Source organism: Mercenaria mercenaria, unplaced genomic scaffold (assembly GCF_021730395.1).
Source record: "Mercenaria mercenaria strain notata unplaced genomic scaffold, MADL_Memer_1 contig_5040, whole genome shotgun sequence".
Lineage (NCBI taxonomy): Eukaryota > Metazoa > Mollusca > Bivalvia > Venerida > Veneridae > Mercenaria > Mercenaria mercenaria.
The window spans coordinates 1-64,156 of record NW_026463321.1 but is presented as its reverse complement, the minus strand read 5'-3'; the positions used below and the strand labels follow the sequence as shown (position 1 = coordinate 64,156).

At 34.5% G+C, this 64,156-nt stretch overlaps 6 protein-coding genes across 6 annotated transcripts; 3 read left to right on the top strand and 3 right to left on the bottom strand.

Moving 5' to 3' along the window:
• Positions 1-7,149: 7,149 nt before the first annotated feature.
• Positions 7,150-8,325, bottom strand: LOC128554437 (T-cell-specific guanine nucleotide triphosphate-binding protein 2-like). The gene has a single exon (XM_053535721.1). It carries the CDS (start codon positions 8,323-8,325, stop codon positions 7,150-7,152), a length of 1,176 nt encoding a protein of 391 aa, XP_053391696.1.
• A 254-nt stretch (positions 8,326-8,579) lies between these two features.
• LOC128554436 (T-cell-specific guanine nucleotide triphosphate-binding protein 2-like) lies at positions 8,580-11,472 on the top strand. Its single transcript, XM_053535720.1, has 3 exons — positions 8,580-8,591; positions 10,265-10,329; positions 10,665-11,472. Exons 1-3 carry the CDS (start codon positions 8,580-8,582, stop codon positions 11,470-11,472), a joined length of 885 nt encoding a protein of 294 aa, XP_053391695.1.
• A 19,453-nt stretch (positions 11,473-30,925) lies between these two features.
• Positions 30,926-31,867, top strand: LOC128554435 (interferon-inducible GTPase 1-like). Its single transcript, XM_053535719.1, has one exon. The coding sequence runs from the start codon at positions 30,926-30,928 to the stop codon at positions 31,865-31,867; it is 942 nt and encodes a 313-aa protein (XP_053391694.1).
• An 8,092-nt stretch (positions 31,868-39,959) lies between these two features.
• LOC123531042 (T-cell-specific guanine nucleotide triphosphate-binding protein 2-like) lies at positions 39,960-42,396 on the bottom strand. The gene is made up of 2 exons (XM_053535717.1): positions 41,504-42,396; positions 39,960-41,140 (listed from the first exon to the last, which is right to left on the bottom strand). Exons 1-2 carry the CDS (start codon positions 41,705-41,707, stop codon positions 40,016-40,018), a joined length of 1,329 nt encoding a protein of 442 aa, XP_053391692.1. The 5' UTR covers positions 41,708-42,396; the 3' UTR covers positions 39,960-40,015.
• Positions 42,397-44,776: 2,380 nt separating this feature from the next.
• On the bottom strand, positions 44,777-47,329 carry LOC128554434 (interferon-inducible GTPase 1-like). Its single transcript, XM_053535716.1, has 2 exons — positions 47,292-47,329; positions 44,777-46,910 (listed from the first exon to the last, which is right to left on the bottom strand). Exon 2 carries the CDS (start codon positions 46,906-46,908, stop codon positions 45,685-45,687), a length of 1,224 nt encoding a protein of 407 aa, XP_053391691.1. The 5' UTR covers positions 46,909-46,910; positions 47,292-47,329; the 3' UTR covers positions 44,777-45,684.
• A 1,698-nt stretch (positions 47,330-49,027) lies between these two features.
• LOC123532735 (interferon-inducible GTPase 1-like) lies at positions 49,028-49,525 on the top strand. Its single transcript, XM_053535718.1, has one exon. The coding sequence runs from the start codon at positions 49,028-49,030 to the stop codon at positions 49,523-49,525; it is 498 nt and encodes a 165-aa protein (XP_053391693.1).
• Positions 49,526-64,156: the final 14,631 nt, after the last annotated feature.

The window sequence follows — 64,156 nt, the reverse complement described above, 5'->3', positions numbered from 1 at the left end:
GCTAGTGTTCCAATCGCAGGCATGCGCAACCTTACAAGCTTGCAAGATTTTAAATAGGTTGCAGGAAGCGCTCGAATAAGTTTGCGCAAGCTTAAATAATGGTTGTAATGGTTCCAATCGCAATCTTGCTGCACGCTGAAACAAGTTTGCCGCAAACTTGTTATGATTGCTACTGCAATCTTGCTGCGACCTTAATTAAACTTGCCATTTTGGTTTGGGTACACTCAATAGTACTGTAATAGAATCCCTTTTAAGCCGTTACTAGGGGCGTGAGGGATGTTGCATACTTCATTACCTCTCATGAACAGACTAACTCAAACCTAGTCTGCTATTATTTTGCTTGTTTGCATTCTGTGCTTCCAAATGATCTTTTAACATATTTTATTGATGTTACGCTTATTCTGGAAGTATAAATGAGGCAAATAGTTAGAAAACAAGATATATCAGCTTCTTTCAGAAGAATGATCCGATCCAACCTGGCATTAGGTTAGTGTCCCAGCGCCGTAAACACAAGACTAGTCTTACTATATATTACGTTTGTGATGTGTGTAATTGTTATTAAATATCAAACAAAACTGGTCAGCATACACGTCACAAAGAATTTTAATCTTGACCAAATTATCATGTCGCCTTAAACTCATATTTCTATTTTATTATTATTATCATAACATATTTTTATTTCATGATAAATTTAAACACGTTCAAAGGCGCTTTACATATAGCAAACGCAGCCTAACAGGGCGCAAAATTCATCCTCTACTAGTACAGACACAGAGCGATCTAACCAGAAGTACAGAGTGAGATAAAGCCTGCAGAACAGATAGAGATACAGATATGCAGATACAGGCCTGTCCGGCTAACTTAGCCTAGCTCTTTTGCGAATAGACAGTCTGGTTCTTTAACGTGCCCGGTGTATAGCATCGAAACACGCGAAGCCGTCTTTCCTGGGAAGAACCAGTACAGGCCTCTTAGTTAGGTGGGAAACACTTAAGAGCATCTCAGAAATTTCCAGGGGCTGGACCGGGATTCGAACCCCGGACCTCTGGATTGGCAGTCAAGCGTGTTACCACTAGACCACCGGCCCACCTATTATTATAGTGATAAACGAGAATCTCCACGTACATGAACACAAACGTTTTCATCACAAAGATGCTGATGTAAATATCTCTTCACTTACTCTGATGAAAACAAAAATATACTGTCGACATACCGACTCACTCCTTGCATTGCTAATGTAAAACCTTGTCTCACCTCACTTTTTTCTGATTATCTCTGAAACATGCTACAGCAGCAGTAGCATTTTTCGCTACAAAGAAACCCATTGGAAACTGTTCGTATAACTCTGGTGATTGGCTCATTTATATTTATGATGTCATTACTATGTAGGGAAATTCATAAAATGGCCATTGAAAACAGGACACAAGCACTTGGCTGAGAAAATGGTTACCGGTATCTTGTAAATTTTACCTGTCTACAACTGACTCAAACGGTATTCATTTTGCTGGTTTACTTAATTTCTAATCGAAACTTCCTGAACTCTTTGCATGAAGTACAACATTCAAACTTGTTGTTCTGTTATTGACAATCTTGACAGGAGTGACTTATGAAGTCAAACGGTAATATTTCAACACATGCTACTATACTGACAAGATATAAAAACGCATCAAACGTATACCTGAATATATATTTTACTACAAAAAGCATCACCTAGACATGTTCAACACAAACACATCTTGATACTCTATTCCCATTTTGTTCATTTTACGGTCTGTTGTGCTGATTAAATTTGAACACAATGGGTGTTCATAGGCGTAGGAGCAGGTGGGGGCCAGCGGGGGCCAAGCCCCCCCCCCCCACACCCAAAGCTAGGAGAGGGGGGGGGGTGGCCAAAGTATAGTTTGGCCCCCCGAATATTTTGGAAAAGAGATATAAATTGCAGTCTAATATAACATTTACTTAGCATCATATAATTCTTTTCAACCTGATTTCTGATTTGCATTTGGCCTTCCCTTGTATTCTGACTAAAAATGTCTCTTTCCGTTGTGTGAGTACTGTAATCTGTACGCGCCACACCAAGAATTGTTTACATTTTATAAAAAATAATATATCATTGAGCGCAATCACTACAGTTCCGGTTTGAGCGTCTGAAAAATCAATGTAGCCTTAACTATTAAGCCTGTTTACGCATGTAAACGTTATGTATTTTTTTTGTTTTTCATTGTCTATTCAAAGGAAATGATATTTCCACAACTTTATACCACAATTAGACAAATGCAGTGCTAATTGATTGTATGTCCAGGGCTTCAACAGAAGAATGTAAAAAAAATGGCACACTTAATTAGAACAATACATAATATAACTGATTAAGACAGTTCAGTGACTAGTCGTATGTGTATCATCAGAATAACTCAATGATTGCTAAAACATAAAGGTTTGAGGGGTTTATGGCCCAATTAATCCCTGTACAAGGCTTTGAGGCTTTGTCACGAATAATGTACCGAGGATACCTTGCCGCTAACCCCTCCCCCCACCCATACAAACCGCCGGTCGAAAAGGTTTGGCCCCCACCCCCCAAAGTTAAACTCGCTCCTACGCCCATGGTGTTTAGTATCGACTATCGAGATGTGTATGAGTTGAACATTTCAATGCGATGCTTTGTGTAGATAAAATATATTCAGGCATATGTTTGTTGCGTTTTCATATCTTGTCAGTATACTTACACAATTTGGTATTCAATTTATTGGTGGGGAATGGAATTTTTATATGTCAAACTCGTCTGTAAAAATCTCTCCCGGGAAATGAAAATAGTGGTCTTAAATTCGTAAACTGGTGGTCTCTCAAGACAGTTAAAGTAACCATCTCCAGCCAAACGGGAAGAGAAAATAGTGGCTTGTAATAGACAGCAGATTTAATGTTGGTTATTTGGAGGCAGTCTATAGCACCGGTTTGACTGTACATGTTTATGAAAAGGAGTTACATGTGTTCCATTGATATCCGTTGTCTCAACCATATTTTAGGAGTGGTAGTTGGTTAAGGGGAGTTAATCACTTGTTAAGACGTAATTAAACCAGTGAATGAAGTATTGCCATGCAATACAAAGTCCCCTACTGGAATGAACCTAATTTTCTCTACTGCAATATAACATAATTAACTAATATCTGTCAATGGTATATAAACAATATTGTACTATATATACAATATGTTATAACAAAATTCTTGGATTAAACTTTGCGTATATAAAAGCCTTCAGTTGTTTTCATATGGATCATAAAAAAAGTTACCATATAAGTTATTTATAGTAACAACAAAAGGGAAATAAATCATAGAAAAAATCTTTGTAATGTAAGTCCACTATTTACCAGGTAGAGATAGGTCAAAATACACCTAAAAATTGGATGTAGCATGTATTTTGTACCACAGAAAAGTGTTCTCGATTTTTCCCTACGGTAAGTAACAAAAAGTTGAAATATAATCTATTTATAATAATACATGTAACAAAAGGACGTAATTCTAAAAAAGGATGCCTCTTGGTGGTGAACATTTGTGCCAGGTTACATCAAAGTCTCTCCATGCATTATGAGTTATGGACCAGAAAGGTAAAAAGCCCTGTTGTTCTTTGACCTCCCATTGTGACCCTTGACCTTTGAGTCAAGGGTCCGGGATTTGCGCATGACACGTCGTCTCGCCATGGGAAATATTTGTGCCAAGTGATATTAAAATCCCTTCATGGATGGCAGTTATGGACCGGACATGAAATTGCAGACGGACGGAATGACAGAATGACAGAGGACGGAAAAGCGCATTCCTATAGTCCCCGAAACTGGTTTTCAACCAGTAGGGGACTAATTACCAAATAGCATTTACAGATAACCAAACAAAATTAAGCCGTGACTTTATGAAGTTTTTACTTTTTCTCAGTGCTCCAGCGAAGATGCAATGAAGCAACATTGTCACTCAAAAATGCAGAAGTCTATGATGGTAAGCGCAGACTACACTAGACCAATAAGGAAATCGAAGGTTCAAGTTATTCTTACTAAAGAAAAAAATGGAGGTGAAGATGCTCTCAGAGATCCCTCGGAAATGAGATGACAACCAGGAGTATAATTGTGTATACTTCTTAAATTCATTTTAAACGAATTCTTGTTAAGACAAAATTACAGAAAAGTCCAAAGAGACTTGTAGCAAAGTGATCCACAAATAATATCAACCATATGTAAAAGACTTCGGCTTATCAATAATAATCGTGTGGCTGACAGGTTGTAAAAATTGTTTATATAAGACACGGTCAATCAGTGAAAAGGGTGAGTGGCCGACCACACGGTGGAGGGCCCTCTAACGATTAAAAGGCGCCTGTCTTATAACACCAATAATACGGATGACCAACCGAGCGCGAGGATGCTGCTAGAAGAAGACCAACCTAGAAAGACGAGCATTTTAGATACTAAAGTGGTATCGATTTGAGGATCATTATAAAATTTTGGCTCATAAACACGCACTACATATATACCAAACCAACAAGTCAAAATAAGACTTTCGATAGATCTACTGTGCTTTGGACAAGACCTAAGATTAAATTATCCGGAAATAAAAGTCGTCAACACAAAATAATTCACTAGGTCATTGATAAATTGATTTAATAATCACTGGCACGCTTTTCTCAAAGTTGAAAACATATCACTATTTTGGCGCACGAAAGGCTGTGCGTATATTCAATATTCTTTATCGAATAGTTTATTTCAACATTAGTAAAATATTCTGAATTGGACAGTTTATTTTCAAAACATGATGTTTATCATTAGTTAATTTTCTGCCCTTTACAAATCATTTCTACTATTGGTTTTGTATCCCCGGGCTGACATGTTTTTGCAGCAGTACATTTGCGAGTACTACATACTAACTAAAAGGCAGCATTATGAAGATGAAAAAATATTAAACTTGACAGCAGAAATAAAACAATGAACATATGAATTAGCGATCTCTCCTCTGCGAATTACATATAAAGATTGCACTTGTCACTACACTAGATAAATAAGTTGCCAATTAAAACCCTTGTCAGACTACCAGTATGATAACGTGACCCGAGCGTAATATTTCATGATAAGTAATCACATTGCTTGTACATTACTAAAAACTAGTACATATCAGTATTTGTTTAATTTCAAGAGTTGTCAAAATACCTCATTCGGGTAAAATGCAAATATCAACAGGAAGTTATCAAATCGTTTTGTTTCAGTTCGAATCATAATCCTCATGAAATATGTTTTTTTCAGAAATCGTACAACAAAAGATCGGTTGAACACAAACAGTATCCCTTACCTCTGAGCTAATTTGTAATTGGTACGAAAAATCTAGAAATATTTACATTTTGACAAATTACAAAAATGTTGAACTCCTTGTGCTTTATTTAAATTTACTTAAACATATAGTTGTGTTTGTAAACATCACATTATATGGGCATAGTACATGTGTGGGTAAGCCGTGAGGTGTAACATTAGGCAAAACATCCGAAAAAAATAAAAGAATTTGTTTTTCAATTGAACATAATATCTTCTCAATTATAATCTATATCTGCTTTCAGTTAAATGAAGCGACAAACATACTGTACAAATATTTATTTTCGAACAGAACTGTTTTGTTCATCAATGGCGAAAGAACAAATGATAACAATTATAATAAAAGTAATTATGAACAGATTTCCAGGAGAATTCAGATACAAAAGTAACAAATATGTTGGTGACGTTTTTGTTTTGTTTCATTTTTGTGTGGCAATGTAGATGAGGTATTGAATAAACTAGGACAAAATTTACACCGTAACAGATGACCTGTCTATTGAGATTTTTGTGATGTTAACAAGACAAAGGAGACATAAATCAATAATATGCTCACTCCAAGCATAAAATATTACGTATCCCATTTCAGTCAAAATTAGCTTTGAATCCTACAGTAATAATCACCATCGCATCAAGTATCAACAATGATTTGGACAGTCATAAAATTAATGGCGAAATTCTGCTGTTGTTTTACGATTTTTTATTTTTTTTCTTTTTTTTTTTTTTTCGTTATTTAGAGTTTCATCATATACGCATACTTACATACAGCTCTACACTTATCTGAAGTTTGGAGAGTCTGCGTTCTAAAATTGTGAGTTTAATCAAGGGCGGAGCCAGACGGAGTGCGACATAAATTGCATAATTTGTTAAATTTGTTTGCATACATTAAAATGCCATTTTTGTTTGACTGTATTTTTTTCGGCTCGAAACAAGTCTATATTTTATATGTGCGTTTCGTACTATATAACTAATTTGAATACCAAGAAATTATTATTTTACAGCTACAGGTGATTTCTTAAACTGTCGTAGACGTTTACAAGTACATTAGTTGCATACGACAGTATAGAACATACTCCTCGGATAAAGAAAGAAATATAGAATAGGTCTGTCCATCATAGTATGAGCTGACGACAGAAATATCAAAATCCACAATACGCCGCAATGACCTGTCGCCGCCACGTCTTTTGGTCAGAAGGAAACAACTAACGAGATCGCTGATTGGTTGAAAAAGTTATTCCGAGGTGTATATTACCATGTAAAGTGATCGCCCATTGGTGTAAAATATGTTGGATGTGTTTTAAAACTATCTTATTTCATAAAATAAAACTTTAATCCATGATTACTGGCTAAAATAATATGGAATGATGCATTTTGTGTGAGAAATATGCATGTTTCACGAGTAGAGCATTTTCATGTAAAATAAAGAAATACTGCCGGACTAGGGATATCCGAGTTCAAAGAGAAAAAAGTGCCCAAAAGTGGTCATCCGGTATATTTCCTGCAGTTTTTCGATAGCTGTTGGATAGTTCTTTTATCCTGAGTAGGTTGCATCAAAAGTTTAAATGTTAGGAAAGGCCCATGACTGGAAACATTATAATGTGGGCCTATGGAAACTGAGTTGTTTCCATATGACCAAAATTTTCAAGAAGTAAAGAGTATTACTGATTTGGTCCGCTCTATTGTCAATGAAGACTAGAAGCAGATAGATAAACCATTTATCTTACATAATACAATCTAGAGCACATAAACGATAATACAATGAATAATAATGGCATCAATAGAAGACATATTCTTTAGTTTTGCGATTCGACTGTACTGTTTAAGACCGTGCGAGTCCTTTTACCATAGCTTCGTTCACGGCGATTGCAGAGTCCACTATGCTCTCAAGGGTATTCCGTAGCCACAGTTTACTCAGCTTGTATGTTTTAACAATATTTACAAATGGCAACAAAAAAGGTATCAAACTCTCTACTTCATTCAAAATATGTTCATTCTCTGTCGTTTGTCCTCCTGTACTTTGCAGTTTAAGCTCTAAATCCGTTAACTGCGACTGAATATTAGATGCCATGGCATCTTTTTCAAGCGATTCTGCGTCGAGTTTAAATTGGTTCCTGTAGAATGCTTCTTCTTCCATCAATATTCGCACGTCGGATCTTTTTATTCGAAGAGCAAATGAAGCGCGTAGAGCAGTTCGTGATATTCTCTTCTGCAAAATATGTTTCTTTTCTTCAATTGCTGGTTTTGTCATTGCTGACAAAGAAAGAATAATGACTGTCTGTTTCTTCTCACTTATTTCGGAAGCATCTCTGATAATTCTTTTTCCAAGTTCAATAAAGTCATAATGGTATGTTTCATAGCTGTCTACAATAAAAATGTTATTCCTACATTCAAATTCCATTAAGTTTGTTTTGCATTCTTCAAAGATTTTCATTCTCAAATCCTTCTCTATATCTTCTTTTGATCTTTTCTTCCTCCTCTGTTTTTTCCATTCACTTTCAACGTTATTTCCAAATTTTGTTCTGACGAAATAAAAATGTTTACCCATCTTCGCTATAGTATTTGCAAGCCATATATCATTATCATAAAAACGCGTTGATGATGCTAAAATGTAAAAGTCGTAATTTCCAAAATTAGTCAGTGTGAGATAAGACTCTTTCGGGAATTTTTTTGTTCCTACTCCTGGAAAATCCCAGATCATGAATCTTTTATTTCTCGGGTGTTTGTAAGATTTAATAGTCATGGTTGTTTCGGTGCATCCTACTGCTGCTGCTCTGTCGTCCTCCGCGGAAAGTCCAAGTATTGCATTGATTAGTGATGACTTACCAGCCCCAGATGCACCTGTGACTGCAATGTTGACTGGCTCATTCTTCCAGGCGTTTAATTCTTCACATATAGCTTCATTGAGTCCTGTAATACCTTTTTGTTTAAATGCAGACTTGTAATCCTCTATTTTTTCCTCTATATAAGATTTCCATCTCTTATTTCTTGCATCCATGCCTTTTGTGAAAGAAAAACTATATTTCTGGTTGGTATAATACAGAAATTCATAAACAAAATTATAACACCTGTGACCTAGAGACGATATATTAGATCTTCAGATAAAACTGTGGATAAGGAATGTTATTAGGAAAATCCAATTGTTTATATTCTGTCATCCGTATAAATATGTTTATTCTTTACCAAAATCACGGTTACATCTTTAAATGGAACATTTACTTATCCAATGATATTTTTCTAAATTGCTTATTAATGCATATAAATGTAAGACATAGTAGTTTGTAAAAAATCAGATCCTTTGCTGATATTGATAGATTCGTATTGCGCATGCGTCTAGCCCAGTACATTTATACAGAGATAAGACCAAACACTTAGATAAATTACGTCGTTACGGAGTAGTAAAACATCGATACTGAGACAAAAGAGGTAATGTAATTATATTTAGCGCATATGTTTTTCGCACGGGTTTTTTGTTTTAGTTGGAATCTACACTTTCCTCTTTGACTGTGTCCGAAGGAACAAGTGCAGAACTCTATGATAGGAAGGTTTTTAAATCCAATTAGGACTGAGCTGTTTTGATATTTGTGTTATGGATTGTTTCTTCAGGTCCTTAGTTGTGTTTATCTTTTAACTGTATGCATTGAATGTATGCGTTTTGGGGACTTAAGGTTTGCTTTAATATAAAATACAATTTTTGTGTTTTACATGACATGCCTGTGTTGCAATTTCGTGTTTAGATTTTCACTTGTTTTACACTGTCCAGTGATTTTAGCAAAAAGTGGGATTTAAGTACAAAATGTGAATTAAGAGTTAGGTCAGACTCGAACCATGAATTGTGTGCGTGCATGTCCTGCTGCGAGTTGCGGTTTGGGGAGGCTGCCGTTTTTTGTTTGTCATCATAAATGTATTAAAAACATATCCGCTCCCTTTTGATTACACGAAAAGTATTTTACGCGATAAATATTTAAGGAGCCTACGTGGTCTTAAGTTAAGGTTGTTGAATCACTTATTCTTTCCTTGTGAGTTCGAGTTCTCAAATGTGAGAAAGGTATTCAGCTGGCTTGCGGTAGTTCTACCTGTATAAAGTAATGCGCGGACGGGCACTTGAGGCCTTTCTCTGTAACAGAAAGCTGTAAAGTCACCCATAATTGTATCGGTATGACGTAAAACCCAACAAAAACATAACAGTTTTCAATAGTGTCCATTTTCATTCTAACTCAAAATGAAGCAAGTGTATTCTCAAAGGATTATTCAGATTATGCTTAAACACTGTTTAAGGTTACGATCATCAGAAAAATCGGGAATGCATCAGGCCCGCTTATTTATTTACTTAGAAACTTGATAGGGACTTTTACTTGGCGAAGAATGTTTAGGTGCAAAGGCTGAATTTCACATCGTAGTTAGTTCTAGGTCTTCTGTAAATGGTTATATATATTCATCTGATAATTCTAGAATATATACGTTAAGATCGAGAAATAAAATATTGTCTTTGAATGAAAATGAAAGAAATAATTATAACTGACAAAGTGACCAAAATATTTCTTTACATTCTTATTCATCCTTTCACTGAAGCTTTTAATATTTTATTTGAACTAACTTTGATTGATAGCATGCGTCATATACTGAACTAGGGATTGCGTTTTAAGTGAGACTCTAGCACTGGGGCATGATTATGTTTTTTTTGTTTTGAAACTTATGTCAGACTTTTTATGTATTCATTGTGTAGTGCAAGAATGTGTTTAATTTCTTTTGTTGTCCCTTCTTCCCAACCCAATCTTCGTTAAGAGTTTGAAAAAATATCATTTTTGAATTTCACACTACAGACGCTTAATTATCATGACGTCTTTCAGACTATTTACAAGAGTTAGTTTGAAACAAAAATGTAACCAAGATTGTTCAAAAGTAAAACATTGCTAACTGATATTTTCTATTTTCAGGAATGGCTGGAGTGTCGAAAGACGATATTTTTGGAGTTCACATACTTACAAGGAAATTCCAAAGGGTTGTAGAACTGCGTGGTATCGATGGTCTGCGAATGGAAATAAATCAAGACTTAAAACAATGACATGAAACTAAAATGAATGTGGCAGTAACCGGAAGTGCAGGTGCGGGAAAATCTACTTTCATTAACACCATACTTGGTCTGGATGAGGACACTGGAGAAGGGGCGCAGACTGGAGCAATAGAAACAACACGGGACATTTCCGCTTAACCTAAAAGGAACAGAAATGTAATATTTTGGGACTTACCGGGTGTAGGTACACCAAAATTCCCGAAAGAAAGTTATGTAGAAAAAGTCAAGCTTAAAGATTATGACTTTTTCATTTTGATTTCTAGATGCAGATTCACCGAAAACGATGCATGGTTAGCGGAGGAGATACAAGATATTGGGAAAAGGTATTACTTCGTTAGATCGCATGTCGACCAAGATATCTGCAATGATCGTAGAGCACATCCAAATTCTCACGACCCGGAGAAGCAACTGGAAATTATAAGAAAAGATTGTGAAATCAATCTGGAAGGTCACACACATGACAAGATTTACTTAATAGACAGTTTAGAGTGTGAGAAATACGATTTTGATAGTCTTGTTGCAGCACTAACAATAGATATTGAGAGAATGAAAGCCGATGTTTTAGTAGCAAGTCTCTCTTCTGTCACGAAAGGCATACTTGAAATGAAATGGCGGAGTCTTTTCAGGCGGATTCAGTGTGTAGCTTTCCAAGCGGGGATGATGTGTACAGCAGAATCGGCCGAGAAAATAATAAGGGACGTGCTTAAGCAGGAGAGCAAATACTACTGCGAAGTTTTTGATATTGACGACGACACACTTAGAGCTGATCAAGAGTTATTCAGACTTTCAGATCTAGCAGCTGACAAAAGAAAGGAACAACTTAAAAAGATTAATAAACGTTTCATGCGATCCCGTGTTGAGGGAATCGTGGCTGGTATTAAACAGTATCAGAACAATTTTAGGTCAGAATTGGATGAAATAGAAATTGATCACAAAAATTTCATTGCCTTGATATCAAACATGCTTGTAAAGTACATGACTTGCTTGTATCAATTTGCTTCAAATCTGTTTGAAACGGTACCGATTCAGATTGCTAAATCTTCAGCGATCTACACTGACGGAAGTAAATAGTTACGTCAGACATACTGCCAGCTGATATTACATCATCACGGATTGAAAGAGAGCGGCATACATCCTAAAAGCAATGAACGATTGATTATAAAGTATGATTCACAGTGACATGACTGATTAAAGTTAGAAGGAATAGGGGCGATTCTACACTGAATCGTGTAGATATAATCAATTTATTGTCATGTGGGTAACCTTTTCTATAAAGGTCAATTTGAATCTTGCTATATGCTACAATGATAATAATAAACAGGTGCATATCCAGGAATCATGAACTGTATATTAAAAGATTGGTTAGAGTTAGCTTTTGTATGAATCCATAAAATCATTGTACAATCATATTTACCAGTTCTTAACATAGCTCTGTGATGTCATGAAAAATACTTTCACCCTAGGTGTATAACTTAATACATGGAGAGATGTAAGACAATTGTAAAATATGTCGTTTAGCGAAACAAGTGTCAATGTCTTTTTCAAATGTGTATCCATTTATTTGACTATCTACTAGATAGAAAAGAGAATGCAATCAACAAATAATCTTAAAAAATGATTATGGCTACAGTCTAATTGTACCTGTAATCGATTAAGGTATCCGATCAACAAATAGATAACCTTTTGATGCCTTGTCACCCAAACTTTTTTGTATCATTTGACGGAGTTGTGTCTGAACAAGAATCAATACATTAGATGGCCGAAATGATATGCACAAATCACTAGTCATGTTTTTGACTGCGAAATGATCAATCTTACACTATAATAACTAGATTTCTGTTGAAGTATCATTGAAAACTTTAAAGTAAAGACATAAAAATTCTTTAACCTATTTTTGTCGTGTAATTTATATTTTCTTTTTCAGTAGACAATACACTTTTAAATGATACCATAATTTTATGAGTTACCAGGAATCAATATTTGATATATTTTAATTGCACTGTTATATAGAACTTGCTTATATGTTGACCGGATGCGTTAAGCTATATTAATGTAACAGAAAATGCTGGCGAAAACGGGCTGAACGGTGTTCGAATCCCGACTCGTGCGACCGCCTCAAGTGATTGCACAAAACACTACTGAAGACAACAGTATTATTTGATGTATGCCGATTATTTATAAACAAAAAAGAAAACAATCAAGTAAAATTAATTCATAATTCACAAAGGAAACAGAGAAAAAGTAACACCCTAAAGCAGCACCATGCTCTGCACGAGGGAAACATGAAACTTAGTTTAGTTTAATCATATTTTATTGCATATTTTCATTATTACATAATATACACTTTATCTAATACAGAAATATGAAAATAGCAAATGGGGCTGGACTTTAAGTTATACCAACATTATAAGCAGCCCTTCCCACTGCGTCAAATAATTGTAGATTAAACTAATGGCGGTTTTTATAATTTAAAGAAATAAAGAAAAACACATAGAAAAATGTTTCAATTACACAAACAAAAAAGAAAAGAAAAAGTGGAAACAAAAAGGGAAAAGATGATTATACAAAATCTATGGTTGTACCTCTGTTACAATGCCACCAGCGCGACCGACCGCACCCCCCTCCCCCCAACCCCCCCCCCCCCCCACCCCCGCCGCGATGCTCTACCCCCTGTTTAACTAGGTACTATATGTAATCTGTGACTAGGAAGCGCTATAATTATACTTGATGATGGAATCGTCCTGTATTTTTTATGTATACCTGTACATCATTAAAGATCTTTTCATTTTGTGAATCAGTCAAAGTATCCGCACCAAAAAGAAGTTTGCGTGGGCTTAATGGGTGGAAAGAGCGAGTACTTTGAAAGAGTTGTAGTCTTGCATTTCGAAACCGGGTACATTTGAAAAAGAAGTGTTCTGTATCTTCAGTTCCATCTCCACATGCGCAAATAGGATCATCTCAGAGATGGTTTGTAAAAAAGTCAAAATTTAAGTTGCTACACCTATTTCTCATGCGTGCGTGATGAACTGAATGTAATCTTTCTCCGTATAAAAAGTATTTAGGTACGTTTGGTGGTTTGAACATATTTTTTAAATGGGATTTGAAAGAAGCAAGCGTCGGTGATTCTCGGATACTATTATCGAGTTCGTTCCATAGATTCAGTGATGACGGGACGACAGATTTAGAGTACATTTCAGTACGTCTTGATAACGTGACGAAGTCAGAATTGTTTCTTAATTTATAAGGAGTCGAATCTTCAACAGAGTTGGGAAAATGTTCCCTAAGGTATTCTGGCAATAGACCATTCTTATATTTGTAAATCAGATTCAGTTTTTGAAAAAATTTTCTACGATCTGACAAGGAGACCCAACCTATTTCTTGTGTAAGACGTTCTATTGATACGGAACGCGCGAGACCTGTCACTATTCTAGCAGCTTCATATTGAATTTTGTCCAGAGAGTTCATTTCATACTCAGTGCAACTGTCCCAAACAATTGATGCGTATTCAGTAAGAGGTCTTAAGTAAGCTATATAAATTTGATTTAGTGTAACGCGTTTCAGTTTGTATTTTAATTGACGCATAGATCCGAGCACTTTCGATGCTGATGCCAAAATATTATTGATATGGTCATGCCATTTGCCATCTTGGCTGAAAATAATTTCTAAATGTTTATGATGGTCGACAAAACTAAGCGGTGTATTTTCAAAAATAAGGGATGGTTTCATGGAATTAGATAGCCCGAAGAACATCACTTCTGTTTTAGCTGGGTTAAACTTGATCAGCCATTGCTTTGCCCAAGAAGAAATCTTTTCAAGATCAGAATTTAACATTTCTTCCATGAGAGGAATGCTGTTAGTAGAAACTACAAGGGAGCTGTCGTCGGCAAATAGACGAGTAGTACTTATAAGTGACTCAGCAATATCATTAACGTAAACTAAAAATAGTAAGGGACCAATCACTGATCCTTGAGGAACCCCAGCATTCACATATTTTGTATCGGAAAATGATTGTCTGACGAATACTTTTAAGAACGGTCTTTTAAGTAGTTATCTATCCAGCTGAGAATATTGCCCGAGATACCATATTGTCTAAGTTTGAATATTAACCCCTTATGTTAAACTCTATCAAATGCCTTAGATATGTCACAAAATACCATACATGTCGGATATTTTTCGTCAATGGATTTACATATTTGATTATAGATATCAATAAGTTGGTAGACTGTAACATGAAACTGACCGTATCTTGGCACTTTTCCAGTCTAATTGTCGTGGAAGAAGCACAGATGTAATAGGTCAATTGCCGTTACACTTATGAACTTGAAATATTAAAATTGTTGAGCAATGTCCGTAAAATAAATGACCATTGAGTAATTTTGTAACGAAAAATGATGTCATTGGACGTTGCATGTGTGCGATCTTATGAAATTAAATGTAAAAAGAACAACTGAATGTGCACGTGACTTGATGTACAAGTTTCGAGATAAAATAAATCACTTAGTAAGTACGCATCAAAGTTCTATACACTTTGCGGTCAAATATACTAGAGAGAACGAAGGCTTGACGGCTTATTATACATAATTAATGATTATGTCTGATTACTTGAATGTTAATCGATTACTGATTATTTATGATCATGATTCCTTTTGATTAATACCCCTTGCCTGATCAAGGGTAAATTAAAAACAGCTGCTGATTCTGTATTTTTACATTATATGTGATACAATAAACAGTAACATAAACATCCCATTTTATACAGTTTCAGACAATTCTTCATGTGTTGTATATCCATGATTATTTGATATGATATAATAATGATAAGTTGTTACTATAATAGCATATGGATTCTAATGCCAAATTACACGTGTTCAGCAGCATACCATATCTGCTACTATACATGAATTTGATTTAATCATCACACTATTTAGCGGTTATATGGGTTCTCGGTCCGCTGCAGTAAATGTTAAAGCTGCTAACACGTCATTACAAACTATAAATAGATAGCAAGAAAATCATGGTCATGTGACCGAGACACTTGAAAAAATAGCTTATTTTGCAAAGTTAGATATCACGAAATGCCCACGTTCTCTTTCGTTTAACCCGGCAGTTCAAATACACACTTGGAAGCTTTTAAAGAAGCATTTGAAAGTCTTAAGAGTGAAAGTGAAGCATAAAAAGTTTATCTCTTGCACGAAAACGTCTTTTAATAGGCTTGAAAACTGCGGCATATGTAAATATTGGTCTTGAATGCACACAAGGCATATCGTCAACCAAGTACCTTTCTAACTATGATGCTGGCTACAATTATTGGGACAGAACATCCTCTTGAGTTTCACGAAAATATGTTCCCTTGATTACATTTGTAGATAATTGTTCGATTCCAGTATTCAATAATCATTATAACAAGTACTGTATTTCTTAGTGTTTGAATGTTGTACTTTTTGCAAATATAAACTGACAAAGGCATTATCATAGAGGCCTTTGTTACACTCAGAATGACTCGATGACAGCTATAGTTTACAAATATTACTAGTACATAGTTACTGGTCACACAGAAATCAAAATTAAACTGTTGAATACGCTAGAAGCAACTGCAAGGTCCGATTACATATGAAGTGTAGTCTGAAAGTTTCCAAAATTAAATTACACGATAAAAATAGGTTACATTGCGCGAGATAACTAGTTTACAGTAGAAAACTATTTACAGAAAATACTTATCATTTGCATTGTGAAACTTAAGTTCTATTACGTGCATTTTTTACTGTAAGCATCTATGCACCATGATAAATAAGACATGCCTGTGCGCCTCCACCCGCAAAACAGTCTGGAAAGGTAAGCGGACGACTGACTTTGCCCTAAAAATAATTTTGATCATCTGCTCACCAAAAGCAGTTAACTTGTTATATAAATAAGAAGAGGAACTGCCATAGGCCCAACCATTCTCCAATAAATAAATCTGTTTAGGGGCACAAGGTCTCCTTTACCCTGACGTTCAATCTGCTAACTTCAAAATATCAAGAATATCATTCAAAAACTGAATCATGTGGAAAATTTGCATTTACTCCCAAGGACAATATGTTATAAAATAAAACGTCCTCTAAATCTATATCAGTTCGAAGTCCTTAAAGAGTACAAGTGCTTCAAAAAAAATCAGTTATGACCATGACACAATGTGATAAACTAGTTTAAATTTTGAAGAATTGTGTTGAATTTCGTTTAAAGGCTCGCAATTCGTGATATCCCACGTGCGTGCCTTCCCGACTTTATTCTGTAATCTTGCCTGTTAAATGACACTGAGCAAAAACAACTGCCGATGATTTGAAATAGCAAAAATGAATTTCACTATTCATAACTGTTAATACAGATGTTAAATGACAATATTCCAGCTTTATGTGTTTAAGTCAGAAATAGGGCATATAAGTTATATATCGTTCTATGATATTTTTATCCATCTGCTACATTTACATAGGATCTAACGATTGGTAGCTGAACGACCTATCGGAGCAATAAAACTACAATTTTATGAACCATTAAATCGCAGTATTAAATGTGAAAATTATGCCTCAGATTTTATATTCATGGCAATATTTTATTCTTATGAAAAGAACTAGTGGAGGCTAAAGTCTATCTTTTTTTATTACAAAATAAATAAAAAATGTGAAAGGATCTTTTGGAAGCATAGAACGCAACCAAACAACATAATATCAGACCCGGTTTGTTTGAGTCTGTTTATGAACAGTAACGGAATGTGTAACACCTCTCAGGCCTCTAGCAACGGCTTAAGCGGAATTATATTACAGTAAAAATAAATGTCTTCATGATCCAAAAAGGGCCCCGAAGCATAACATAAGTTAGTCAAAGTAGTGCCCGCCACAAGTCACTTAAAGACTGCTGTTTTGACAATTGATGAAGTAACGTTATTCTTGAATTAATTTGAGCTATTCGCAATGTCTATAGGTTATTAGATTTGTATGTGGATATATGCACGAGTTCTGCAGCGGTAATATTGCGCGAATTTAGGAGCGCAATATTATCCATGAAAGAAGAGTGCAATATCTACATACAAAAGCCGATAACCTTTTTATTACATACCCACTATCAAATAATTAATTTATGTCTAAATTAAACGTTCTGTAACGAAAGACAGGAAAATAAAACGAAAAGAATTTCTCCGAAAATGTAATTAACAAATCAAACTGACGCACATTAGTTTTTCCGCGAAAATGACGTAAATTTATTGTCGTAACGTGCGCGTAGTCGCCTTGTACGACACGCGATTCTTTCCATTACAACGTTAACAAAACATTCCACGTCCGATATGAAAGCGTTGCACATCAATATGGAAAAATATTGCATGATCGCGGTCCATTGAAACTCAACGGAAAATAATTTTAGGTATGTAATAAGAAGCAATATTCGTACTTACAATGTTCATATTTTGAAGGTAACCGATGATCAATTGCAACAACAATTCATTTGTTAGTAATGCTTTTTGTTTAAGTATCTCATTAAAACACATCGGGAATAAGTGTTATAATCCCCAATGATAACGTGATTCCGGCGAAATGCGAGGAGGAGAGTCTAATTCATGATAACTGATGAAATAACAATTCATAATGCCTGCGCATTTCTTGACAAGCAAATATTACCATTTCTTATATTTTAAATATCCACTACGTATATGGCAACATAGCTCAGTTGGGTAAAATGCAGACAAGAATGGATATAAGCGAATCGTTTTTGTGGGTTCGAATCCTCATGAGGGTTTTTTTTCAGATTTTTTTCCTATTCGTTTTCATTTTTGTTCCGTAATTTGTTTCTTTCTTTGATGGTTTGTATTTGTATATATGTCTTTATATAACACAAATAGTATGTTCTTTATTTGCATGGCTAAAGTGCATGCATTTAATCAATATCATCTTTTTATATAAAATAAACTATTCTAATCTGCCATATCGCCTTTAGATACCTCTCTGTCGTGTTGTCACAGAGCTCACGAAGGAATCTTAATTTTTAGCAAAAGTGAAATAAAATTAAATGTCTATGCTGAGTTTCGAACCCCAAGGCAATGATCTGTTGAACATAGACAGTATGCTTTACCACTGAGCTAATTCGTAATTGGTACAAAATCTAGAAATATTTAGATCGTAACATGTTAGAAAAATGTTGAATTCCCCATGTTCCATTTTAATCTATTTATAGTCATGTTTGTAAATATCAAGTTATCGTTGGGGCATAGTGGACGCAACTTGACCCGATGGTTGACCTTTGTATTATAATCAATAATGAGGCACAACCTATTTTGAAAAGGAGTGTAAGTAAAACACGAGCTGCACGAGAAAATGGAAACATAAATTTGTATGAATATAAAATAGTGTATCGGAAAGTTTTAACTCATCAAATGTACGTATACATACTTTGATACTGAAATATGTACAAACTTATTCCATATAAATATACACGGCTACCCTAAGCACCCCTTACTTTTACAATGAAATAATCAATATGAATAATCAGCCTAAGGTCAAACATCGCGGTCAAGTTGCGACTACTATATTATATATTATATGTTTTGGAACTAATAAGTTAGGTTTTCACATACCGAAACGAAAAACAAGTGTATACGATGGTATATGTACTAACATTATTTTGCTTTATATGCAATGTCACGGCTACGGGCTAATCGCGCAGATCCAAATGGTTATTTGATGAAGTGCTTATATCAGAAGCACCTTTGCATTGCTGTTTCTGTTACATGTCAAAGTTACTTTATTCCATCGAATATCTTTTTTCTATCATATCTATCTTCACATATTATGAATTGTTCAGTCTTACAAGTTACAAGTGTTTTCTTATCTATTTTTCTCATACGGTGTGTCTGATCTTATGTTAGAATAGCTTACGTTAAATTTCCAAATGAAAAAGGTTACTGCATGTACGCCTACTGAGGTGAAAAATTCTAATTACATTTTATTCACTTTTTATATTACATTCTATAAAATCTAACACAAAAATTAAGTACGATCTGTTTGTTGTTTTTTTTTTAAATAGTAAAATGTTTGTTATTATAGACAAACAAATCTACATTGACTATGAACGTAACAACACACTCCCAAGACTGTTCTTTAACCAGACCCTACAAATGGTATACACATGAACGATATCAAAAAGAGGAAGCAGAAATTGTGTTGTCTTGTCACATTGTTCGAACAGTTCATCTACTGCCGAATGAACTTGTGTGTGATACAGTCTTTTTTCCAAGTCTAACAACTCGCCTTTTACTTTTGAAACGTCTAAGTTTAAATCAAGCTGTGATGCGTACGGAGAGACAACTGACTGATGTATAGTTCTTTCTCTTCTATCAAAGATTGTGCAACTGCTACATCAGAAGGAAGACTGTACGCTGCATGTAACGCCTTATGAGATAATCTGTTTTCATGCTTGGCAGTTTTTACGCCTTCGCATATTCCGTTGTAATTGGCAAGGCAAAGATAATTGCATGTGCTTTACTTTTACTGATTTGGGCGGCATCGGCAGGTGAGCGCTTTTTCAACCTCTCGTAGTCATAATGGTTAAATGCGAAGCTATCAATGAGGAAAATATTGTCTTTGCTTTTAAAATCCTTTAAGACGTCCTTGTATGTAGATACCATCTGTGTTTTGAGAGTTTTTATATCAACATTATTCGGGCATCTTTTTTTTCGCCTAAGATTTTCTATATCGCAATCGAAATGACTTCGAAGCAGATACAGGGTTTTGTCACGATGTTCAATTTCTTGCATTAACCACAAATCAATCTCTGTCAAACGCGATGAAACAACCACTATAAAAAAATCAAACTTTTTAAAGTCAATTAGGTCTAAATACATTTTCTTAGTAAACTTTCCTGTTCCAACCCCAGGAAAATCCAAAGAGTAACGTATTTATTTCTACGGAGTGAATATGGAGTAATAGCGGTGGTCGTTTCAGTCAATCCAACTTTTGCAGCAGAGGTATCTTCAGCGTCAAATTCACACATACTATTTATAAAGTTGATTTGCCAGCACCAGAACAACCATAACTGCTATGTTTACGGTTTCTGATCTCCACGCATTAATTTCGTCTTGCAGCAAATCACTAGTTTTATTTTTGCCACAGCTCTGTAACGCACTCTTGAACAAATCGTTCTTGTGTGTGTTGTAAACCTCTCCAGATCTATGTATTTTGACAGACTGAAAAAGATACAACGTTTTCTAACAAAAACTGAACGTATATTATTTTCATTCAGAGTAAAGGGAAAGGAAACCAAGTATAAAAACAAAATGATACTTTTAATTTACATATATGCATTTTTATTAATCTTATCTCTTATCATAGGGGAACATATTTTCATTATTCAAAACTTAAGTAAAGCTTCATTTATTTGTTGACGTAATTGCTATCATCTATTTTACTGTTGTCGTGATTTTGGCCATATTGTTAATGCATCAACGTTATATTTAAAGTTCTTGCTGCATTAAATTTAATCTTAGAGAAATGTACAGATACATGTATGTATATCGTCAAAAGTATATGCATTGTTGAAACCAACCTCTACACGTTCTAAATCGATGACAGATCCATTTCATCACAGTCTTCTATTACTGCCTGAAGATACCTGTTTGGATTATAGACGTAGTTTCGCACTTTACTACAATTTTCAATTTCTATAATACTTTTTTCAAATTGTTCCACAACATTCTTAGAATTCTCCATGGTAATGAAGAGTTTGCTCCGCTGTTCTGTTGTTTGCATATTTCCACGTTACGTCTCAAAGACTCGCATTTCGATTTCTGTTCATCATATTTATCTGTTAAATCGTCCAGCTGCTTGGCGTCATCAGTTCTGATTTTATAGATACTTTTTTCAATATTCATTTCAAGGACATCGAATTTTTTATTCATTTCTTCTCTTTGAGCTTTAATTGCTGATTTCGCATGATTGCAACACTTTTCTACCTCTGAATGTTTTGTTTGTACCAATGATTCAGTTACGTTTTTGAGTTCTTTTTCACATTGAATAAGTTTGCTTTTAAATAATTGAAAGTTGGTGCTTTTTTCAATATTCCGTACTATTTCAGGCACATGTACGGTCCTGCAGTTTTGGTGAAGATCACTTTTGCATTTTGAGCAGGCAAAGCTGCTACAAGCTTTACAGAAAAACTTATTATCTCCGTAGAATGTATCTCACACGTTTCAAGGCAAAAGTCTGTGGCATTGTTAACTGATCTTGATGTACATGATGAGGAAGAAATCGTTTTATGAAATTTCATACATTTTGCACAGAAATATTCTACACAATCAACACAAAATCTTCCGCTTTTGAATACTCGTTGTCTTTTTTTGCATGACTCGCAAACATTTCAGTTATAAAATCAGAATCACACGTGATTGATGCGCTAAAATCATTTGATATTTCTCTGTTCGCCATTTCACCTGTTATAGTAAAGTAAACACAAAATAAAACCTTCAGGTTTACACATTTGAACAAAAGCACCTATCTCAGCTATCTTACGGAATGTCGATCCTAAGTTTTATCTTGATATTGAATGAATAGATCGTTTGTATTTGTCCGATCTGCTACGAGACATAAGCTGTCACATAAGATAGGGAAATAGATAGAACAACTGCAAATATGAATATCAGAAATACGGTTAAAATCTATGACATAAAATGTAATTTTCGTACTTATTAATTGTTTTTTATAGGTATGAATTTTTGCATATACATTTACGAGTTAATTCTATATTTGCGTTTAATTAAACCAATCGGCAAACATTTATTTTGTTTCGAACTTTACTTTTCTCCGTTCAAAAAAAAAGTGTCAAAATGATAACATGAACAGTTGAAAACAGGTTTAATAAAAAATAATCATGTAAAGGTTTCGAGGACAAAACAGATAGAACATTAACAAACATGTTGATGCTTTTCTGGTCAGATGATGCACGTGCGGTATTGAATGACCTGAAACAAAACACTTCTATACACTTCTATAACAATACAAAAACTGTCTGTTTAACGATTAAAATGTTAAATATATTCTGATAATATATATAAGGATGGTACATGTATCATATTAGAAGCAATTTCAAAACAGCTGAGTTTTTTATTATGACGCAAATGCACATGACTTAAATCTGAAGGACAACGTCTCTGTACATAACTGTCGTTAACTTATTATTATCTGTAATGTTATCTCTAAGGACAGCTCATGTGATTTTTTGAACCTTAGACATGCGTTTGCACATATTGATAACCAGGTTTTAGTTTAGTAGTTTAGCTAAGTATCAAGTCGAATGTTTGCAATTTCAAAAGTTCAATGTCATTTAAATATTTGATTTACTTTCAAATTGATACTTCTATAAATAAGTGTATCCTTAGAGATCCCTCGGAAATGAAATGATAACTAGAAGTATAATTATATATACTTATTAAATACATTTTGACCGAACGAATTCGTGTTAAGACAAAATTACAGGCAAAGTCCAAAGCAAGCTGAGAAAGTGCCCCAAGCTCTTTTTGATTTGTATATAAAGAGTTTATTTTTTTTATCATTTGTGTATGATAAATATACAGTTCATCTATATCAATTACAACACGAGTACGGGCACTGGTGCTAAGGAAACTGTTACAATAGATTGAAAAAATCTTCCACGCAACAACTGACTGAGCTACCCGTCAGACTTTGAATTACACAGTGGGAGAAAGAGGGGGTGGGGGCTACTATGTCTGTTTCAACATGCCCACCTATTAAAGATTTACAGCAAAATGATCCACAAGTAATACCAACAGTATGTAGAAGACTTCGGCTTATCAATAATAATCGTGTGGCCGACAGGTTATAAAAGAACTGTTTATATAAGACACAGTCAATCAGTGGAAAGGGTGAACGGCCGACCACACGGTGAAGGCCCCTTTAACGATTACTAGGCGCCTGTCTTATAATACCAATAATAAGGATGATCAGTCGAGCGCGAAGATGCTGCTACAAAAAGGTGAGCATTTTAGATACTGCAGTAGTATCGGACATGTCAAATAATTTGAGGATCATTATAAAATTTTGGCTCATAAACACGTACTATATATATACCAAACCAACATGGCAAAATAAAACTTTAGATACTGTGCTTCGGACAAGACCTATGATTTAATTATCCGGAAATAAAAGTCGTCACCATAAAACAATTCACTAGGTTATTGATAAATTGACTTAATAATCACTGGCACACTTTTCAAAAAAGTTGAAAACATATCACGATTTTTTTGCGCACGAAAGCCCATGCGTATATTCAATATTTTTTATTGAACAGTTTATTTCCAGAATATGTAGTTCAACGTTAGATAAAATTCTGAATTGGACAATTTATTTTCAAAACATGATGTTAATTATAAGTTAATTTTCTGTCATGTACAATTTATTTCTACAATTACTGGTTTTGTATTCTCGAGCTGACATGTTGTTGCAGCAGTACATTTGCGAGTACGACATACTAACTAAAGGTCAAGTGGCATGGTGCAGTATTATGAAACTGAAAAATATTAAACTTGACAGCAGAAATAAAACAACACAGTTACAATAATATGAATCAGGGCAGGGTGGGAGTGATTATTTTGTAAGCGATCTTTCCTCTACGAATTACATATAAAGATTGCACGGTCACTACGCTAAATATGCCAATAAAAACTATTGTCAGACTATGATAACGTGACCAGAGAAAACGCAAGGACGCGACTGTTTCGTAATAATTGATAATAAGATGTCATATTGCTTGTACATTAATTTCAAGTGTATGCAAAATAGCTCAATGTGGTAAAATGCAGATATCAACAGCAAGTTATCAAACCGTTTTGTTTGAGTTCGAATCATAATAATCATGAAATATTTTTCAGAACTTGTACGGCAAAAGATCTGTTGAACATAGACAGTATGTTTTACCTCTGAGCTAATTTGTAATTGGTACAAAACTAGCAATATTTACATTTTGACAAGTTACAAAAATGTTGAATTCCTTATGCTTTATTTAATCTATTCATATAGTTGTGTTTGTAAACATCACATTATCTTTGGGGCATAGTACAAATGCGGGTTAAATCGTAGGCAAGACACCCGAAAAAAAAATTAAAAGAATTTTTTTCTCAATGGAACATACTATATTCACGATTATAATCTATAACTGTATTCAATTAAATGAGGCGAAAAACATACTGTACAAACATTATATTTTTCGAACAGAATTGTTTTGTTCATAAGTGGCGAAAGAACAAATGATAACAGTTATGATAAAAGTAATATTATGAAAAGATTTCGAGGACAATTCAGATACAAAAGTAACAAATATGTTGGTGAATTTTTTGTACTGTTTCGTTTTTCGTGCGACAATGTAAGTGAGTAATTGAATAAACTAGGACAATCTTTACACTGTAACAGAAGACGTGTCTATTGAAAGATTACTGTGATATTAACAATATAAAGAAGACATAAAGCAATAACTGCGTTCTGAGAATGTGAGTTTAATTAAGGGCGGAGCCAGACGGGGTGCGACATAAAATGCATAATTTCTGTTAGCATACCTTACAATGCCATTTATGTTTGACTGTAATGTGTCGGCTCGCTACGCTTTCGAAACAGGTCTATATTTTGTATGTAAGTTGCGTACTTTATAAGTAACTTGAACACCAAGAAATTATTATTTTACAAACACAGGGGATTTCTTAAACTGTCGTAGACGTTTACAAGTACATTAAGTGCATATGACAGTATAGAATATACTCCTCGGATATAGAAAGAAATATAGAATATTTCTATCTATCATAGTATGAGCTGACGACAGAAATATCAAAATCCACAATACGCTCCGAAGATTTTATGTACTACCTTAGTATTGCAATGACCTGTCGCCGCCACGTCTTTTTAAGAAGTAAAGAATATTACTGATCTGATCCGCTCTATTGTCAATGAAGACCAGAAGCAGATAATAAATCATTTATCTTACATAATACAATCTAAAGCACATAAACGATAATACAATGAATAATAATGGCATCAATAGAAGACATGTTCTTGAGTTTTGCGATCCGATTGCACTGGTTAAGACTGTGCGAGTCCCTTTACCATAGCTTCGTTCACGACTATTGCAGAGTCCACTATGCTCTCAAGGGTATTCCGCAGCCACAATTTACTCAGCTTGTATGTTTTAACAATATTTACAAATGGCAACAAAAATGGTATCAAACTCTCTAACTTCATTCAAAATATGTTCATTCTCTGTCGTTTGTCCTCCTGTACTTTGCAGTTTAAGCTCTAAATCCGTTAACTGCGACTGAATATTAGATGCCATGGCATCTTTTTCAAGCAATTCTGCGTCGAGTTTAAATTGGTTCCTGTAGAATGCTTCTTCTTCCATCAATATTCGCACGTCGGATCTTTTTATTCGAAGAGCAAATGCAGCGCGTAGAGCAATTCGTGATATTCTCTTCTGCAAAATATGTTTCTTTTCTTCAATTGTTGGTTTTGTCATTGCTGACAGAGAAAGAATAATGACTGTCTGTTTCTTCTCACTTATTTCGGAAGCATCTCTGATAATTCTTTTTCCAAGTTCAATAAAGTCATAATGGTATGTTTCATAGCTGTCTACAATAAAAATGTTATTCCTAAATTCAAATTCCATTAAGTTTGTTTTGCATTCTTCAAAGATTTTCATTCTCAAATCCTTCTCTATATCTTCTTTTGATTTTTTCTTCCTCCTCTGTTTTTTTCATTCACTTTCAACGTTATTTCCAAATTTTGTTCTGACGAAATAAAAATGTATACCCATCTTTGCTATAGTATTTGCAAGCCATATATCATTATCATAAAAACGCGTTGATGATGCTAAAATGTAAAAGTCGTAATTTCCAAAATTAGTCAGTGTGAGATAAGACTCTTTCGGGAAATTTTTTGTTCCTACTCCTGGAAAATCCCAGATCATGAATCTTTTATTTCTCGGGTGTTTGTAAGATTTAATAGTCATGGTTGTTTCGGTGCATCCTACTGCTGCTGCTCTGTCGTCCTCCGCGGAAAGTCCAAGTATTGCATTGATTAGTGACGACTTACCAGCCCCAGACGCACCTGTGACTGCAATGTTGACTGGCTCATTCTTCCAGGCGTTTAATTCTTCACATATAGCTTCACTGAGTCCTGTAATACCTTTTTGTCTAAATGCAGACTTGTAGTCCTCTATTTTTTCCTCTATATAAGATTTCCATCTCTTATTTCTTGCATCCATGCCTTTTGTGAAAGAAAAACTATATTTCTGTTTGGTATAATACAGAAATTCATGAACAAAATTATAACACCTGTGACCTAGAGACGATATATTAGATCTTCAGATAAAACTGTGGATAAGGAATGTTATTAGGAAAATCCAATTGTTTATTTATATCCCTGTTACTGATGCTCTAAAGGAATAACCCCCTTATTCGTATTTTTTTGTACACAAAAAAAATAGTTTCCGAAAGGTCCCACTTAATAATGAAATAAAAAAAAATATACCTGACCTACCTACCTATTTTTCTTTAGCATGTTACTGGAAACAAAATGTTTTTTGTACTAGCTATATTGTAGTCATATAGGGTATCTTAAATACTATATGATTTTTAAGACAGGAAAATGTGCAGATTGGAAATCATACACTGTTTTTCAAAGTGAAAGTATCATGTATATGAATGGGACTAAAATTACATTTTCATTTTTTATTGAATGGGTATGTAATCTCTTTATAAATCTATATCTATGGAAATACTCCCAACAATCAATTTCTGATCATAACTGGGAGGTCGGGGCAGTTGTTAAAAACTAGGGAAATCTTCAAATAAATAAATGTAGCACAAAATATGCAATTAGCTGCGGTCTCTTTTGCAGAAAAACCTATAACATGTAATAGTGTCATAATCTAGGACATTGACTTTAATACCCTATAAATCTTCATCATTTAAATTCTATGTCAAAAGCACAATTGATTCGTAATCCATACACATACAAGTGTCCAAAACACAATTTTCGTTTTGTAATCAAAACTAGCAGAAAAGTAGTGGTTGTTATTTATCATCAGGAAATATGTACCAGAAGAATGAGAGTCAAAATTTATCACGAGGTCTCAAATCACCCATTATCTGGACTATCATTGGACCTTATAATAAAATGAAATGCCCCCTTGTGCAGGACGTTGGAATATGTTTAAAAATAGCTCGCTTTAATAATTGGAAAAACCTTGAACAGCGCCACCTGCCGAGTGTAACATATGTACATGTGTAGTAAATTCGCACCATAAGTCACATAATCTATTGTTTACACTTTTCCGTCTTCAAAAAACTTCAAATTTATACTCATAAAAATTAAAAAACTTGCATCAAAATGCTACTCTGACTGCAACTCACCTCTATAAACTTTTGCAAAATCCATGTTATTTATTTAATATTAAACTATGTCATCACTTTGGGTGACTTGCTAGGACTTTGGTTTATTCTACAATTTAGTTCCACACGTGAATATTCAACTGGCACTAAAAATGCACTAAAAACTTAAAACCTGTATGTTTTGTCATTGGACTAGCCTTAAGTTACTTCTTTGGCTTTAATGACTTGTTTTATGAAATCAAAAATCACAGGTTAAAACGGCCGGATATCTTCCAGTTATAACATGCATAGATAAAACAAATAGGAAAATTTCAAACAGATTGATCACTATTTTTTTCATATTTTCCGAAAATTCTGAGTGATCCATATTGGCAGAATGTCTGCGAAACAGGTCTAGGTTTTAAAATATATACAGTACATATATTGACAATCCATGATTTTTCAATCTATAATTTTAGAGAACATATGAAATCCTAGACCTGTTCATTTATCTATCTCTTTAGACAAGCTTATTGTCGCTGAATGGCTGCTTTTTTAATTTCTGACATTTGGCTTTGCAGCCTCAGTTTGACCGTCACAATATAAAACAAACTGTATCGATGTACGTCGGATCAGTTCGACTATCTATCTCTTTATTATACTGCCTCGCGCCTCTTATTATTAGGAAGTATCACTGTATGTACAAATTCTCTCCGACACCGAGGCGGTCTCAAAGTAACAAATTAAAATGCCTTATGTTTCAGTAACTGCAGGACATTGGGATATGTTTATAAATAGCTTCGTTTAATAACTGGAAAAACCTTACACAGCGCCACCTGCCAAAAGTAGCATATGTACATGTATGTGTAGTAAATTCGCGCCAAACGTAACGTGGTCTATTGTTTACACTATTCCGTCTTCAAAAACTTCACATTTATACGCATTAAAAATGTTACTTTGACTGCAACTCACCTCTACAAACCTATCAAAACGCGTAACTAAACAAAAAGTCTTCTAAAACATGCTATTCATTTATGTTTCCTATTGATAGTGTACATGTAAGTAGGTCATCACTTGGGCACTTGGGGTGACTCGCTAGGAGTTTGGTTTATTCTACAATTTAGACCAACGCATGTGAATTGGCACTCAAAATGCAATGTTGCCAAAAACAAAAATTGTTGGTAACTTACCTTGTAAATCCACTTCAAAATATTTTTAATAGAAAAGGACGTCAAACTGACATGTACAGAAAGAATGACATAGATCTAGTTTTCACAGCGCATGCGCGAATGGCTGTACGCGTATAACTTGAAAGGCTGAAAATGATCAAATCCGATTCAATATAATGCAAATTCTACAAATATTGCTAAATATTAACCAGAAGGAACAGTATCAAATAATATCAGTTCCATTATTGTTGCGATTACACGTTGGAATATTCACTTTTCGAGTGCCAAACGAAATTGTAACAGAAAATATGACTCGAAGGGAAAAATTGTCAAAACCGAACCCATGGCACATTCTTAAACCACCTCTATATGCCCGGTCCTGATGGGCCGTGCAATTACGTCGTTACGGAGTAGTAAAACATCGATACTGAGACAAAAGAGGTAATGTAATTATATTTAGCGCATATTTTTTCGCACGGGTTTTTTGTTTTAGTTGGAATCTACACTTTCCTCTTTGATTGTGTCCGAAGGAACAAGTGCAGAACTCTATGATAGGAAGGTTTTTAAATCCAATTAAGACTAAGCTGTTTTGATAATTGTGTTATGGATTATTTATTCAGGCCCATAGTTGTGTTTATCTTTTAACTGTGTGCATTGAATGTATGCGTTTTGGGGTCTAAAGGTTTGCTTTTATATATAATACAATTTTTGTGTTTTACATGACATGCCTGTGTTGCAGTTTCGTGTTTAGATTTTCACTTGTTTTACACAGTCCAGTGATTTTAGCAAAAAGTGGGATTTAAGTACAAAATGGGAATTAAGAGTTAGGTTAGACGCGAACCATGAATTGTGTGCGTGCATGTCCTGCTGTGAGTTGCGGTTTGGGGAGGCTGCCGTTTTTTGTTTGTCATCATAAATGTATTAAAAACATATCCGCTCTCTTTTGATTACACAAAAAGTATTTTACGCGATAAATATTTAAGGAGCCTACTTTGTCTAAAGTTAAGGTTGTTGAATCACTTATTCTTTCCTTGTGAGTTCGAGTTCTCAAATGTGAGAAAGGAATTCATCTGGCTGGCTTTGGTTCTACCTGTATAAAGTAATGCACGGACGGGCACTTGAGGCCTTTCTCTGTAACAGAAAGCTGTAAAGTCACCCATAATTGTATCGGTATGACGTAAAACCCAACAAAAACATAACAGTTTTCAATAGTGTCCATTTTTATTCTAACTCAAAATGAAGCTAGTCTATTCTCAAAGGATTATTCAGATTATGCTTAAACACTGTTTAAGGTAACGATCATCAGAAAAATCGGGGATGCGTGGAGATGAGTCAGGCCCGCTTATTTATTTATTTAGAAACTTCATAGGGATTTTTACTTGGCGAAGAATATTTAGGTGCAAAGGCTGAATTTCGCATCGTAGTTAGTTCTAGGTCTTCTGTAAATGGAATGGTTATATATATTAATCTGATAATTCTAGAATATATACGTTAAGACCGATAAATAAATTATTTTCTTTGAATGAAAATGAAAGAAATAATTATAACTGACAAAGTGACCAAATTATTTCTTTACATTCTTATTCATCCTTTCACTGAAGCTTTTAATATTTTATTTGAACTAACTTTGATTGATAGCATGCGTTAAATACTGAAATAGGGATTACGTTTTAAGTGAGACTCTAGCACTGGGGCATGATTATCGTTTTTTTTATTTTGAAACAGATGTCAGACTTTTTATGTATTCATTGTGTAGTACAAGAATGTGTTTAATTTCTTTTGTTGTCCCGTCTTCCCAACCCACTCTTCGTGAAGTTTGAAAAAATATCATTTTTGAATTTCACACTACAGACGCTTAATTATCATGACGTCTTTCGGACTATTTACAGGAGTTAGTTTGAAACAAAATGTAACCAAGATTGTTCAAAAGTAAAACACTGCTAACTGATATTTTCTATTTTCAGGAATGGCTGGAGTGTCGGAAGACGATACTTTTGGAGTTCACATAATTACAAGGAAATTCCAAAGGGTTGTAGAACTGCGTGGTATCGATGGTCTGCGAATGGAAATAAATCAAGACTTAAAACAATGGCATGAAACTAAAATAAATGTGGCAGTAACCGGAAGTGCAGGTGCGGGAAAATCTACTTTCATTAACACCATACTTGGTCTGGATGAGGACACTGGAAAAGGGGCGCAGACTGGAGCAATAGAAACAACATGGGACATTTTCGCTTATACTAAAAGGAACAGAAATGTAATATTTTGGGACTTACCGGGTATAGGTACACCAAAATTCCCGAAAGAAAGTTATGTAGAAAAAGTCAAGCTTAAAGATTATGACTTTTTCATTTTGATTTCTAAATGCAGATTCACCGAAAACGATGCATGGTTAGCGGAGGAGATACAAGCTATTGGGAAAAGGTATTACTTCGTTAGATCGTATGTCGACCAAGATATCTGCAATGATCGTAGAGCACATCCAAATTCTCACGATCCGGAGAAACACCTGGAAATTATAAGAAAAGATTGTGAAATCAATATGGAAGGTCACACACATGACAAGATTTACTTAATAGACAGTTTAGGGTGTGAGAAATACGATTTTGATAGTCTTGTTGCAGCACTAACAAGAGATATTGAGGGAATGAAAGCCGATGTTTTAGTAGCAAGTCTCTCTTCTGTCACGAAAGGCATACTTGAAATGAAATGGCGGAGTCTTTTCAGGCAGATTCAGACTGTAGCTTTCCAAGCGGGGATGATGTGTACAGCAGAATCGGCCGAGAAAATAATAAGGGACGTTCTTAAGCAGGAGAGCAAATACTACTGCGAAGTTTTTGATATTGACGACGACACACTTAGAGCTGATCAAGAGTTATTTAGCGTTTCAGACCTAGCAGCTGACTAAAAGAAAGGAACAACTTAAAAAGATCAATAAACGTTTCATGCGATCCCGTGTTGAGGGAATCGTGGCTGGTATTAAACAGTATCAGAACAAATTTAGGTCAGAATTGGATGAAATAGAAATTGATCACAAAAATTTCATTGCCTTGATATCAAACATGCTTGTAAAGTCCATGACTTGCTTGTATCAATTTGCTTCAAATCTGTTTGAAACGGTACCGATTCAGATTGCTAAATCTTCAGCGATCGACACTGACGGAAGTAAATAGTTACGTCAGACATACTGCCAGCTGATAGTACATCATCATGGATTGAAAGAGAGCGGCATACATCCTAAAAACAAGGAACGATTGATCATAAAGTAGGATTCACAGTGACATGACTGATTAAAGTTAGAAGGAATAGGGGCGATTCTACACTGAATCGTGTAGATATAATCAAATTTATTGTCATGTGGGTAACCTTTTCTATAAAGGTCAAATTGAATATTGCTTTATGCTACAATGATAATAATAAACAGGTGCATATCCAGGAATCATGAACTGTAACTTAAAAGCTTGGGTAGAGTTAGCTTTTGTATGAATCCATAAAATCATTGTACAATTACATTTACCAGCTCTTAACACAACTCTGTGATGTCATGAAAAATACTTTCACCCTAGGTGTATAACTTAATCCATAGAGAGATGTAAGACAATTGTAAAATATGTCGTTTAGCGAAACAAGTGTCAATATCGTTTTCAAATGTGTATCCATTTATTTGAAGATCTACTAGATAGAAAAGAGAATGCAGTCAACAAATAATCTTTAAAAATGATTATGGCTACAGTCTATTTGTACCTGTAATCGATTAAGGTATCCGATCAACAAATAGATAACCTTTTGATGCCTTGTGACCCAAACTTTTTTGTATCATTCGACGGATTTGTGTCTGAACAAGAATCAATATATTAGATGGCCGAAATGATATGCACAAATCACTAGTCATGTTTTTGACTGCGAAATGATCAGTCTTACACTATAATAACTAGATTTCTGTTGAAGTATCATTGAAAACTTTAAAGTAAAGACATAAAAATTCTTTAACCTATTTTTGTCGTGTAATTTATATTTTCTTTTTCAGTAGACAATACACTTTTAAATGATACCATAATTTTATGAGTTACCAGGCATCAATATTTGATATATTTTAATTGCACTGTTATATAGAACTTGCTTATATCTGGACCGGATGCGTTAAGCTATAATTAATGTAACAGAAAATGCAGGCGTAACGGGCTGAACGGTGTTCGAATCCCGACTCGTGCCGACCGCCTCAAGTGATTCGCACAAAACACTACTGAAGACCAACAGTATTATTTGATGTATGCCGAATATTTATAAACAAAAAAGAAAACAATCAAGTAAATTAATTCATAATTCACAAAGGAAAACAGAGAAAAAGTAACACCCCTAAAGCAGCACCATGCTCCTGCACGAGAAAACATGAAACTTAGTTTAGTTTAATCATATTTTATTGCATATTTTCATTATATACATAATATACACATATCTAATACAGAAGTATAAAAATAGCAAATGGGCTGGACTAAGTTATACCAACATTATAAGCAGTCCTTCCCACTGCGTCAATTAATTGTAGATTAAACTAATGGCGGTTTTTATAATTTAAAGAAATGAGGAAAAACACATAGAAAAATGTTTCAATTACACAAAAAAAAAAAGAAAAGAAAAAGTGGAAACAAAAAGGGAAACAATGATTATACAAAAACTATGGTAACCGTTGTACTTCTGTTACAATGCCACCAGCGCGACCGACCGCACCCGCCTCCCCCCCCCCACCCACCCCCCACGCGATGCTCGAACCCCTGTTGAACTAGGTACTACATGTAATCTGTGACTAGGAAGCGCTATAATTATACTTGATGATGGAATCGTCCTGTGTTTTTATGTATACCTGTACATCATTAAAGATCTTTTCATTTTGTGAATCAGTCAAAGTATCCGCACCAAAAAGAAGTTTGCGTGGGCTTAATGGGTGGAAAGAGCGAGTACTTTGAAAGAGTTGTAGTCTTGCATTTCGAAACCGGGTACATTTGAAAAAGAAGTGTTTGGTATCTTCAATTCCATCTCCACATGCGCAAATAGGATCATCTCTGAGATGGTTTGTAAAAAGGTCAAAATTTAAGTTGCTGTACCTATTTCTCATGCGTGCGTGATGAACTGAATGTAATCTTTCTCCGTATAAAAAGTATTTAGGTACGTTTGGTGGTTTGAACATATTTTTTAAATGGGATTTGAAAGAAGCAAGCGTCGGTGATTCACGGATACTATTATCGAGTTCGTTCCATAGATTCAGTGATGACGGGACGACAGATTTAGAGTACATTTCAGTACGTCTTGATAGCGTGTCAGAATTGTTTCTTAATTTATATGGAGTCGAATCTTCAACAGAGTTGAGAAAAAATGCCCTAAGGTATTCTGGCAATAGACCATTCTAATATTTGTAAATCAGATTCAGTTTTTGAAATTTTCTACGATCTGACAAGGAGACCCAACCTATTTCATTTGTAAGACGTTCTATTGATATGGGACGCGTGAGACCTGTCATTATTCTAGCAGCTTCATATTGAATTTTGTCCAGAGAGTTCTTTTCATACTCAAGGCAACTGTCCCAAACAATTGATGCGTATTCAATAAGAGGTCTTAAGTAAGCTATATAATTTGATTTAGTGTAACGCGTTTCAGTTTGTATTTTAATTGACGCATAGATCCGAGCACTTTCGATGCTGATGCCAAAATATTATTGATATAGTCATGCCATTTGCCATCTTGGCTGAAAGTAATTCCTAAATGTTTATGATGGTCGACAAAACTAAGCGGTGTATTTTCAAAAATAAGGGATGGTTTCATGGAATTAGATAGCCCGAAGAACATCATTTCTGTTTTAGCTGGGTTAAACTTGATCAGCCACTGCTTTGCACAAGAAGAAATCTTTTCAAGATCAGAATTTAACATTTCTTCCATGAGAGGAATGTTGTTAGTAGAAACTACAAGGGAGCTGTCGTCGGCAAATAGACGTGTAGTACTCATAAGTGACTCAGCAATATCATTAACGTAAACTAAAAATAGTAAGGGACCAAGCACTGATCCTTGAGGAACCCCAGCATTCACATATTTTGTATCGGAAAATGATTGTCTGACGAATACTTTTTGAGAACGGTCATTTAAGAAATTATCTATCCAGCTGAGAATATTGCCCGAGATACCATATTGTCTAAGTTTGAATATTAACCCCTTATGTTAAACTCTATCAAATGCCTTAGATATGTCACAAAATACCATACATGTCGGTTGTTTTACGTCAATGGATTTACATATTTGATTATAGATATCAATAAGTTGGTAGACTGTAACATGAAACTGACAGTATCTTGGCACTTTTCCAGTCTAATTGTCGTGGAAGAAGCACAGATGTAATAGGTCAATTGCCGTTACACTTAGGAACTGGAAATATTAAAATTGTTGAGCAATGTCCGTAAAAGAAATGACCATTGAGTAATTTTGTAACGAAAAATGATGTCATTGGACGTTGCATGTGTGCGATCATATGAAATTAAATGTAAAAAGAACAGCTGAATGTGCACGTGACTTGATGTACACGTTTCGAGATAAAATAAATCACTTAGTAAGTACGCATCAAAGTTCTATACACTTTGCGGTCAAATATACTAGAGAGAACGAAGGTTTGACGGCCTATTATACATGATTAATGATTATGTCTGATTACTTGAATGTTAATCGATTACTGATTATTTATGATCATGATTCCTTTTGATTAATACCCCTTGCCTGATCAAGGGTAAATTAGAAACAGCTGCTGATTCTGTATTTTTACATTATATGTGATACAATAAACAGTAACATAAACATCCCATTTTATACAGTTTCAGACAATTCTTCATGTGTTGTATATCCATGATTATTTGATATGATATAATAATGAAAAGTTGTTACTATAATAGCATATGGATTCAAATGCCAAATTACACGTGTTCAGCAGCATACCATATTTGCTACTATACATGAATTTGATTTAATCATCACACTATTTAGCGGTTATATGGGTTCTCGATCCGCTGCAGTAAATGTTAAAGCTGCGGCATATGTGAATATTGGTCTTGAATGCACACCAGGCATACCGTCAACCAAGTACCTTTCTAGCTATGATGCTGGCTACAATTATTGTGACAGAACATCCTCTTAAGTTTCACGAAAATATGTTCCCTTGATTACATTTGTAGATAATTGTTCGATTCCAATATTCAATAATCATTATAACAAGTGCTGTATTTCTTAGTGTTTGAATGTTGTACTTTTTGCAAATATAAACTGACAAAGGCATTATCATAGAGGCCTTTGTTACACTCAGAATGACTCGATGACAGCTATAGTTTACAAATATTACTTAGTCTAGTACATAGTTACTGGTCACATAGAAATCAAAATTAAAATGTTGAATACGCTAGAAGCAACTGCAAGGTCCGATTACATATGAAGTGTAGTCTGAAAGTTTCCAAAATTAAGTTACACGATAAAAATAGGTTACATTACGCGAGATAACTAGTTTACAGTAGAACACTATTTATAGAAAATACTTATCATTTGCATTGTGAAACTTAAGTTCTATTACGTGCATTATTTATTGTAAGCATCTATGCACCATGATAAATAAGACATGCCTGTGCGCCTCCACCCGCAAAACAGTCTGGAAAGGTAAGCGGACGACTGACTTTGCCCTAAAAATAATTTTGATCATCTGCTCACCAAAAGCAGTTAACTTGTTATATAAATAAGAAGAGGAACTGCCATAGGCCCAACCATTCTCCAATAAATAAATCTGTTTAGGGGCACAAGGTCTCCTTTACCCTGGCGTTCAATCTGCTAACTTCAAAATATCAAGAATATCATTCAAAAACTGAATCATGTGGAAAATTTGCATTTACTCCCAAGGACAATATTTTATAAAATAAAACGTCCTCTAAATCTATATCAGTTCGAAGTCCTTAAAGAGTACAAGTGCTTCAAAAAAGTCAGTTATGACCATGACACAATGTGATAAACTAGTTTATTTAAAAAATCAGTAGTTTGTCTTCGGAGTACGAGCTTTAATACTACAAATGTATATGATGATCAATTTGATAGACTAAATGTTAATCACAGAACAGTTTTGTATTAAATTTTGACGAATTGTGTTGAATTTCGTTTAAAGGCTCGCAATTCGTGATATCCCACGTGCGTGCCTTCCCGACTTTATTCTGTAATCTTGCCTGTTAAATGACACTGAGCAAAAACAACTGCCGATGATTTGAAATAGCAAAAATGAATTTCACTATTCATAACTGTTAATACAGATGTTAAATGACAATATTCCAGCTTTATGTGTTTAAGTCAGAAATAGGGCATATAAGTTATATATCGTTCTATGATATTTTTATCCATCTGCTACATGACATTTACATAGGATCTAACGATTGGTATGCTGAACGACCTATCGGAGCAATAAAACTACAATATATGAACCATTAAATCGCAGTATTAAAATGTGAAAATTATGCCTCAGATTTTATATTCATGGCAATATTTTATTCTTATGAAAAGAACTAGTGGAGGCTAAAGTCTATCTTTTTTTATTACAAAATAAATAAAAAATGTGAAAGGATCTTTTGGAAGCATAGAACGCAACCAAACAACATAATATCAGACCCGGTTTGTTTGAGTCTGTTTATGAACAGTAACGGAATGTGTAACACCTCTCAGGCCTCTAGCAACGGCTTAAGCGGAATTATATTACAGTAAAGATAAATGTCCTTCATGATCCCAAAGGCCCAGAAGCATAACATAAGTTAGTCAAAGTAGTGCCCGCCACAAGTCACTTAAAGACTGCTGTTTTGACAATTGATGAAGTAACGTTATTCTTGAATTAATATTTGAGCTATTCGCAATGTCTATAGGTTATTAGATTTGTATGTGGATATATGCACGAGTTCTGCAGCGGTAATATTGCGCGAATTTAGGAGCGCAATATTATCCATGAAAGAAGAGTGCAATATCTACATACAAAGCCGATAACCTTTTTATTACATACCCACTATCAAATAATTAATTTATGTCTAAATTATCGTTCTGTAACGAAAGACAGGAAAAATACGAAAAGAATTTCTCCGAAAATGTAATTAACAAATCAAACTTACGCACATTAGTTTTTCCGCGAAAATGACGTCAATTTATTGTCGTAACGTGCGCGTAGTCGCCTTGTACGACACGCGATTCTTTCCATTACAACGTTAACAAAACATTCCACGTCCGATATGAAAGCGTTGCACATCAATATGGAAAAATATTGCATGATCGCGGTCCATTGAAACTCAATGGAAAATAATTTTAGGTATGTAATAAGAAGCAATATTCGTACTTACAAGGTTCATATTTTGAAGGTAACCGATGATCAATTGCAACAACAACTCATTTGTTAGTAATGCTTATTGTTTAAGTATCTCATTAAAACACATCGGGAATAAGTGTACTAGTCCCCAATGATAACGTGATTCCCGGCGAAATGCGAGGACGAGTCTAATTCATGATAACTGATGAAATAACAATTCATAATGCCTGCGCATTTCTTGACAAGCAAATATTACCATTTCTTATATTTTAAATATCCACTACGTATATGGCAACATAGCTCAGTTGGGTAAAATGCAGACAAGAATTGGATATAAGCGAATCGTTTTGTGGGTTCGAATCCTCATGAAGGTTTTTTTTCAGATTTTTTTTCCTATTCGTTTTCATTTTAGCTTCCGTATATTTGTTTCTTTCTTTGATGGTTTGTATTTGTATATATGTCTTTATATAACACAATAGTATGTTCTTTATTTGCATGGCTAAAGTGCATGCATTTAATCAATATCATCTTTTATATAAAATAAACTATTCTAATCTGCCATATCGCCTTTAGATACCTCTCTGTCGTGTTGTCACAGAGCTCATGAAGGAATCTTAATTTTTATGCAAAAGTGAAATAAAAATTAAATGTCTATGCTGAGTTTCGAACCCACAAGGCAAAAGATCTGTTGAACATAGACAGTTTGCTTTACCACTGAGCTAATTCGTAATTGGTACAAAATCTAGAAATATTTAGATCGTAACATGTTAGAAAAATGTTGAATTCCCCATGTTCCATTTTAATCTATTTATAGTCATGTTTGTAAATATCAAGTTATCGTTGGGGCATAGTATAGTGGACGCAACTTGACCCCGATGGTTGACCTTTGTATTATAATACATAATGAGGCACAACCTATTATTGAAAAGGAGTGTAAGTAAAACACGAGCTGCACGAGAAAATGGAAACATAAATTTGTATGAATATAAATAAGTGTATCGGAAAGTTTTAACTCATCAAATGTACGTATACATACTTTGATACTGAAATATGTACAAACTTATTCCATATAAATATACACGGCTACCCTAAGCACCCCTTAATTTTACAATGAAATAATCAATATGAATAATCAGCCATAGGTCAAACATCGCGGTCAAGTTGCGACTACTATATTATATATTATATGTTTTGGAACTAATAAGTTAGGTTTTCACATACCGAAACGAAAAACAAGTGTATACGATGGTATATGTACTAACATTATTTTGCTTTATATGCAATGTCACGGCTACGGGCTAATCGCGCAGATCCAAATGGTTATTTGATGAAGTGCTTATATCAGAAGCACCTTTGCATTGCTGTTTCTGTTACATGTCAAAGTTACTTTATTCCATCGAATATCTTTTTCTATCATCTATCTTCACATATTATGAATTGTTCAGTCTTACAAGTTACAAGTGTTTTCTTATCTATTTTCTCTCATACGGTGTGTCTGATCTTATGTTAGAATAGCTTACGTTAAATTTCCAAATGAAAAAGGTTACTGCATGTACGCCTACTAAGGTGAAAAATTCTAATTACATTTTATTCACTTTTTATATTACATTCTATAAAATCTAACACAAAAATTAAGTACGATCTGTTTGTTTTTGTTTTTTTAAATAGTAAAATGTTTGTTATTATAGACAAACAAATCTACATTGACTATGAACGTAACAACACACTCCCAAGACTGTTCTTTAACCAGACCCTACAAATGGTATACACATGAACGATATCAAAAAGAGAAAGCAGAAATTGTGTTGTCTTGTCACATTGTTCAAACAGTTCATCTACTGCCGAATGAACTTGTGTGTGATACAGTCTTTCTTCCAAGTCTAACAACTCGCCTTTTACTTTTGAAACGTCTAAGTTTAAATCAAGCTGTGATGCGTACGGGAGAGACAACTGACTGATGTATAGTTCTTTCTCTTCTATCAAAGATTGTGCAACTGCTACATCAGAAGGAAGACTGTACGCTGCATGTAACGCCTTATGAGATAATCTGTTTTCAAGCTTGGCAGTTTTTACGCCCTTCGCATATTCCGTTGTAATTGGCAAGGCAAAGATAATTGCATGTGCTTTACTTTTACTGATTTGGGCGGCATCGGCAGTGAGCGCTTTTTCAAACCTCTCGTAGTCATAATGATTAAATGCGAAGCTATCAATGAGGAAAATATTGTCTTTGCTTTTAAAATCCTTTAAGACGTCCTTGTATGTAGATACCATCTGTGTTTTGAGAGTTTTTATATCAACATTATTCGGGCATCTTTTTTTTCGCCTAAGATTTTCTATATCGCAATCGAAATGACTTCGAAGCAGATACAGGGTTTTGTCACGATGTTCAATTTCTTGCATTAACCACAAATCAATCTCTGTCAAACGCGATGAAACAACCACTATAAAAAAATCAAACTTTTTAAAGTCAATTAGGTCTAAATACATTTTCTTAGTAAACTTTCCTGTTCCAACCCCAGGAAAATCCCAAAGAGTAACGTTTTTATTTCTACGGAGTGAATATGGAGTAATAGCGGTGGTCGTTTCAGTCAATCCAACTTTTGCAGCAGAGGTATCTTCAGCGTCAAATTCACACATACTATTTATAAAAGTTGATTTGCCAGCACCAGAACAACCGATAACTGCTATGTTTACGGTTTCTGATCTCCACGCATTAATTTCGTCTTGCAGCAAATCAATAGTTTTATTTTTGCCACAGCTCTGTAACGCACTCTTAAACAAATCGTTCTTGTGTGTGTTGTAAACCTCTCCAGATCTATGTATTTTGACAGACTGAAAAAGATACAACGTTTTCTTACAAAAACTGAACGTATATTATTTTCATTCAGAGTAAAGGGAAAAGGAAACCAAGTATAAAAACAAAATGATACTTTTAATTTACATATATGCATTTTTATTAATCTTATCTCTTATCATAGGGGAACATATTTTCATTATTCAAAAACTTAAGTAAAGCTTCATTTATTTGTTTGACGTAATTGCTATCATCTATTTTACTGTTGTCGTGATTTTGGCCATATTGTTAATGCATCAACGTTATATTTAAAGTTCTTGCTGCATTAAATTTAATCTTAGAGAAATGTACAGATACATGTATGTATATCGTCAAAAGTATATAGCATTGTTGAAACCAACCTCTACACTTTCTAAATCGATGACAGATCCAATTTCATCACAGTCTTCTATTACTGCCTGAAGATACCTGTTTGGATTATAGACGTAGTTTCGCACTTTACTACAATTTTCAATTTCTATAATACTTTTTTCAAATTGTTCCACAACATTCTTAGAATTCTCCATGGTAATGAAGAGTTTGCTCCGCTGTTCTGCTGTTTGCATTATTTCCACGTTACGTCTCAAAGACTCGCATTTCGATTTCTGTTCATCATATTTATCTGTTAAATCGTCCAGCTGCTTGGCGTCATCAGTTCTGATTTTATAGATACTTTTTCAATATTCATTTCAAGGACATCAAATTTTGTATTCATTTCTTCTCTTTGAGCTTTAATTGCTGATTTCGCATGATTGCAACACTTTTCTACCTCTGAATGTTTTGTTTGTACCAATGATTCAGTTACGTTTTTGAGTTCTTTTTCACATTGAATAAGTTTGCTTTTAAATAATTGAAAGTTGGTGCTTTTTTCAATATTCCGTACTATTTCAGGCACATGTACGGTCCTGCAGTTTTGGTGAAGATCACTATTGCATTTTGAGCAGGCAAAGCTGCTACAAGCTTTACAGAAAAACTTTATTATCTCCGTAGAATGTATCTCACACGTTTCAAGGCAAAAGTCCTGTGGCATTGTTAACTGATCTTGATGTACATGATGAGGAAGAAATCGTTTATGAAATTTCATACATTTTGCACAGAAATATTCTACACAATCAACACAAAATCCTTCCGCTTTTGAATACTCGTTGTCTTTTTTGCATGACTCGCAAAACATTTCAGTTATAAAATCAGAATCACACGTGATTGATGCGCTAAAATCATTTGATATTTCTCTGTTCGCCATTTCACCTGTTATAGTAAAGTAAACACAAAATAAAACCTTCAGGTTTACACATTTGAACAAAAGCACCTATCTCAGCTATCTTACGGAATGTCGATCCTAAGTTTTATCTTGATATTGAATGAATATATCGTTTGTATTTGTCCGATCTGCTACGAGACATAAGCTGTCACATAAGATAGGGAAATAGATAGAACAACTGCAAATATGAATATCAGAAATACGGTTAAAATCTATGACATAAAATGTAATTTTCGTACTTATTAATTGTTTTTTATAGGTATGAATTTTTGCATATACATTTACGAGTTAATTCTATATTTGCGTTTAATTAAACCAATCGGCAAACATTTATTTTGTTTCGAACTTTACTTTTCTCCGTTCAAAAAAAAGTGTCAAAATGATAACATGAACAGTTGAAAACAGGTTTAATAAAAAATAATCATGTAAAGGTTTCGAGGACAAAACAGATAGAACATTAACAAACATGTTGATGCTTTTCTGGTCAGATGATGCACGTGCAGTATTGAATGACCTGAAACAAAACACTTCTATACACTTCTATAACAATACAAAAACTGTCTGTTTAACGAATAAAATATTAAATATATATAAGGATGGTACATGTATCATATTAGAAGCAATTTCAAAACAGCTGAGTTTTTTATTATGACGCAAATGCACATGACTTAAATCTGAAGGACAACGTCTCTGTACATAACTGTCGTTAACTTATTGTTATCTGTAATGTTATCTCTAAGGACAGCTCATGTGATTTTTTGAACCTTAGACATGCGTTTGCACATATTGATAACCAGGTTTTAGTTTAGTAGTTTAGCTAAGTATCAAGTCGAATGTTTGCAATTTCAAAAGTTCAATGTCATTTAAATATTTGATTTACTTTCAAATTGATACTTCTTTTTTACTGTAGTGAGCTTTTTGTCACCACTAAGTCTCAAACCTGTTTTATTATTTTTATTTATTATATTTTCTGGTCCTTTGGGATCATGGAATCCATTCAACATGTGTGTAAAAGAATTACACTTAAGGCGGTGCTGGGGGCGTGAGAAAGGTTGCACATTTCATTACCTCCCATGAACAGATTCAATCAAACCGAGTCTGCTATTATTCCTCTTGGTTGCATTCTTAACTTCCAACGGATCTTTTACAGATTTTCTTGATTGTCTCCAGCTTTTTGCGAACAAACAAATGGATATAGAAATGGGCTGCGTCACACGTATCAAATTTTATCATGGAATATGGAATTTTCTTTGCACAAATGTTCCCATGATGAGACAGCATGTATTGTGAAACATGTAGACACTAGCTCAAATGTTGTCAGCGTCTGTTTCGTGTTTGGTCTTTTACTATAATTCATCATAGTTTTTATATGACTTAACATAAATGTTCCTTATAACGAGATAAAACTAAGGACCTAGCTAAGAGATCAAAACAAAAGCTGAAAGATCAAAGATATGAGGTCATTTATTTGCTATGCAGTAATGGATATTCAAGCTGTTACTGTAGCACAAAAAAATGTACCACACGCAAGCTTTAGACTCTAGCTCAAAGGTCAAGGTCACACTAACAGAGAAAATGTACTTTAGAAATTACGAGAAAAGATCTCGTACTTACGAGATAATCGCCGCAGAATAACAAGAAAAGAATTCATTATTACGAGAAAAATATGGTTATTACGAGAAGATATCGCATAATTACGGGAAAAGATTTCGAAACTTCGAGAGAATATCTTATAATTACGAGATATTTAAGTCTTATCTGCGTGTGGGGATATCGGTTTTACGAGTTAAGTGGGCCTTGAACTTTGAAAACTGTTTCTATTGAAAAATTTCGGAACTGTTTGGTCCGGAACCTTCAAACAAAACAGGGATAAAACATGGTCTGTAAATGCCCAGTGCGATCTTGGGGCTTATATGTCAAAGGTCAAGGTCTTAGGTATCTAAACTTTGAAAAAGGTTTCAGATCAATATTTTTTGACCCATTTGGCCGACAACATTGAAACATCATCTTTGTTAAAGGGTTTACTTTAAGGACAAAGGAACATTAGACTGGTCACACAATCAAAGTCTATTGGTTTACGCAATACTTATTACATAATTGCAGTTGTTACAATTTACAAATACATAAACATAGAGGATTGAGTAGGAGGAATAAAAACTGAATTCTGAAGAACACGAAATCATCTACTCTAAATAGTAAATAAAAAGTAAAACAGCATCCAATTAAATATAAAATTTTTAATTATCAATTCACCCACGGAAAGTTTGCATAAAACTATAATAGACATTTTCAGCATTTTCTGTAAAGAATGTATTAATTAACAAATAAAAGCGAGACTGTCTGGTGAATGAAAAGAAAGTATAGTTGACAGAATCATATTTTATTTCCAATATAAATACATAATAAACGATGCAACTTGAAACATAATGAACAAAGTAAAAAATGAACATCTGGAGTCGGATTATGTCAAAAGTAAATTAGCTCATAAATACTTTTTCCTTTCATAATGACCCTTCCCTGATAAAGTTCGCAATCAATAGTCATAGTTGGAACGAAAAGGTCATGCTTTTCTAGTAATCATTATTTTGTCTGCATGGTTTTCTTAAATAATTTTAGGCACAGTAAGATTTTTCAGAATTAGATTTTCAATATTTAATCAAATTGGTGGCCATTTTATTTCAATGGCAGCGAAAACAAAATGTATGATTAGATCTGTTTTAGATATTCATTTTAACTATATTATGAAAACGTAATTTCTCTTGTTTTCGAACAGGAGAGAAAGAAAACAATATGATTTCTATCTTAAACTCAACAACAGTCAATATTCGTCTATTTGAAAAATATTTGAAAAGTATTTCATAAAGACATAATTCAGCAGTGTACATATGTCTTCATTAACGCTAAAATGTCTACCTTCTTTGTCAGCCATGTTCCTTAATTTTGAAAGTTCATATTTTTTTTATAATGATCCGATTTTAAAATTATTATTGTAGCGTTATGGATATCTAAACAATGACTCACATGTAATAATAAAAACTACATTGTATACCTTACAGCAATACTAAACCTAAAGTTTACTAGATATCATATCATGCAAAGTAAATTAATATAAAAGACATGAATATTGCTGAAACGAAACTCAGATGAAAAAAAAATCATTTAATAAATGAACGTGAACCGTGTATTTGGCAATTGTGGCTTACATAAATTAAAAGAAAACTTGTTCCGAAATAGTTTGTTCCATGTATTGTTTTCTTTTTTTTTAATACATTACTTGTCAGTTTAAAGCCCTGTTTTAACAGCGCACTCTTTGGCAACCTGAATTGGTACATTTTGGAAAAGATTTCTAGCAATTTTATGCATGCATTTCATGTACGTTAACAACATGTTAAATACTATGCAAATAAAGTTCCTCTGACCTATATTCATATTATCTAAATCGGATCTTATCTTTTTTTTGAAGTGTTTTATGCTTTCTTTTATCCCCATCACATGTGATGTGATTAAACGTTTATCAATTCGTTTTAGCTGTTTTATCTTCATGTAAGTGTCAAGTTTTGAAAGACTGAACAAGTCTCCGTCGACTTTCAGTGTGTCATCGTCAATTTCAAACACCTCTCGATAATATTTACTTTCATGCTCGAAAACATCTTTCATCTCGTGCTCGGCTGAAGCAACTGTACATCTCATTCCAGACTGAAAAGACACGTACTGAATTCTGATGAAGAGGCCGCGGCATTTCTTATCTATAATCTCTTGTGTAGCAGAAGAGATACTTGTCGCTAAAATGCTTGCTTTCAATCCACCGGTTTCTCTAATAAGCGCAGCTACAAGTTGGTTGTAATCGTAGCTTTCGCACATAAAGCTATCTATTAAAAATAAATGTATTGATTGTCCGACAATTGTGGTATTTTCTTGAACCTCTTCCTTCAGTTTGTTTTCACATTCGTTTCTGATGACGTTCAGCTCTTTTTCAGACTCCGCGTTTGGATAAGCCCTCTTATAATTCTGAATATCTTGGCCGATATGCGATCTTACAAAGTAATACCTTTTACCTAGTTTTTGTATCTGCTTTGCTAACCAGGCATCATTCGCGGTAAATCTGCTTCTAGCCATCAGAATGAAGAAGTCATAGTCCTTCAGTTTCGCTCTCTCTACGTATGTATCTTTCGGGAAATTTGGTGTGCCAACACCAGGTAAATCCCAGTATGTCACTCTGCTATTTTCTTTCTTGTACGTAGATATTGCCAAAGTTGTCTCAGTGACCCCGGTTGGTGCTGCTCCCTCGTCGTCCTCATTCAAGCCCATCATCACATTTATTAATGTCGATTTTCCTGCGCCGGAACTTCCGGTTACTGCCACATTCAGCTGTGTTTCTTGCCAAAGATATAAATTCTCATTTATTTCCTTTCGTAGTCCTTCAAGACCGCCCTTTTCTAGCACATTTTTTATTTTTTGAGTGGCCGCTTTTATTTCCAACAACTCGTCATGCGATGAAGCAGCCATTTCTGAAACAAATTATGAGAGTTAATACTTTTAAACTTACTTTATAGTATAATTGTTTGTTTGTTAAAAACTAAAATTGAAATTGATAAATGTTCTAGTGTACATTTTTCCCCATGCGCTCACTTTTTTTATCTAACATGTAAATAAATATAAAAATTTTTTAAGTATTTTATCAAGTCTATAATGAAAACTCCATTTGGATATTATATTTTTTAAAGCCAGCGAATTCATAGTAATTGTTATAAGAAATATAGAAAGGATTCATATGAACCAAGCTTAAATGAAAACTGATTACATAAGAATATAATTCATCATTTCCCTTACGAGATTACTTCTATCAATTCAAGCTGATCGTTTCGGAATAGCTATCTAAATCTACTTACTTCTATATATGATGATTTCGTATTATCAACATCGCAACTAATCACACAGGACAGATTAACTAAAATCAAAAACAACGCTATTCATACGCATGCGCAAAGTTTTATCCGCTTTAATTGTATATGTACTATTGTAGTAATTCCGTCGACATACAGGTTTGATTTTATTGAAACATATTGTAGAGTGCTTGGAAATGCTAAACTTATTCAAATTATATTAGATTATTCAATAGTGATATGTACACAATGGCAGTTATATTTGAACGTCTGCATATCGGATGGGACGGTAGCCGAGTAGGCACGAATAATAAACTTTCCATCCTGTGATAGGTTTCCTCTGTAAGAGAAGAAACATATTCCGATGGACATGATTTCATTTTTAAAAACATATAGCAAGAGGCCAAAATTTCAAAAAAGGAAAAAGACGTACCAAGATTGACGTATTTGTACACCTGTGACTCAGGTAATGTTTGTACGTTCTGACTGGCATGTAATGTAAACAAACTCACGAAGTGAACTTATTTTTCAGAATTGAATACCTTTTACTACACATACAATACTTCATTAGTCATTTTGATATTTTTGCTACCCATGTTGTGCATTTAATTAAACGTTTACCGTGTGTTCATTAAATATATATACGGAAATTTTGAATTTGTAAATGTCTTTAACAAAGCAAATATGGTCATCACTTAGTCTAGCTTTCGTCTAAAACTGCTGACTTTGGAATATGAACCAAAAGCATTTTGAGTAAGCCTTTATACTTTGTTATGAGAGATACCATAGATGCACATTGCCTTGGCGGTTCAAGTGATTGGACCTATACCCTGCAAAGTCAATTTGGTGCCCCTATTTGAGCTGTAAATGATGACTGTGTTGAGCATTAACTATATTAACTTATATGTAAACGTTCGCTAAATATCAAATACCTTGTTAGCTGCTTTATAAAATATTGAATAGACAACTTTTGACTTCAGTTTTTATTTGATTTAATTATATTTTATTGCTTTTGAAAACATGTAGCATTATAAGTACACAAAAAAATAAATTTTGAAACAGGAACAGAACATATAATTTGTTCAAAAGAAATGGGCCGGGTCAAAGGTTTTACCAATATTAATGACGGACCTTTGCTAACAAAATTTAAAAAAATAAGCAGTTCATAGTTCGTAATTTATGTAATATTCATATCAAACGAAGAGGAGAAAAAAAACAAGGAAAGAAACAACAAAGAATCTAGCAAGACAAGAGATAAAAGAATTTAGAAATATAAAGATAAAGTTAAGGATTAAGTTCTGTAAATATTTTCATTGAGTTTCTTTGATGGCTTTACTAATACGAAACCAAAGTATGCATATATACAATTATCTTCAAACGATTGCGCCCCTCCAAGCTCCCAGCTCTTACGACTAGGTACACTAAATATTCAAATATTGAAATGCCTGTATAACTTAACACAATTCGCTCAAAATTACACCATACATTTTTATAATTTGAAATCAATTTTGAAATCTTCATATCTACACCCACTCCCTAAACCTAGAGTTTCAATTGTTCGGTCCGTTGTATCTTATATTATAAATAACTAAAATATGGTATGTGCTTACTTTTAATGTACGTAGAGGCAAGCTTTATTGGTTTGCAATTCTACATATGTCAGTAAAATGACATCTACGGATAAGATGCAATAATGTTTTACTTACAGGAATGGATACAAGAATAAAAAATGGAAAAGCGTAATGGACAAGAGATCAGAGGAGTTTAAATCCACATTTCAAAAGCAAGGTGTGGCTGGCCTTAGTCAGGCAATATTTGAGGATCTTGATGGATGGAAAAATGAAAACATTAATATTGCAGTTCTTGGGCAGTCTGGGGTAGGGAAATCTTCGTTTATAAATGCCTTGCTAGGTCTTAAGCCTAGCGATGAAGGCGCAGCGGCTGTGGGTTTGCACGAGACAACAAATGAAAAAAAATCTTACGTACATCCGAAGAATAAAAATTTTCTTATTTGGGATTTCCCAGGTGTAGGTACCAAAAACTTCCCAAGAGAAGAATACCTTGCTAAGGTTGATTTTCGAATATTCAATTACTTCATTTTAATAACGTCTAAGAGATTTTTTGAATATGACATATGGCTTGCACATGCGGTAGAAATGACAAGAAAATGTTTCTATTTTGTTAGATCTATGTTTGGTAATGACATAGAAAATGAAATGAATAAAAAAAGAAAAAGATAATGACACGTGAGGAGGAAGAAAGCTTAAAAGAAAAAGTATTTAAAGACTGTAAAAAGAATCTTGAATGCTTTAACTGTGAAGACAGGATATTTATAATTGACAATTACGAAAGAAATTTGTTCGATTTTGCAAAACTAGAAGAAAGAATTATTCGCGATGCTTCAGAGATAAGTGAGAAAAAGCATACTGCAATTACTCTTTCCTTATTCGCCATGACAAAATCGGTAATAGAAGGAAAGAAATGTGTTTTAGAAAAGCGAATACCAGGAATAGCACTGCGTGCTGCCTTTGCTCTTCGTATAAATGGCGCAGATGTACGCATATTGATGGAAGAGAAAGAATTCTACAGGAATCAGTTTAAACTAGATGCGATATCTCTTGAGCAAGATGCCGAAGCGTCAAATATTCAGGAACAGTTATCAGTTGTAGAGCTTAATCTGCATCATAGAGAAACACAATCAGTAGAAAATGAAGAACTAATGAATGAAATTGATGGACTAATACCGTTTTTGATACCATTCGTCAATATCGTTAAAGCGTACAAAGCTAGTAAAACATGGCTAAAGAAGACTCTTGATGGAACAGTACAGTCTGCAATGACAGTTAACGTAATTATGATCAAAAGTTTAGCTACACCATGAGCCGTATATTTAAGATATCAATTCAAGATAACCAGAACATATATTAAATAACAAAACTGGTTTTAAAATGTGTGTGTTCATTTGTTTGCAAAAATTGATAATATTTAAAATCATAGTGCTTCCATACCATATCTATGCATGCTTTAACCTCGTTTGTTTTTACTACAATGAGAACTGTTGTATTATGATAGTCGAATGCATTCTTTAAATATAAATACAGGTTTGGTGACAAGATTGTTTACATGATCTTAAACAAAATACAAAACCAAATAGTACATATTTCTAAATAATTCCTCCTGCATTTATAACAAAGTACCGTTAACAGGGTCCAGCCTTCTGCCAAGTCACTGAGTACATACATTTTATGGTCCCATGGGTAAGCATACGTCTTTTGTCATTGAGTACATGCGTTTACAGGTTCCATGGGTTTTAGTTTATTTATCTTACCTGAGCATTTATGTGTTTTATCATGTATTCCCGTGGTTATTATTGTGTGTGTAAGGGGATGACCTGGAAGCGAGTAACTTTATTTACACCGTCTTGTAAGTTACTTCTGTTTTTATAAAAATTGCTATATCTATAAAATTCACAATTTCTGTTCAAAACAGATAATTCAATACAAAAATCTAACGTAATTTATCTCCTATTTTCTCTGTTTTCATGACAGTCTATGCCTAGTAGATCTAGTCTATATATTCAATGAAGCAAATTTATTTCTGTAAAAGGTTTATTCAAATCCTCTTCGTTGATATTACTTTTGTAATGTATATATTCCTTGCCCGTTTCAGGATTTCTGTGTACTGAAAACTGATTTTAATTTTGTACTTTTGCTTGTAAATCACATAGCGTTTTGCTAACAATTTCGTGACTAAACCGGCTTTAAAAACATACTTTTCTTATGGAACTTAACAGTTTCTGAGCCCGCTACATGTTCTGCGATTTACCAGTCTAGTACGGTAAACCTGTCAACCTGAGTTACTGAGATTCATTTGTCTGAAATGACTTTTAAATGCATAGTTTTGCCTAACTGAATTTTCCACATTTCCCTGAGAGGCTCTTGAATCCCACCTCTACTTTTACTCAAAATACACAGACGAGTTGTACGAATGCGTACATTTTAACCTGATTTGCTAGGATTTTGTCAGAGATGTCCTACATGCTTTATTTAATCTTCTTGTTGTTGTTGTTGGGTTTAACGTCGCACCGACACGACACAATTATAGGTCATATGGCGACTTTCCAGCTTTTGATGGTGGAGGAAGATCCCAGGTGTCCCTCCGTGCATTATTTCATCACCAGCGGGCACCTGGGTAGAACCACCGACCTTCTGTAAGCCAGCTGGATGACTTCCTGACATGAAGAATTCAACGCCCCGAGTGAGGCTCGAACCCACATCGATGAGGGGCAAGTAATTTGAAGTCAGCGACCTTAACCACTCGGCCACGGAGGCCCCCTATTTAATCTTGTATCAATTCAAAAATTTCCGGGGAAGACCCTGGACACCCACTTCTATTTGTACTCAAGTTATGCAGGCGGATAATGTGTACATTTCAACCTGATTCTCTCAAATTCTTTATCGGAGATGTCTTAAAATGCACCATTTTGTCTTTATAAATTCAAAGTTTCTTGGGGAGGACCCTTGAAATCCCATTTTACCTGTATTCCAATTATGCAGGCGACTGGTGCAAACTTCTTAATCTTATTTGCTCAGATATTCTTTCAAAGCTTGCTTAAACTGCACAGCTTTGTCTAAATTTCTTAGGGAGGACCCCGAACCCAACTCTCTACGTGTAGCCCAATTATGCAGGCGAGTAGTGTGTAAATTTTAAAGTGATGGGCTCAGAGTTATGTCTGAAATGGCTTGAAACCAACAGTGTTGTATTGTAGTGTCAAAACTTTTCAAGCAGGACTGCCCCGATCTCAGCTTGGCTCCAATATTGCAGACAAGTTGTGTGTACATTTCAAAACTGTTTGTTCAGATTTTCAGTCTAAAATGACGTAAAATACATCATTTTGCCTTGCAGGTTTTCAAAGAAATCTCAGGATGTGCCCCTGTAACCCTACCTTAACATATTCCACAACTCCATGTGCTTTCTTATAATTGAAGACAAAATGTTCAAATTAATTAGTTTGTACCTAAGCCCATATATGCAACACTCTTGAGCGTAGTCACTCCGTGATCGTAAAAGTTTAGTTACAAGGTTTACTACCACATTTATTCTTATTTCATGCTTACTCAGATAAAACAAAACAGAAAACAGAAAAGATAATCATGAATCTAAGAATACAAATTTTTATAGCACATATATCTTGGTGTCTCACAGTTAGACTTACAGTTACTGTAAAACATTTTTGATTGGCAGTTAAGTTATAATTTCTACCTACTCTAGTAGCATGGCGGATATTACAAATCACGCGATAGTTAGAATCTTGATTAGATAAGACTTCATATATATCACCTTTGGATTAACATATTACTAAAATTATACATCATGAATTTAAACGCATGTGAAAAAACTTGGAGAATATAGTTATGACAAATGTTAATAAGGAACGTGATGTAGCACTCATATAACATCTGTTGTTTACAAGTTTGCAAATAGAATTCGTGATCTGGCAAATTGGTTACACGTATAATTTTAAGACAAAATTGAAATGCAATATATATATATGTAATACATGTATGCGATTTAAATAAACATCAAAAGTAAATAAAATCAATGACAAAACAATAATTCATCAACACATGATAATACAAATATGTACAAATGTAACTATGTTACAACTCTTTTCCGAAAGAATTCTGCCTCGGTGTTTTTTTCAGGGCTGGTTACAGCACTGATTATTAAAAATATTGTGAAAATATCAAGAGGCAATATAAGCTTCGATAAGTATATAGCTTAAACCGCTCTGTGGTGGTTTTGCCACTGACCGTTCTGATGCCGTTCCCAGTTGTGTTCCTTTTTCATGTATGTTTGATTCTGTTTGCAACTTCTATGTTTCATCATAGCCTTCGTTAAGGTTCGAAACCTGCGTGTACACCTACCCCACGTTTCCATTTGGAGTACTTTATGGGCGACGACTGCGTTCTGTGAATATGGCTTTTTCTGTTATAGTTCTGGACTTGTTGTCTATGATACAATAGTAGAAATAAGTTATACATAAGGACTGATATTGTTATCTGCTTTATTTACATTGACCTGCGTATGGGGTTTCCTTGACCTAATAACAGCCGAAATCAAATTACTTTTATCTAAATAATTGTCTGTCTTTGAAATATGAGAGGACAAACTAATATACCGAAGTGCAGCACAGATTATGTCCAATTGATGTAACACACTGTATCGATGAACTCGAATGCACCGGTTTTTCAACGCTAATAGAAATTCTACCTCATATTTTGTAACCTATGTATTCATGTTTTGCTATAACATCACATAACCGCCTAGGCCGACTAGTGGTAGAGTGTCCGCTTGGAGTGCGGGGATCGTTAGTTAGATCTCGGGCCGCGTCATACCAAAGACGTGAAAATGGTACAAGTACCAACCTTGCTTGTCGCCTAGCACTAAAAGGGACACTGACTTCTTTTATCTCGTACCCTCATGTCGATGGATTCCAAAAGGAAATGGTTGCCGAGAATGGTTACTAAAAGCTGCGGAACTTGCTTCACAATCAATCTAAAGCGAATAAGTATAAACTAACCTATAATATCGCATTGACAATTTGTTGATGGTGGTGGCTGATTATAAAAATTCGTTATGTCGCGTTGTCGTGCACACCGCTTTTTGTAGAACATTTCATTGTGTCGCCATGGTGCATACGCCAAAGCAGCATAACGAATGTTTTAAAAAACATGTGTCAATTTGGCGCGCCCGCCAACGCAGAACAATAAAACATTAAATTTCGTCTTGGCGTAAACCACGCGCAAGCCAATGCGAAATACCGGAATGTCATGAATCATCCACCATAATTGATAACTCAGGCCTGTATATCATTCACAGTTTGGCCTCAAATACGCAACCAACTTAATCAAAAACATTTTTAAATTATAGTTTTTTTGGGGGGTTTTGTTTTTTATTTTTTTCCCTGGTATTTTGGTAGTATAACCTTGAAATAGATATTCCATTTCTATTTTTAGCAGTAGAGCTACATCTATTGGTATCAACAAAGTGATTAGAATAATTCTTTTGCTTCAGTATCTAAATTTTCTTTATTTTACATGTAATTTGATCATCTGTTTTTATCTATATCTAAATTTTACCATCTTATCAAGACATATAAAACAAAATGTTATCTTATCAAAAGATCATGGCAACTTAGTTTACCTCAGGTAAAGTTGTGAAGGATGATTGGGCAGACTTGCATAGATCTACGTTTAATACAGTTACGCCCTAACTAGTTTCATTACGAAATTAATAAGTACCTGTAAATTTCCTATATTATTTTTTCAGTGAATAGAAATCGAGCTCTTGAACATATGTTGTTTTGTTTGGTTTTACGTCACACAGACACACTTATATGACATTTGGACACTTTCCAGCTTATGGTGGTAAAATATTTCATGTACGCCTTTGGGCATTTTTTTTTCATTATGGACCACCTGAGTAAAACCACCGGTCGGCCATCAGTTGAAGTATTCTATGCCCAAAGTGAGACTTGGACCCACATCAAGGAATGGCAGGTAATTTGAAGTCAGTGACCCTAACCACTTGCCCTCTTATGGCTGGTATGTTGATCTTAAGGTAGGTTGTTGCGACCCTGCTAAAGAACTTTTGGTAATGTATTGTTTGCGTTTATTGAAGTATTCAACATGACTAGCAAATCTTATTTATTGAGAAATATATATCACCAAAGATGTTTCATGGAGTGCATCACTATATTTATTCTTAACCTTTAGACTGCTGGCGGCAAGTGATTCTGCCTTTGCGACCAGTGCAGACAAAGATCAGCTTGCATATTCATGGTCTGCACTGTTCGCTATTCAGTCATTAAATTTTCAGTGAACACCCCTTTGAATGATAAGTGGTACTGCCCAAATTGAATGAAGGACCAGTTTATTTCAGAAATTTGGCAAGGGTAAAGGTTAAATGTGTTGGCATTGAGCTATCAAACGTGTCGTGTCAATAGACTTTTGGATCAGTAGGCCACAGATACAATAACATTGAAACTGATAACGGTTTCGAACTTACAAATGGACAACGGTTGACATAATTGCCTTTAATCTTTAAAAGATGTTTACTATGGATAATTAGGTAACTCCTGCTGTTTTCATTAGCTGGTCACAGGGTCACTGAGGCGGAAAACGGTGTTCTGTCAATAACTGGAGACCGCTTATTACTTGTAAAAAAAACAAAGAAAAATATCAAACAGGGAATGCCAAGCACCAAAAGCGCAGCCTCCTCAAAACGAACCCCCAGCACGCAAACGCGTGCACCACACACACACACACACACACACACACACACACATACACTCAAAGCTTACACATCAGGACAAAACGAACAACACACACACACACACTCAAAGCCAACACATAAGGACAAGACGAACAATAAGCATACACACAAGCGCGCACACAAAGTCAACACACAAGGACAAAACGAACAAACAAAGGAACACAGTGGGGCACCGCCTTGGAACGGTCAGTGGCAAAAATACCACTGGGGAGCTTAAACCGGTTTATGGTGCGCACCCAACCTCACTCTTACCCCCACCATGTTCCAAAGACATGGGACTGTGTAAATAAAAGTAATCCCCTCCAGGTGAATCTCTAACACACGTAATGGAAACAAAAAGGCATGGCATGTAAAACATAAAAATGCTCGTGTATAAATATATAAAAAGCAAACCTTAAGAACCAAAAACGTATGTAATATCGAACCACTGTAACTTAGATGTTTTTCGCCCTATTGCAATAGAAATATATCTGTGTATTAAGCTTTTTAATTATAATTAGAAGGGTTTTGCTGCAAAAATCGGTTTAGTGCTTAGTGCAGGATGATGACAGTCCTAATTCCACCAAACAGTGAAATTTTATATCGGGAAAGTTAACATACATGGCGTATGGTATTTCGCGCTGGATGAAAAGTTTCATTCTGCCAAAGAACTCATTCGTACACGACTCAACGAACCCAAAATAACTTTTTTTACACCTGACACAGTCAGAATCGCACACGCAATTACAAGCCTTAGTAATATGCGGCCACAGTGTTTAAAGTGCTAGTTGCTCTATTACATTGATTTATAATTTCTATTAAGCTTGTGAACTACAATTAGAGGGGTTTCGCTGCCAAATTGGTTCAGTTGCTAGGGCAGGACGACACAAATTGAAATTTCACATAGCAAAAGTTAATATACCTGATCTTTGAAATATATTTCGCGTTGCGTGAATTGTTTCTGTCTGTCACAGAACTCATCTTCATACGGCCCAACGTACTCCAAATTCAAACTTAATGAAGTAAAAAATGACAGCTATGCACAATATTTGGACTTCAAGCAAATGCGGGAAAATGTGTCTGAGATGTTTTTCACTCTATTGCAATGAAAACATTTGCTGCCACATCGGGTCAATGGTTAGGACAAAATGACTGTCTGAAGCTTTAGTAATTACGGATCACTTTGACTAAGGTGTGTTTCTTTTCGCTCTGTTGAACGAAAATATATCTCTTTATTAAGCTTGTGAACTACAATTTGAGGTACCTCAGAGCCAAATTGGTTTCGTGGTTAGGGCAAATTGATGGTCTTAATAATTGGGTCAAAACTTGAAACGTTACGCAGCAAAGGTTCATATGCATAGCCTTTGAAATATATTTTGCACTGTATGAATTGTTTCTGTCTGTCAGAGAACTCAATCTTGAACGGTTCATTTACATTTTACACCGGAAAAGTGAAAATCGCACACGATATTTCTAGCCTCAGTAATATCGGAACACTGAATAGAATGATTTCCGCTCTATTGCAAGATATCTGTTTATTGGGCTTTTGAACAACAAGTAGAAGAGGTTTGGTGCCAAACTGGCTAAGTTGTAACGACAGAATGACCATCTCAATAATGTTTTGATAAATCAAATGTTCATATGTATAAATTTTGAATTATATTTTGAGCTATTTGAATTGTTTTTGTCTGTCACAGAACTCATACGGTCCAAGGCGCTCAAATGACATTTTACCTCTGATAAGTGAGAACCGCACATACATTACCAGTCTTAGCACATTTGTACAAGTCACTCTATTGCAACGAAAATGTCTATTTGCATTTAAGCTTTGGAATTACAATATGATATGCTTCATTGCTAACTCGGTTCAGTGCATAGGGCAGAATGACTGAATTTAGACAAAAATAGAATTCATACATAGCCAAAGTTAATATGAATTACGATTTGAAATATATTTGGCGCTGGATGAATTGTTTCAGTCTATCACAAAACTATAGGGTTCCACGCACTTGAAATTTTACGCCGGACAAAATTAGAACCGCACATGACATTAAAAGCCTCAGTAATATCGGTCCACTGTGTTTCGCTCTATTGCAATGAACACGTGTGTTTTTAAAGCATGTGAGGTACAATCAGAGGTCCTTCGGAGATAAAACAGTTCAGTGATTAAGGCAGAATAAAGGTCGCAGTTAGGACAAAAATTGAAATTTGACATAGCAAAAGTTGATATGCATAACCATTCAAATAAAGTTGGCAATAGGTAAATGGTTTCTGCGTGTCGCAGAACACATCTTTGTCAGGCATGATGCACTTAAAATTGAAATTTACTGCATAAAAAGTGAGAACCGCTCACGATATTACAAGCCTAAGCAATGTCGGACCACGGTGTCTGAAATATTTTTTGTTCTATTTCAATAAAATATATATGTGTGTATTACGCGTGTAAACAATAATTAGAAAAAAGACCATACATGGGATGAAGGTCTGGACAACATGGGCATGTCCACCTGATGACGATGTATACCAAGTTTAATTTGAATCGTGAAAACTGTTGGAGTTGAGTACACATAAAAATTTGATGGACAGACGGAATAACGGACTGAGCGAGAAAAGACCTCAAGAATAGAAAGACAAAAGCCCATAAGATTAGGCCTGTTCTGCTTATTTGACCCAGCACTTTGTGCATAGGCAGTCTCATTTTTAACCTGCCCGTTTGTAGCACCAATACACGCAAAGTCCCTGAACTAGTCTGCAGTACTGGCCTATTAGTTACGCGGGAGACACACGGGCGAATCTCGGAAATAACAGAGGGTAGTGTACCGGGATTCAAACTCATTTGTTTAAATTTAAGAAGAACTTGTAAATACTGTCGGGACGAAAACATTTAATTCAAAGGGAGAGTGCTTGACTACTGGATAAAGTGAGGCCACTCAGTCCGAGATTGTCAGTTTAAACACCAATGGAGTCATAACCTTACTCATATTATGATACCATTTGTGTTTTTGTTTTTCCTATAAGAGAGTTTGTATTTCAAATAGGCTCGACACGCTGTCGAGTTGTAACAGAAACCTTATTATTTGGCGTCAGATAAAAGTATAATATATCATAATTCTGATATCCTTTGAGATAATAGAGTGCATTCAATAATTAATGATCATATAGTTCCGTTTATTTATATACCGGTGCAAATGGGCGTTCGGGGTGTTTCATTTCACATTTCATTACCTCTTATGACCAGACTCATTCAAACGGAGAGTGCTTTTATATTGCTTGATGGGATTTTATGCTTACAAAGGATCTTTTCACAGATTATATAAGCGAAAACACGCACATATATACAAACGCGGTACAAAAAAATGATGTTATCGGATTTGCTTTTGAAAATTTATATCAGCAGCAACGGTTTCTTCTACATGAAATGGATTCAAATTCTTTCAGAATGGGATTTCATGTGATTTCACCGGTTTTGGGGAACACAAATTTACGTCCGACGTGTTAGATGACCGTCGTGCTTTAAATGATGTATAGATAACTATATCAGTCTAATAAAAGATTTATGTAGTCATTTGTATTTTATAACAAAACCATTAACGTGAAACAAAAATCAAATACCTTGATTATTCTTCTTTATTCCTTATAGTATATCTATCGATTAAAAAATGTTTATGGTAGTTCTGCACGTTTGAAAAAACCGGAAGTGATGGCGTAACCTCATTTATCCGGAAAACGCAGAATAAAGCCTGGATTCGGTGGGTGTACAACCAAATGTAACCTAACTTTATTTTTTATACTTGTTAGCAATGACAAACTAAACAGGATATAGTAGCCTATGAATTCGGCATAGACAGACAACATGATTGCAACGTATATAACTGATATCACAAAGTTTCCAATACATTTCCTGTATTAATCACAATTTGCCTAATAATTTGGTTTAATTTTATAGTAATTACAATGTTGTTTTATATGTCAGAAGTATTTACATTTGTGGGAAACAGAGTAACACCATATTTGCCCAATCAACTGTGTTCACACATTCTATACAATATGATATAGTGACAAGTTTGAGCGAATTGGTTGGAAGGAGAAATGTGCGACGACCGTTTAGTGCTAGGATATTTGGGTAAAATCATATTGTATCTCTTGGAATATTTGTCCTTTAAACATTATGTAATATTTTATTTCATTTACCATATAAATATGCTTTCATACTTAATCAAGCTGTTCTGTGCCTTTTAAATATTACATGGATTAAAGCTAAGCCGTTTGTAATGATATTGTACAATAGTTTTGGTTCTTTTAAGGTACCTGATATAGACTAAAATGATAAAAGAACATAACTGGGTTTTAGCTGTAAAGGGCACAAAAACAAAATAATAAAGAAATACTTGTTAATATAAACATGTACTGAAAAGCAGTATGTTATACAATATTTTACTAAATTTCAACATTTTAGACATTTATGTTATCTTTTAGAAGAAACTATGTTATATTTCAGTGACAGTAAGTGCACCATATTTTCCATTTTCACATTGATGATTTGTCCGCTTATATACAAAATAATTCGCTTTCCCTTATACGGACAATAAAATTCACATTTTGGCGAAGGCAACGTTTCCTTGTCACGCCTTTGAACCAGTTTGGTAGTTAGAGAAATTGCTGTATAATCATGATAATAGTTTCCTTGGGATAGGGAAATATTGCTGTTACGTTGCTTTTCAGTGTTCTGAAGAGGGGATAGTATGATGAATAGAACAATTACAGAAAAGACCCTAATTGTTCAGCGTTTGTATAAATATTCATTTAGTTTTCGAGATCTTGCAACATGCACAATTACCATTAACAAGTCAATTGTGTTATATTACCCAGATTTCATTGTGATTTTTGTGATAAAAACAAAGATATATTTTATAATGAAGATTTTAATTGAATTAAATTGTAACCTTCATCACTTGATCTAGGCTGTTTCGTAGAGATAATGGAGATATGGTTTTTATAATGATCATGAAGAAGAAGAGGACGACGATGATGACGTTGATGATGATGATGATGATATAAAAGCAAATAATAGAATTACGGTGACGATGATAATGAAGAGAAGATTATAAAAATGAAAACGATTATGCTTTAAAATGAACGGATGGTAATGATGATGTTTTAAGAAGGCAATCTATAGCAATAATTACGCTTAGACTTCAAAACGGATTATAATACATAATACTGGTGACGTGAGTACATTACAATTTTTGAAAGTAAATGTGCTGCAATGATACTTGAAGGGAAACAATTATTGGGATATACAGAGCAAGAATATCACTCTTTATCTCCCTTATGTAACAAATACAAATAACAGCACACGCGTAGTGAACGAATGTATAAAATATATGATGTAAAGCAATGAGCGGCTAGATCAGAACTTGAATGTGTATTCTATATATATATATATATATATATATGCATGTGTATATGGCGTAACGTCATCTATACGGATAGTGTAGAATAAATCTTAAGGTGGCAGGGGAGCGGTTTCGTAGTTTGACCCCTGTCGATTTTCTGTATAAACAGGACAGGGTAGATATAAAGGCATATCTATCTGACTGGTTATTTATCATTATTAATTCTTTAATATATCTGGGGAATAAGGAACGGTTAATGATTCTACATGGCGGGTGTTTTAAAATTCCTAGCTCCGTACTTCCGGTTGAGGCTAAAACATAAACATCAGAACAAAAAGTCGGCCAGACGCTCGGCTGTTATCCATCCACTTTTTTTCAAGTGAAAATTAGGGAAATAAAGTGGTGGTTGGGACACATTCCACACCACCTGGGTATGCATCTATGTTCGCACTATACATAAATGCTACGAAATTGGATTTAAAAATACAAAATGGATGAATGGCAGAGTTCAAAGTGAGGCCCGGTTAGGCTAATTTTGGTCTATAAAATTTGGGTGATTTGGCCAATTTTCACTACATCTGGCATGGAAAGCGACAGGTGCATAGGACCGGAGGGTTGTCTTTATGTAGTCTATAGTATCTGCAATAGTCCATAGTAGTTTCAAAGAGAAATAAGCAAAAACGAGATTTCTATGGATATTTCAACACTGGTACCCACACGTCAATGTGGAATTCGCAAATCTGCACTCCCCTGCCACCTTAGGAAAATAGACAAATTTTCAAACCAGTCAAATATTGACTTTTTGCATGTATTTAAATCCATTACGGAATGAACTGTAACCTATAGTGGTTTTTATTCATTCCTGAGTACTAAATTCGGCCTAGCGAGTCCCAAAATGGCAGTAGGTGGCCATATAATAATGAAGCTAAGGACCCCCAGCCAGTAGGATTCGTATCATAAAACGGCCAAAAGAGGAAATTAGTGCCTAAATAATGACTATTAATGCCATTTTGTTTAAAAGCAACACATGTGTCTATATCTAGCAATGCCATTAAGCTATATAGTGGCTGGGGTGGCCCCAAAGGATGGATGGGTGGCCTTTAAAGGGTGTCCCGATAGGATAAGTACGGTAATCTGCATTTGTATACCAAAATTATATTATAAGTACATGGTTTTAACATTTGAAAGGCTTTAAAATGTAAATATCATGTGAAATTAACTTTAAAGGCAGTAAATAGTTTTTCGGGGTTACTTTGATTCAGAATGCAAATTTTGGCTGATTTTTGCTTGGAGGGGTGGGCACTTTTGTTGGCTTATTCACCGGCTATCTTGCAAGGTACGGCAACACTTTTTGTTCAGTTGATATCACTATAAGTGTCTTAGGATTCAGGACAGGTTACATTTTATTTTATTTAAACATCTTAAAAACTTAAGGTGGCAGGGGAGCGGTTTCGTAGTTTGGCCCCTGTCGATTTTCTGTATAAACAGGACAGGGTAGATATAAAGGCATATCTATCTTACTGGTTATTTATCATTATTAATTCTTTAATATATCTGGGGAATAAGGAACGGTTAATGATTCTACATGGCGGGTGTTTTAAAATTCCTAGCTCCGTACTTCCGGTTGAGGCTAAAACATAAACATCAGAACAAAAGTCGGCCAGACGCTCGGCTGTTATCCATCCACTTTTTTTCAAGTGAAAATTAGGGAAATAAAGTGGTGATTGGGAGACACATTCCACACCACCTGGGTATGCATCTATGTTCGCACTATACATAAATGCTACGAAATTGGATTTAAAAATACAAAATGGATGAATGGCAGAGTTCAAAGTGAGGCCCGGTTAGGCTAATTTTGGTCTATAAAATTTGGGTGATTTGGCCAATTTTCACTACATCTGGCATGGAAAGCGACAGGTGCATAGGACCGGAGAGTTGTCTTTATGTAGTCTATAGTATCTGCAATAGTCCATAGTAGTTTCAAAGAGAAATAAGCAAAAACGAGATTTCTATGGATATTTCAACACTGGTACCCACACGTCAATGTGGAATTCGCAAATCTGCACTCCCCTGCCACCTTAGACTCGGTATAGGTCTGAGGTTGGAATTGAAACGCGGCTAAAAATTGGTTGAAAAAAAAGTGTTAAGAACCCCTTAATATTAAATGAGACGTAAAATGAATTAAAAGGTTATGTTTACAATCATGAAATGTGTGTCAAAATCAAGCATTGCAGTGTTTTCTGTGAAATTTGCAATAATTTTCAGGTGTGGCTGAATGTTTGACTTTTCAATTCTCCATTTAGAATATAGGCGTCAGTTGGCATTTTGCCTCTGAATGCCACTCCACAAGGGGGATAGGTTTGTCATGTAGAAAAATTGTAAGAAAATGGATTGGATATGCCTATATAAAAATTTGCTATTTTATGTGTTTGAAATGCTGTCTTACTGAGAGAATCATATTTTAAAAGTCATTTCTCAATGTTGGGGTATTTGACAGGGTTATTTCTTATTATAATAGAAGTCTATGGAAAAAGCAACAGCAATGCCTGACCTAAAGAGAGTTAGCTGAAAGAACTGATTCTGAAGAAAGTTTTCTTTATTTTACACTCTTCTGTCGAATCAAATCCTCCGAGATTGTTCAGCAAAACAAATACAGGAATTCAGTCCAGTAACAGATACTTACAGTCATTATCAGCCCCAGGGATGCTCAATTTTGGCATAGTTAATACTCCACACAGGTGATAACATGTGACTCAGGTAATCCATGCAGTATTTGGAGTCTGCTTAGAGGTAGAATTTTCTTTGTGAGGAAGACATAAGGAGGGGTAGAGTGTTACATGAACGTGTGGCTTTTTTTTTCAGAGATCTTTTATGTAGGTCTCCGGTTATGGTTCCGTGAAGATTTTATGACATGGAATGTAGGAAAACTATGTACTGACAGTGCCCGAGTGGTTATCGGCGGAAAATAGTTTAGGTATGACACTAAAATACATATTTTTAGACAGACATAGCTTACAATTTGCTCCCACAACCTTCTACAATATATATGGAAACTTTTCCTCTTTTCCTTGAAGCAATGCCAGTTTGATTTGTATTTCTTTCTCTTTTTATTTGACCACTGTTTAATCTATGCCTGATACAATGTATCATTTACTGATT

Bases quoted from the DNA above. Each gene is read 5' to 3' on its own strand.
- LOC128554437 (XM_053535721.1), bottom strand. From the start codon at position 8,325: ATGGATGCAAGAAATAAGAGATGGAAATCTTATATAGAGGAAAAAATA.
- LOC128554436 (XM_053535720.1), top strand. The intron at 10,330-10,664 runs GTTGTAGAACTG...TTTGATTTCTAG, and splicing joins TTACAAGGAAATTCCAAAGG to ATGCAGATTCACCGAAAACG.
- LOC128554435 (XM_053535719.1), top strand. From the start codon at position 30,926: ATGGCTGGAGTGTCGGAAGACGATACTTTTGGAGTTCACATAATTACA.
- LOC123531042 (XM_053535717.1), bottom strand. From the start codon at position 41,707: ATGCAAACAGCAGAACAGCGGAGCAAACTCTTCATTACCATGGAGAAT. The intron at 41,141-41,503 runs GTTGGTTTCAAC...TATCTTTTTCAG, and splicing joins TCGATTTAGAAAGTGTAGAG to TCTGTCAAAATACATAGATC.
- LOC128554434 (XM_053535716.1), bottom strand. From the start codon at position 46,908: ATGGCTGCTTCATCGCATGACGAGTTGTTGGAAATAAAAGCGGCCACT.
- LOC123532735 (XM_053535718.1), top strand. From the start codon at position 49,028: ATGGACAAGAGATCAGAGGAGTTTAAATCCACATTTCAAAAGCAAGGT.